The sequence below is a fragment of the Eucalyptus grandis genome, chromosome 1 (genome assembly GCF_016545825.1).
Source record: "Eucalyptus grandis isolate ANBG69807.140 chromosome 1, ASM1654582v1, whole genome shotgun sequence".
NCBI classification, from domain to species: domain Eukaryota; kingdom Viridiplantae; phylum Streptophyta; class Magnoliopsida; order Myrtales; family Myrtaceae; genus Eucalyptus; species Eucalyptus grandis.
The window spans coordinates 45764555-45835405 of NC_052612.1; the positions used below are offsets into that span (position 1 = coordinate 45764555).

General features: G+C 40.8%; 6 protein-coding genes across 12 annotated transcripts; all 6 read right to left on the reverse strand.

Moving 5' to 3' along the window:
- Window positions 1–6369: 6369 nt before the first annotated feature.
- On the reverse strand, window positions 6370–10426 carry LOC104445729 (FT-interacting protein 3). Its single transcript, XM_010059651.3, is given in 4 exon segments — window positions 6370–7816; window positions 7819–8814; window positions 8817–9208; window positions 10111–10426. Coding segments are annotated over 3 exon segments (2328 nt in total). The 5' UTR covers window positions 9097–9208; window positions 10111–10426; the 3' UTR covers window positions 6370–6764.
- An 11352-nt stretch (window positions 10427–21778) lies between these two features.
- Window positions 21779–25079, reverse strand: LOC104445746 (outer envelope pore protein 16-3, chloroplastic/mitochondrial). The gene is made up of 3 exons (XM_018877654.2): window positions 24943–25079; window positions 24044–24387; window positions 21779–22181 (listed from the first exon to the last, which is right to left on the reverse strand). Exons 2-3 carry the CDS (start codon window positions 24372–24374, stop codon window positions 22033–22035), a joined length of 480 nt encoding a protein of 159 aa, XP_018733199.2. The 5' UTR covers window positions 24375–24387; window positions 24943–25079; the 3' UTR covers window positions 21779–22032.
- A 924-nt stretch (window positions 25080–26003) lies between these two features.
- On the reverse strand, window positions 26004–32613 carry LOC104445756 (protein STRUBBELIG-RECEPTOR FAMILY 2). The gene is made up of 17 exons (XM_010059684.3): window positions 31616–32613; window positions 31181–31421; window positions 30386–30518; window positions 30196–30267; window positions 30051–30116; window positions 29859–29930; window positions 29704–29775; window positions 29292–29363; window positions 29133–29198; window positions 28981–29046; window positions 28559–28884; window positions 28169–28413; window positions 27819–28084; window positions 27422–27569; window positions 27058–27197; window positions 26817–26973; window positions 26004–26597 (listed from the first exon to the last, which is right to left on the reverse strand). The coding sequence occupies exons 2-17, from the start codon at window positions 31272–31274 to the stop codon at window positions 26397–26399; spliced, it is 2196 nt and encodes a 731-aa protein (XP_010057986.2). The 5' UTR covers window positions 31275–31421; window positions 31616–32613; the 3' UTR covers window positions 26004–26396.
- A 206-nt stretch (window positions 32614–32819) lies between these two features.
- On the reverse strand, window positions 32820–38181 carry LOC104445761 (squamosa promoter-binding-like protein 9). The gene is made up of 3 exons (XM_010059691.3): window positions 37616–38181; window positions 33834–33973; window positions 32820–33701 (listed from the first exon to the last, which is right to left on the reverse strand). The coding sequence occupies exons 1-3, from the start codon at window positions 38029–38031 to the stop codon at window positions 33085–33087; spliced, it is 1173 nt and encodes a 390-aa protein (XP_010057993.2). The 5' UTR covers window positions 38032–38181; the 3' UTR covers window positions 32820–33084.
- A 13228-nt stretch (window positions 38182–51409) lies between these two features.
- LOC104445769 (transcription termination factor MTEF18, mitochondrial) lies at window positions 51410–53375 on the reverse strand. Its single transcript, XM_039299780.1, has 2 exons — window positions 53351–53375; window positions 51410–53292 (listed from the first exon to the last, which is right to left on the reverse strand). Exons 1-2 carry the CDS (start codon window positions 53373–53375, stop codon window positions 51605–51607), a joined length of 1713 nt encoding a protein of 570 aa, XP_039155714.1. The 3' UTR covers window positions 51410–51604.
- Window positions 53376–56845: 3470 nt separating this feature from the next.
- Window positions 56846–59946, reverse strand: LOC104445780 (myb family transcription factor PHL5). 7 transcript variants are annotated; one of them, XM_039310061.1, is made up of 8 exons: window positions 59011–59946; window positions 58895–58913; window positions 58718–58810; window positions 58545–58621; window positions 58408–58447; window positions 58259–58313; window positions 58064–58133; window positions 56846–57842 (listed from the first exon to the last, which is right to left on the reverse strand). In XM_039310061.1, exons 1-8 carry the CDS (start codon window positions 59617–59619, stop codon window positions 57651–57653), a joined length of 1155 nt encoding a protein of 384 aa, XP_039165995.1. In that variant the 5' UTR covers window positions 59620–59946; the 3' UTR covers window positions 56846–57650. The 7 variants fall into 7 exon arrangements, with proteins under 7 accessions (XP_039165995.1, XP_039165974.1, XP_039165993.1 ...); XM_039310040.1 differs by having other exon boundaries at window positions 58718–58913; window positions 59011–59674; window positions 59756–59940; XM_039310059.1 differs by having other exon boundaries at window positions 58718–58913; window positions 59011–59607; window positions 59756–59800.
- Between the last annotated feature and the right edge of the window lie 10905 nt (window positions 59947–70851).

Genomic DNA, 70851 nt, shown 5'->3' on the forward strand with positions numbered 1-70851 from the left:
TTTCTGATGCACAATTTCTTACCAAGTTGCTGGCTAGTTCAGGTAGGCTATCTTTATGCCCTAAACGGGCATGTTTTGGTCGTGCCCCAAATGACTTGAGAATTAAAAGCAAAAGGCTAGAGAAGGAACCTATTGAGGGATGGGGACTGATTAGACAAACATCACATCTTCATCCCTTATCATTTATGATCAGTATGAACCGGGTTTTCCATGGTTGCCAAATCGGGAGGGAGAGAGAGATTGGGGGTGAAACTCATGAAAGCGGGCATTGAAAGTGATCCTTGTTGCGTGCATTAAATTTCTTTGGTCGGGATGGAGATGAGATTTCTATGTCGTGTTTGGCAATGGCCCTTTTCTTTTCGTAGAATGGGCGCTCAAATTATGTATTTTTTTTTTTAGGGGGTGGGGACCCTATTTGGATAGGTCTGCAATCTCCATGATCTTACAGCTAGAAAGGAGAAAATAGCAGGTCCAAAAGAGGGTCATGGAAACTAGAGGTAATCAATGGACAGATCTAGTCAAAATTTCTGAAGAGATTTTTTCTTCTTAATGGGTTTATCTCCAAGCCTCGATCGCAAGCTAACAATGTATTTTTCAAGCTCGTTCGTTTCATTAAAAAAGCAACTACAAAAGAAAAGAGGGAGAAAAAGTTCGGGTGAGATGGAGTCGGGCTTGGCCGGCTTAGCCAAGCTAATGCGGGCTCCCTTCTAGATAAATTATTTCCCAAACCTGTCCAAGTGCTTGTCGGGCTCGACGGGCCGGATAGGAACGAGTTGGTCGAAACGATGGGCAAGCTAAATCTGCTAATCGGGCTAAAAGCTCCATGGACTGATCCGACCGCGAGAATCGTAGGCAAATGCATGTAGACGTGCGTCTTTGGTCGCGCGAGTTGTGCGTGGTGGGATGTATTGGTTGGCACGCATTAATTGGATGCAAGTGTCAAAATCTTTTTCCATGAAGTTCCATTGCAATGCAAAACGGCAAAATCAAACAATCCAAGTGAGTAATAAATGCAAAAGTAAATTGATGCACAAGATTTATGTAATTCAGTAAGGTATGATTACATTGTGAATAGAGATCAACGAAATATTTTACTGACTTAATAAGAGGAGATTACTATCATTTGAAATACATGATGCTCAAGTGTTTCCTAGATCATAACTCAAAAAGTCTTATGAATTCTGATCAAAGAATTAATAGAAGTTTACCACACATATTCACACATCTTGACTGCTTTGATGTTCTGTGCAAATTAGGCGCACACCCCGACGTCTGCTTACAGTAGACACGGACATTTGGATATTCTAGCTTCTCTTGGCATCCATATCAGATGTCTGACCATGTCTTAGTCAGACATCCGAAATCCAATTTTGCTCATGTCTAGGTGAGTCAAACGCCCAACTAGTCCAAGGCCTGACGTTCAATCCTCCTCCGGTCTGAAAATGTCAGTTCGGGACCTATAGTAGCTACTCATTTTTTTTGTGATTCAATCCAGACATTCGCCACATAATTAAGGATGTCTGAAACTTGTCCTCGCGCACTCCAAAGTAATTTTCATCTTGCTCAAGACTTTCAAATCGAGTTAGTTATACATCTCGAGCCACATTTCAACGTCCATTTACTAAATCTAAATAATTTATCTTGTTACGAAGTAACTCTCCTTTGTTTCGCAAGCCTCTCATCACAACTATAGATCTCCACTCTGGATGATAGTTCATTCGAATGATTACTCCCACCAGCCACTCATGCTACCATAGAAACAAGTCAATCACTTAGCACAAAATTTCACGTGCTTTGTCTGTGGAACCGGATTACTCAAGATGCTTTTCTAGCAAGAAATGATCGGTTATCATAGATCTATCAAATTCTTCCATGATCATGATTTCTCCTTTGACTTGGCATCGGTTGCCAAGGAAGATTGGGCCGTTCCTGTCGGAAGCAGCATCAAACAGAAATAAAGTAGTTTGTTTTGGTTCTGATTAGTTTAGACTTTCATTCATCGTGGCAATGCTGTAGCTCCTTCTCCTTTTCAGGCCATTTTTGTTTCCAAAATGTCCTCTTCTTCGCCTTATTAGTTTAATCCAGTATTGACCGTTTAACAAGAATTCTTCAAAGGTAGAATGTCCCCGAATGTTGTCGTGCCCAAATTTCCAAGAGGTGGAAATGACAATTTGCTAAAGTTGAAAATGACTATAATTTGATGCTTTCGATTCTCGAGTCTCATCAACTTATTATTTGTGTAACATCTTATAAATTATTTGATTTAACTTAGGATGAAAAATTTGTGCATCATCTCATTATAAATCAATAAATATGTTAAAAAATCTCTTGCCACAATATTGACGTCGATCCAACTAACAATATATCAATGTACTTTATTTTAAACTTTTTCAAACGCAATACCCTGAATGACGCTCATAATCAGTGAAAGTATCTATTATAATGTTGACATTCCAACTTCTTGTAGAAATTTTTTAATCTTTTCTAATTTAGATATTTAGGACTATCTTGTGATTATTTGACTCATGTATGAAAATTATGGGCTTGTCTAATTAGCATTTGGTTGTGCATGGTAATGGGTTTGGCCCATTATGACTCGTGCATCTCGACTTAAGAGCCCAACAATAAGCCCACATTTTCCTCTAGTTACATCCTATGTTCTTCGAGTGGAGAATTACATTTCGCCCTCTGTGTTTTCGGGGTTGTTGCAAGTTTACCCCTCAACATTTCAATTATTGCAACTTGCCCCTTGACTTTTTTAAACTGACGGCAATGTGCCACCTAGCATTGAACTCCAACCAAATTTTTGAGGCAAATGATCATGTGATTGTGTGATTAGTCAGGGACGGCAAATTGGTCATATATTTTTCTGAATTATTATATAAATGATCTATAAACTTTTTAGGTTTATGCTCTACTCCGAGAATGAGAGGTTTGATCCACTATATATTGTCAACCATGAACTTTATATTGTTCAATGCCGTCATTATACTTTTTATACATGTTTATTTTAATTCCTAAATTATATGAATATTCAAATAGGATGATATTACATATATGGCTAAAGTTTAATAAGCATTCATGTCATTTTCCCTATATTTTTTCTCATATAAAAAAAAAAAAAGGAAATATTGAAAGATGTATTCCAAATATCTATGTACACATAGTCTCAATTTCAATCGATTTGTCGACGGAACTTTAATCTCATGTTCTCACATGTATCATGTTTATGAATTACTCTTCTACTTTATATATGGTTGCACTTTGTAGCTCACATGTTGTTACGCGGTTGAAACTCCAAGTAAAATTTGATTGGAGCCAACCCATGGGACACGCAACTGATTTCCAAAATTTAAGGAGGGGGCAAATTGCAAAAAGTAGTACATTGAGGGCCGATAAGTAATTTGCCCTTTCTTCAAGGAATGTAACTTTTCCCTCGTGCAATATGCGGAAGTTAACCCACAAAGGACGCGATAGTACACAGTGGGCGGATTTGACGTACAAAAGGCTGACCTAAATCCCGATCCAAAAGGTAGAAAAACCCTATATTATATGTATATATGGTCGTGACTGATTTAATGTATATGGGAAAACTAAAAAGTGCTAATTTCCTCGACATTAATTAATAGAAAAAACGCACGAAAAGGAGGATAGGAAAAAATGTGTAGAAGACGACGCCACAATCCTTAAAAAGGGTCAATGGTGGGGGCCTCACCAAAAGAGAACGCTTTTGATGTTTTGGCGGAGGTGATTTCGGTATTAGATTTTGTTCAACATCCACTCCTTCCAGGTTTCAAAAGGTTAGAGGTGTTTTCAGGTTGAGGTAAAATCGACGTGATAGAGTTTGGAAAAAACTATCAAATATGAAGTTAAAAATTGAAACGTTGCCCCGAGCAAAAGACGTATCTAGCTATAGCGATTAAACTCAGTTGGATGGACCGAGTCACCGAGTATATCAAATAACAACGGGGACCATGTCGAAGCCGGGTCGGGTCAGGTCAGGTGGCAAGGAGGCAAACTCCAAGACGTTTTCTGCTACAAACACAAGAGAACATACTTTCTAGTTTCTACCGCGCTCTCTCTCTCTCTGTCTTTCTTGTCCCAAAGAGTGAAACGACAAAAGAAGAGGGAATAGAAAAAGTCGAGAGGAGCTGTAAAGCGGGGAGGTCCCCCACGCCATCTAACTGATCCGATTACGCCACATACATGCACACAAGAAATCGATACATAGGATCCTAGGCGAATTATTTGAGGCTCAGGTCGTGTCTCCGCAACGCTCCAACGCACGCACGCAGGACTCAACCCCACTTGGGTTAGTTTCATCAGCCGGTCGAGAACCGACAGCAGCAGCAGCTGAAATTTACCGGACAAGTTCCGCCACAGATGGCTGTTGCCCTTTGTCCATTTCCCCTCTCTCTCTCTCTCTCTCTCTCCTTCGGAGCGAGACGCTTTCCCATTCATCCACGGCCCCAGTGGTCCCAGACATGCAATGCCAGAGGTTCTATGGTTGTTTATGAAATAATGGGTGCAAAAACACGGCACGTTTGGAGTACAATTTCCGCCTGTCCAATTCACGTTCTACTGCTGATAATTGCCAGAACTTATTGTCCCGTCCCGCATTGGATCTGGGGATTGCGGGTTGTTCGACGAGGACCCCGTCGGTGTGATTGAGATGCATGATTACATTCCCTAAGCCCACAGAACTCATAACAGAAAAACCCATTTTTACATATTGAGAAGATGACACAAATTATCAATGTACAATGTGATCCATGAACATTTAATTTATTCAATGCAATATTTAAACTTTAGCTTAATATGAATGTAATTCCTGAATTTTTAATTTATTAAATGACATCTCTAAACTTTTGGTACAATTCAATTTGGTCCATGAACTCTATAAAAATGTTCAATGTTATCTCTAAGAATACTTTAGACGTTTTCATATAGTTCAATAACTAAATTAAATATATATATCCAAGGTCCAAAATTCACATTGAACAAATTGAAAATTCAATAATCATATTACGCATTAAGTTAAAGTTCATGAATCACATTAAATAAATTAAAAGTTTAAAAATCATATTGCACATTGAAGCAAAATTCAATGATCATTTGCATCATTATTTCTTACAAATTAGCTAACCCTGCCGATTCTAGGCAAACAGCCACGGCCCTATCCGTGCCTATGGACCCGGCAGAAAGGTCTTTTGGCTTCTGATACAGCAGGAGAAAGGGAAGAAAGATGAGAGACAGAGATAGGGAAACGAGAAAACACGAGAACGAATCTCAAACCATCAAAGATGCAGTCTACAGTGTTATGCCGATCTACAATCTAATATGTCAATTAAGATAAGTCGCGTACCATTATCCAATTCCAACCCCCTCCGCTTATCTCGCCGTTTTATTCTTCTCAATAAGGGCGCGGATTTCAAAAGATAGCACCAACCCAAATAACACATGTGAAAGCGAAACGACCCTTCACCTTCAAGCAAAGAAGACCCCATCCTCCTAAAAGAAAAATTGGAAATTTACTTGGAATCATGCCCCCATCGAGCTCACATGGGACGTACGACAACGACAACGATTCCACACCTTCCGTGTCCCACTCCATCACAACCCTTTTTTTCTCTAAACAAAATTAAAATTCTCTTAACTATACTAAGATTAATTCATACAGCCACTACACTACCTCTAAGTGACAAACGTTGGATATGACCCACCAATTTAAATATCAACTCGCGCCACCTCTCTATGCATTTTGCAGTTTATAATTTAAGAGATTAGATCCCACACAAGGCAAGGTCGATCGAGAAAAGGACTCCATATATTGGCTAAAGGCGGGTGCCGTCATTGTCCTCGGGACCTTAGTACAAGATAAATTAGCAAAGACCCTACACAAATTCCCTTCATCAAGTCACTGCTAGCCGACGGCGACCATATAAATCACTGTCGCGGAGATCCCCTTATGACCATCCACCCCACGCAACGGAAACCACACTACCCAGTATTCATAAATGCTAAAAAAATGCCCCCCAAGAATCACCCTGAGATTGATGAACTCCAGCATCTGTCACTTTCCTCCTTACTACAAAGGAAAACGTCAGCATTTCCAGCCCGGATTAACAACCGGCTAATCTTGTAGTCGCGCCAATGACATTATCACTCACCACTAGAGAATGGGAAAAACCTGAAGCTTCAAACATTGCAATTCGAAATGCAACCTAAGCATTCCTCGTTACGTCTATTCATTCGGTAAATAGATGGCATATGACATAGTATACTACCCTCCACATGCATAGACGCATCAGTGAATTACTAAATGAGAAATAAAGTGCGAGGGTCACAAACGTTTCGGAGAATTTGAGGTTTCAGGTCAACGGGATTCATCAGTTCATGTCAGGCCACCCCGACCTTTATCTTTAACATAACATGCGTTTGGGACTTGGGTCAGTGGGGCCTCCTGTACCAAAATGGAAGAGATTTCGAACCAAAACGATCTAAGAGATTTAACAACCAGGAAAACCTACTAAATTACAGACGAGAGAACATGAAATCTATCAACGGGACAGTCGGTTCTTTCCATGAAAATAACATAAATTTAGAAAGAAAAATCCGCAAAATCTAACCACCTTCAGGAGAAGGTCACCCATTTATGACATTACCACATTCAGCTGCCAAAGAAGGAAAGCAAGAAAGCTTTAACCCGCAAGTCGAAACTCCTCCTGCCGCATCACAAGAAGGTCAGCCACCCAGAGACATCCTCACAACATACAGTCGGTTCTTGCCGGTAGCCTCCTGAAGAAGTTGAGTGGCACGGAAGGAAGCTTGTGCCGGAACCTCGGGTGCCTCAACACGTAGAATCCTGTGAGGAGTGCCACGACTTGGAAAGGAGTGACATACAGAACAATGGCAGCGACCAAACAGAATATGACAAACAGAGCAGTCGCCCTTGGGTCGCGCCAGCTGAGCAAGGATTGAAGCCTCTCCCCCTGAGTAGCCAAGTCCCCAACGACTGTCTGGATCCTCCCAGCAATGCTCCTCAGGCGATCATATCTCATCCTCACAATGTCAGTTGGTCGGGAAGTGGGGAAAGTGTCAAATTCTTCATCAAGCTCATCAGGATGTGCAGAATCTGCATGCGAGAGGCGGGTGTCCATGTGAGGTGGATGCCTCGGCCTCCATCTGTAGTACCACACTCCAATCATGAAAAGATAGAGGAAAATCGTGGGCAGGATGAGCTCAGGATATATAACCAGTATGATGAACAGGATGTGAATCAGCACGGTTGTTATGGGGTTTTTCCAATGGCATATCTGATCAAACCATTTTCCCACAGCAATTAGACCGCTCAAGACCCCCATGATTCTGAAAAAGTTGGCCTTGCTTCGCCTCATGCTCCACATGTGTGAACCCACATCAAGCATGTATTCCACAACCTCCTTCCTCAGTGGCGGCTCCGCCCGGCTCAGCCTCATTGACACAATCAGAGTGGCCTGGTGCCTCAAGCTATCTAGCTGACTCACAGTTAATGGATGAATATAGTGCATTTTGGGCAACAGTGGGTGTGAATACATGTGCATCATGTTGAGCAAAGAAGAGCAAGTGAACCTCACAGCTAGATGGATTTCGCCCATCTTCTTCACTCCATTTGGGTGCAGAACAAGGAGCGGATACGAATGGGTATAGACTCTATCAGTCTCAAGGGTAGAGAGACGAATCCTCACCTTGCCGATCTTCGAATCCTTTGAAGGCCCATTCTTATCCCCTCCATGCAAATGGCAGTTATCAAATACGCCAATTGTGATGACAGTGCAGGATCAAAAACTTCCCAAGTGTATTGCTCATTCCACCTAGGCATAAAGCTGTCTATGATGGTCCTTGTCCTGACCCACTTCTGCCCGTATTTTGCCACACAATAAGCATCAGTCGTTCCCCGTCCATCTTTGGTCTTCATCGGCAACAGCCCCTGAGCACTCAGAATTCCTAGCTCCAATATCCCAATGCTCGACTTCCACAGTTGTTTCGCAGTGGGTCGAAGATCACTACTGTAATGCGTCGACTCATCCAAAACATGATAACCACCCTCCAAGCATATCCTCAGGTGGATCCTGCTTGCGAACTTAGTGTCTTTCTTTTTCTGGTCTCCCTCTACAATGATATACCTCTCGAGATTATGCCACCTTGTGTTCACAGGTTTGTGATCCAATCTCCGGTCCACATACTGCAGGTGGATTCCACAGTGTCCCAACACCTCATCCTTGTTGGGAGCAACTCGATCTTCCACACTCAAAATCAGAGGTTCCTCGAATGGTTCGGCCGCAACAAACATCAAATCCTCATTCCACAATGGGTTAATACTCCTGCTCTGAGAAACTCTAGTTCTCAAAACCTGATTTCCAAGCTTAGCCTTGACATAAACCTCCGGGTATCGACCCTTGTCACTAGGCTGGAGATCCTGAGCTTCGATAACATTGACCCTCAAATACCAAAGCTTAGGAGAAAGATATACCTTTGAACGGATATTCGCAAGGGCATCGGTCCCGCTAACTGTAGCTGCATCAGAATGCCACGCTTCTGGGAACGCTTCATCAGCTTGAGTGCCCATCCAAACAGCCAACATTACCTCTCCCCTCACCTTATCCCCCTTTCTGTCCTCCAGCCTGTACCACTGCGGCGCTAGAGGACTATCCGGCGGAACCCGCTTCGGGACCTCGTTCAAGTCAAACACAACTCGACCCACGAAATCATCTTTCACGAAATCCTTATCCTTGACAATGATCTCCAGCATCGAGGCCTGAAGCCGATCCTTGAGAAAGCGAAAACCTGATTCCACTCAGGATTTGATTTCTTCTCAAAGTGCCGGGTCGTGCCCTTGTAGTTCCCAAGCTTGACTTCAACATAAGGATCCAAACTCCCGGTGACGTCTTTCCCAGGCAACTCCTTGGCCTTAACAACGCGGACATAGAGGTACTGCATTTGCTCAACGAGGTCATAGGTGCTCGTGAGTTTGTCGCCGGAGACCTTCCCTCCACCGAGATGGGGCTTGGTCTCCTTCAGAGCGAAGTCCTCAAGATGAGGAGGCCTGTGCATCATTTTGGCTCAAATGGGAGAAAACACAGTCAGCCGGACAGCGTGAACTAATAAGGTACCCAGATGGCAGTCAGTGAGCAATGACTGAGTTCGAATTCGAAAAGCTCCCAAAAACCTGAAAATATGGCTGAAGATTTTTTAGCCGTTAACAGTAAGCAAAACAATACGTTACCTAAATTGTCGGTGAACTCAAAATAAGAGCAAAATCAGGATATCATCAGTATCACAGAGAGAGAGAGAGAGAGAGAGAGAGAGAGAGGTCAATATTCTAAGAAATCAATAAAAAGACATAGACCAGGATAAAGAAGGCACCAGACCAAGCAGCTAAAACGCCTCCATTAAATGCAGAAATTCGAAAGTCATCGACACTAAATTCCAAGAATGCGAAAAAAATCGCTCCATTTACCTTCAGATCTGAAAGACCAGACCCTTTTCGAACATAAGCAAATGTAGCTGAACAGAACATGTAGTACCCTTCGATTTTCAGCTTACGCAACGCATCATTCACCGACGTCGGACGACCGGAAATAACCCAAAAGGAAGGAGGAGGGGGGGAAAAGACGAACCCCGAAACCGATGAAACCCCACGGTCACGGCCTTCACGAGAAAGTAAAAATCAAGCACTTTAAATGTGCTTTGAATGACTGTCTGGGGGTGCAGTCAAAAGGGTTTTTCTCTCTCTCTCCGAAGCTGGAAAATACCATAAAACTTCCGGGTCACAAAATAATGAAGAGTGAAAAAGAAAAAAACCCACGAACGTTTTCTCGGAAACCAAGCAGAAAAACCAGAGCTTTGCTAAGGTCTCTCTGCACATGTGTAGTATTTTTTTAAGCACTTCAAGAATATGCAGGCACATTCCAGAATTTGCCGAACTTAAAAAAGGTACGGCCACTATCACGCAACGGAAAACAAATAAAAATGAAAAGGACCAGAACAGTTCAGCTTAAGCCCACGAAAAGGAAAAGCGAGAAGATGAATCTCGTCCAAACAAACAGAGGCAGAGGAAAACGGAAGTACCCAGAAGCCGCAGACGGAGAGCCGCAGACTCCCGGACCGAGTTACGCAACGCAGGAACTGCTGCAATGGAAGTGGTTCCCGTCTTCTACTTCTTCTTCTTCTTCTTCTTCTTCTCTCTCCTTTTTTCTTTTTTTCTCTTTTCTTCTCCCTTTAGGGAGATAAAAACGGAATGCTAGAGAGAGAAAGTGAAGAGCTTTGGAGGGATAGAGGGGTTCTTTTGCTTTTGGTGTGGGTGGAGGTGGGATCTGAGGGATCTGCAGGAATAACACACAGGAGTCTCTCTCTCTCTCTCTCTCTCTGTGTCTCCCCCTTCCTCTCTCCTTCTCTCTCTCTCTCTCTACCTTCTTCCCTTTTCTGGTCCCTTGTCTCTGCTGGGGTACAGGGGAGGTGGGTCCCGCCTCGAGCGTGCGTAGGACCACGGTCGGGCCTCGGCACGTGGGAGCCCCCCGTATCGGTGCGCCCTTTGGTTGCCGAAAAAGCAAAAAAATTATTGAACGAAGGAACCGCACACAGTGGAGAGAGAAAGATGGAGAGAGAGAGGAGGGACGAGGGGAATATCTGCTCTTGCCTTTTGCACCGGAATCCCCAAATTGCCCATTCCTCTGTTGCTGGGAATCTCGATTCCCCCTGCCTTTTGCTTTTGTTTTTCTGTCCCACCGCACACGACATTTTTCCCGAACGATACGATGCTCTCTGTTCTATCTGTACTTATCTTTCGCCCTCCCTGGTGGCCCTGAGAACTCTGGAACTCGAGAATTGATCGTCTTAGCGAGTTTGATGTTTTCAGTGATGTCAACCTCTCGTCGATAGAGTTCGGCTCGATGGGTTCGGGTTTCTTTATCGTGTTCGAACCATGTCCACGAGGTACGGGTCGCGTCATTGGTTAACGATGTACGTGGATTGAGGGACACTGCAAACTAACATTTGACTAGCTATCGAGTCCGGATGGACGATGATGTCGAAATGCTTTTGGAGCCCTGCATTGGTCAAGATCGCGCAACTTTAGCAAAACGCAGAGGGAGCAGAGTCTTGCACGGTAAAGAGCCATCTTCTTTGTACCCCCGTGGAATAAGTGTCGCTTGATGGAGGTCGCCTCCTGCAGACATTTTAGCTTTTAGGTCGCGCCTCAGAGTTCGAGGAAATTCTACGCTCGAAGCTGTGTTCGGTCTTCGGTCAAGAAGTAGGCGTGCCCACTAAATTCACTTCGCTTAGGGTCGTAATGACGTCGAATGTGCGAGGCATCTCCTCCTCTCTTCAAGTGCTCTTGCAGAATGCAGTCGCATGCTCGTCGTATGGAACGGGGAAAGCGGAACGTCCTCGATATAGCACGTCGCGATTAGGTACGAAGTTTCCTGGCCTCTGTATAGCAGCCTTGGTGTGCATTAGTGCTGCGAAAGCCGGACTAGATTGACCGAATTCAACCAATAAGACCAGCAGCTCGTCCAATTTTTCATTATGACAGTCTCTTGGTTGTTGTTGGGCTATAAAGCTACTTGCACGAGCTGTGTTAGAAAAGTTCCACATCCAAAAATTAAAAATTTGTGTAGTATGAAATAATTAATATATCATACCCGATTCATAACTTTCTGACTTAACTTTTTGAGTAAAGGTGAATTCAACTAAATGTATTAATGAGATCAAACTTAGCTTCCCTCTACCGATATCCTCAACTAAAGTTCATTCAATCAGGTTCGATTGCCTACTCCTTAGAAATCAATCTTGATCTCTAGGGTGATTTCAAAATATTAACCTTAAAATTTGAGTACTAAAAATTATAATAGAAAGATGCAGGATGCTAATTTATATATCTTTAATTTAAAAGTGATCAAAGATAAAATATTTTGTCTCAATTTTTTTCTTTTTGTTTTTACTCTCTTTTTTTATAATTGTGCGTGGAATTCTAACACTTATGTCCTTGAACAGGACCAAAAAGATGGACTTCCTGAAGGAGAAGGGCAAGCCCTTCCTACGCCCATTGAATAAGCAGTACAAGCACGGGGCGATAATTCCACTTTTGCCCTTCCCGGGGAGGAACGAAGGGTTCCGGGTCCAAAAGGGCTGCTGCCTCGGGAGCGAAATGAGATTTTATTGCTCTAATCGATGCGCTTTTCTTAATAAAACTCTGGCCTCGTTTTGTCGTGTCCCTTCGCGATCGCAAATTTAGGTAGGGGGTCGGTGGCGGATGGATCATCCAAACCGACCGGCGCGTGTCGAGCGGGTCGGGTTCGGCCTCCCGGGCTCCGCCATCTCCAAACGTTACGTGGCACCCCGGAAGGGCTGGTACGTGGGACCCCAGCAACGGGACAAAAGGCCAAAAAAGTGGAGAAGGGGTGGTGGTTCCGTTTCCTCCTCCTCGGCATTTTGTATTTTTGTGCTTTTCACGTACTGACGTTTTGGCTTTCCCCAAAAAGAGAAAAAAAAAATTAAAAATTTTAAAAAAAAAATCCTGAGCTGGAACGCACTCGGAATCACCACGCGAATACCCGGATCCGAAGGCCCGGTTGCTTAGCCCGCCCGGGTTTGGATTGGATCGGATCGGAATTTTCAATAAGATGCGAAATCCTGCGCATGCGGAAGAAAGCCACCGAACGTCTTTGTTCGGTTAATTACCGAACAGAATGGCGATGGATGCACAGCGAAATCCAATCCCATGGCGCGTCTGGTGAATCTGGAGTGGGATTATGTAAAAGAATGGATAAGAGTTTTGAATAAATTACTCGAAAAATAGAAGATATAAATGGCGAACTGCGGCTTTATGTAATAAGTTGAGCTTTCAAAATAATTAAGGGTTGTTTGACAAATTCTTGTAGAAAAAGATAATAATATTGGAAGTGTGGAAGGATTGCTGCCACCCTGATGATCTCTATTAACGATTGCGACTACGGAGATGGACAGGGCAAGAGCCGAGAAAGGGAAACAAAGAGAATCGTGACCACCCGCGCGGTGATTGGTTGAGTTATCGAGCAATGACATGTACTTTATGTTCAGGGTCCACCAAGGACTAGCTGGTTTGAGGTCCTTACTTGAGATGATGTTTTGCTAGAATTCGTTTCAACGGCGAAATATCTTTTACCAAAAGATTTTTTTTGCTACACTAAGAGGAGACAGCTCCTATCACAGGTGCACAAGGAAAGTAATTAACGTGCTTCAACAGAATTTAATTGATATTATAGAGATGCAATATTAGAATTAGATCGATAACGAAGCACCCATAAACTACAACAAAGATATATGTCGAAATTTAACTAATGATGAAGTATCCATAAACTTTAGTAAACACATATACCATAATATAATCAACGACGAAATATCTGAAAATAACAACTAATATTATGATGCTTGAATCGAAAGATACATATTTTGTTTGTTTGTTGAAGTGGGGTTCAACGGTACATGAATTCTAGTATTTATAGCTTCCATAACACAACTACTTATATGCAGCTTTTCAGCAGTTTCTTTTAATTTAATATCTTCACGTCACCACGAACTTAACATCTCCAAGCAATTATTAAAATCTTATAAATGAACGACAACTTAATCATATATGTGATTACAATGAGTTACCACAGCACTTAATCCACAAAAAACAGAAATATCAAAAAATGTCTTACGAAACAGTTATACCATAATGTTGATGTTAATCATTTCATCTCAGATGTCAAAACTCTTTTTAAGTTGTCAATATTTATCTAAAAGAGCTTATATATTCAAAAATATTGCTACCCACTGGGTTTCCGGCGATCCTTTTTTCATGGACGTCTTCTACTGTTTACTGAACTCTACTCTCATTCACTAAATTTATCAATTTGTCCAAAGGTAATCAAAAGAATTTCACTCGCGAACAGACCAAAAATAAGTTCTGACGAAAGGAATCTTTGCTGTCAACGAGGAACTTCTTTTTTCTTTTTTTCAAAAGGGGAAAACGGGTAGAAGTGCTAGCGTTAGGCGGGGGTGGATGTTGTAATTAGCAAAGAGGTGTATAGCATAGCAAAGGTGAAAAAAAGTCATTCGGTCCATTATTGATTATTCCGCACGGTGCGAGTAGTTAAGCTGTCTGCTTCATCCGATGCTGTTTTCGTAATTTAGTGGCATCATTATAGTGTAGAAAGAATAGAACTCGAGATTGTCAAGTGGCCTTTGGATCGAAAGCAGATCATTTTTCAGCTAAAAATACTACCGTTGATATTAATCTGTATCCTCCAAATTTGTAAGTGAATTGCGTGGTCTAATTGATTTCAAATCACCGAAAGTACTAGATTTTTAACCCTTCTTTTGCAATCTGCATGTTTTAAATAGAGTCTCACGGCAAGCTACCGGCAAGTTTTCCAAGGCAAACCATTAGGTGCGCTTGGGTATGTAAGCCCAGCATGCATGGGATCGGTGGGATCGATCTCGTGGGACCCACGTGGCCGATTGCCTCGTACGGCGATGGACCGGATGTATGACGGGTCCATCTCCGGGCTTCTAGCTAGATCTGCTTGGGCCTGGGCCTGGCTGGGCCTGGGAGATACAAACCAGATGGTCTTTGAACTAGACAATTACATGTTTCTGGACTCGGCCCACATCAGTTTCCATTCTATGTCGTTACAAAATCAAAACCAAGCATCTTCTCGATAACTCTAGCATCACAGATTTTTGTTGGATTTACGTTCTGTCCAGAGCATCCCCATCGGAAATAAGAAGCTATTTTTTTCACTTTTTATTTCTATTTCAAATCCATTCACCGATTACTTTTCTATTTTAGGGAATATAAAAAATAATTGGCGTTCTTTTTTCTATTATAGGGAGTAAAAGAGCATAAAAACAAAGGAATAGAAATCTTTACAAGAGATCTTAGAATCTCGATTCCCTGCCTTTTCTCTTTCTCGCTTTTATTTTTTTGTCCTACCATACACCACGTTCTCCCAAATGAGAATGATGCTCTCTGTTCTATTTGCGCTTGTCTTTCGCATCGCCTGACTGTGAGAATTCTAGAATCGATCGGCTTAGTGAACTTGGAGTTTTCAGCGATGTCGACCTCCTTACAAAGAGTTCGGCTCAATGGGTTCAGGTTTCTTTATTGACTTCAAACCCTGTCGATGAGGTACTGGTGTTGTCATTGGTCATCGGAAAGATATTGAATTGACAGTGATTGCGAACTAACATCGGAATAACTATCGAATCTCAAACGACGGCGATGTCGAAATGGTTTGGAGCTTTGTACTGGTCAAAGTCGGTAGGTGCACGGTAAAGAGCCATCTTTCTTTTAACCCAGTGGAATAAGTGTCGCTTGATGGAGGTCACCTATTTGCAGACCTTTAAGCTTTAGGTCGCGCCTCGAGTTCGAGGAAGTTCGACGCTCGAAGCTGTGTTCCGTCTTCGGTCAAGAAGTACGCGTGCGCACTAAATTCACTTTGCTTAGGATCGCGATGACGTCGAATGTCCAAGGCCTTTCTCGTCAAAATGTATCGCAAAATTAAAATCGCATGAAACGGGTGAAACGGGGGAACGCGGAAGTCCTCGATATCGGCCTGCAGCAATGTTACGAACTCATCCAATTCAAGTTTCAACTTGTCCGATTTTTCAATACGGCGTTTTAGCTGGTTTTGTTGAGATGCTTAAAAAGCCGAACTGGATCAATGAAAATCTGATCGATAAGACAAAGACTTGTTCCGATCTTTTTCAATACGGCGCTTTAGTCGGTTTTGTTGAGATGCTTAAAAAAGCTCCACGCTAGATAATTGGTATAGTGTGAAATAATTTATATTTTATAATAGGCTCACAACTCATTGATTTAAGTTTTTGAATAAAAATAGTTAAACCAAATATATTAACAGACTTAAAATTGCCATCCCTCTAAGTGGTTTTCTTGGATGTAGGCCGGGGTGATTTCAAAATACCGGCCTTATAATCGAAGCTATATTTTAACGGTAGTTTAAGCTTGAACTGATGAATAACTATTGAGTATATTTATGCTGTCTTTCTCTTATAATTGAGGGTTGTAACAATAATGTTGAGGTGTTCATTATAGTGAAACATTCTATTGATGTAACCCTAGTTTAACAATGATCTAAGATAAAATATTGTCTCTCAAATTCTTTCTCTTATTTTTACCATCAATTTTATTTTGATTGTATGCTAAATCCTAGTACTTACGTCCTTCGACATGGTCGGAAAGGGACTTACTTAAGGAGAAGGAATGGCTCTTTCTTATACCCATTGAATCAGTAGCAGAAGCACCGAGCCGTGAGTCCACTTTTGCCCTCCCCGGAGAACGAAGGGTTTCGGGTCCAAAAAGGCTGCTGCCTCGGGAGCGAAATGAGATTTTCTGCTCTAATCGATGCCCTTTTCTTGATAAACTCTGGCCTCGTTTTCGTCCCTTCGCCATCGCAAATTTAGGCAGTGGTCGATGACGGATGCCATGGATCGTCCAATCCGACCGGCGCGTGTCGACCGCCGGGTCAGGTTCGGAGTTCCACCCTCTCCAAACGTTACGTGGCACCCCAGAAAGGCACATACGTGGGACCCCGCAACTGGACAAAAGGGCAAAAACGAAGGGGCCACCTCCTCCTCCTCCTTCACGTTTTGTATTTTTATGCTTCATAATTTAGAATACTTGTCATTTCTTTCAAATTACATGCGTCTATTTTCTTGTCTGACTCACATTCTATAGTAGGTGGGCTGCAAATTGTGGAAGGAAGCCCCTCAAACTTCTTTAACATCCCGAATTTGATGCAGCATGCACAGATCGCCGATTGCCACCACTGACGCATTTGAGTTGCAGACTTCGGCTGTTGCCAAAGAAGTCATTATGTCGTGTCGTCTTACAATATTGATTGGTTAGTTCTTGGCAATCAAGAAAAACACTAACAATCCACACATATTTTTCACTGAATCCCCTGAACAAAAGCTAATAATCAAGAAAAACACCGACAAAATATGAACCTATGGTTGAGCATTCGCATCCCTCTTTATTGCACCAGTAAAATATCCATTACCAGACTACTTACATCATACATCAATTTAAAGGAATACCTAAATGATGCGATCATGACCTCAAACAAAGCGACATGTGTACAGTTGCACATTTTGTAGACTAATGCATTGGAGGTTTTATTTCCTGAAGGAGATGAAGAAAATAGCTAGTGCACACCTTAGTTTATGCCATAAGATCTGCATAAAAGCTGTAGCCGCGACAAATGCTGCAATGAACATCAACTGCAACATATACTAATACATTTGTCCTAGTGACGTTGTTTTTTATTATTACATCCATATTGTACCACATGGGTCAAAGAAATTTTAGGGCTGCAACTCTATGCATTACTCCTTCAGTCATATTTTGCTAGCAACAAGCATCACCGGACACCATTTAGACCACTTCAAAATGATTTAAAGATTAGTTTTAACATTCTCAAGAGTGAAACAGACAAAGTACAAACACTTCTTAATTTGAGGCTTAACGACCCATCCCGGTAAATTAATCAAAGGCGATTAAGAATGACTCAAGTTCATGCATTTGCTATCTAGAACTCTCCATCCGCAGTATTAAATCTGATGGTCTTTATTGACAATTGCAACTACTGCCGCCACAGTGGATCGCCTCGGTTTATGTTGCAACAAAAAAATCCACGACGATAAATGGGGCAAGAGCCGTGAAGGGGGACAAAGAGAATCGTGACTGTTGCACTGTGTTGGTTAAGGCGATCGCATGTACCTTTGGTCCACCATGGACTAGGTGGGTTGAGGTCATTATGCAAACACATGATGCGATAATGTTTTGTCGGAATTTGCCTCAACGGCAAAATACCTTTCATCGGAAATTATTTTTTGGCTTTATTAAGAGAATACAGTTTCTGTGGCGATTTCGGACCGGAAATATTACGAATACACAAGGAAACCAGTAGATGTACTTCAATGGAATTTAATCGATGTTAACATATGCAAGATATAGATACAACGTTGAAATTTAATTGATGACGAACTATTCATAAACTACAACAAAGATACATGTCATAATTTAATCAACGATGAAGTTTCCAAAAACTATATATAATCGACATCAAAATCTGAAAACTATAGCTAAAACTACGACGGAGTAATTGAAAGATAGTTAAATGATAATGTTTTGTGAGGTTGAGCAGTACAAAAACACTAATATTTATTCTAGTGTTCACTACATAACTACCTACATGCAGCTCTCCAGCAGCTACTTTTGGTTCCATATCTTTACGTTGCCACGAACTTTTCATTTCTAAGTGGTTACTAAATTCACATAAGTGAATAACATCCTAATCATGTCTGCAGTTACAAGAAGTTATAACAAACACTTAGTTCACAAGAAACTTAAATATTTGATTATATCACTACTTGGCAGTTACATCTCAATATCGCTGACTTCATCTTAGATAACTAAGGTATATTGTTGCTGACTTCATTGGTTGTTGATGCTCTTCAAGTTGTCGACATTTATTTAAAAGAGCTTAGAAAATATTGCCACTTATCAAATTGTGGACTGTTCTTTTCATCAATGCCATTTACTATTTATTGAACTCCGCTCTCACAGACTAAATTTATCATATGTCCATGTTAATGAAAAATGGGTCGTTGGCAGATAGACGATTGATAAGATCTGACGAGACGAATCTTTGCTATCAACGAGAAACTTCTCTTTCTTTTTTTTCAGAAGGGGCAATGGGTGGGAGTGATGGTGTTAGGCGCGGGGTGGGTAAATAGCAAAAAGTGGTATAGCATAGCAAAAGAGAAAAAAGTCATTCAGTCCATTATTGATTATTCCGCACGGCGCGAGTAGTTACGCCGTCCATTTCACCGATGCTGTTTTCGTAGTTTAGTTAGAAAGGATAAAAACTCGAGGATTGTCAAGGTGGTCGTTGGTTTGAGAGCGGGTCGCATTTCAATGAAAAAGGCTACCGTCGATTTTCATTCGTAAGTCGTAACCACCGAGTTTTGTAAGTGGATTTTGTGATCCAATCAAATTTCAAATCACCGAAAGTACCAGATCTTTTTTGTCCTTCGATTGGGATCTACACGCTTTAAAATGGAGTCCCGATAAATTTTGGGTGAGCTACTGGCCGGTAGCTGCGCTTGGGTATGTAAGCCCAGAGTCCACGGGATCGGGATTCGGATCGATCTTGTGACCCACATGACCATTCGCTTTGTACAGCGACGGATGTATGATGGTCCATCTCTGGGCTTCAAGCTAGATTAACTTGGGCCTGGACCTGGGCCTGGGAGATATAAATCGGAATCCTTTTGAATTAGACTATTACGTGATTCTGGACTCGGCCCATATCAGTTTCCATCGTATGATGTTACAAAATCAAGGCCAGGCATCTTCTCTATAACTCCAGCACCACAGAAATTTTAGTGGCATACACGGTTTGTCCAAAGCATCGCCAATCGGTTGAACTTGACACTTATCAAAAGCAGAGCGTGGGCAACTCTGTTTCAGATTCAAAGGCATTTTTATATATTGGATCGAGACTACCGGTTGACAAATTTCCTTTTCTTTCCTGATGATGAGAGGACAATAACTAAAGTCCAAGCATTTTTTGAGAATTAGGACATTGCTGTTTCGAGTTTTTTTTTTTTTTTTTTAAATTTTTATCTAGAGGAAATTAGAACATCCACTGCTTAGGAAATTATTGAAATTAGCATGATCTATATTAGTAAGTTCTATTTCAATATTGCTAACAGGTTGGTGTGGAAGTCCTCATAACCATAATGCTACAGCTCCTCTCGTCAAATATATCTCCATAATGTGATTTCATGTGGTCCACTTGCCACGACTCTAGTATTCCTAGGATAGTAATTGATGGTAGAAAACATTAATCCGTATCTAAGTAAAAAGAAGGAGATCAGTCCCCAGTCTCATCCATATATGTGCCTGTGATTCTCCCGTCAATCTAACACTTTTCCTAAGTTCCACAAGTTAGAGATTAGAAGACACCAAATACCACATTAGGGCTCTGTTTGTTTCATAAAATGAGTTGTTCAAAAGACAATTTCGAAAAAATAGTCTTTCATATCACTTATGAAAATGAACGAACGAAAAATATCTTAATCGTTCCAAAAAATATTTAGACGACAATGAAACAATTTTTCATTAACCGATTATTTCAAGCCACACAAATAATTACTTTTAGAAAAATATATTTTAAATCATGCATTTTCTACAATTGAAGATGTGGATGAAGTGAACTCACGTAATCGCCACACTAATTTTCGGTTGACCTACGGTTATATGTCGGATTCAATGCCAGCATCAGCCAATTTGACTAAACCCACTAATGGCATTCGGATTCTGGGATTCCACTGCGGCCAGACAAAATCCAATCATGATCAAAAGATAGCGAGAGAGAGAGAGAGAGAGAGAGAGAGAGATTACTATTAGGGAGCGCTATGCACCGGTGGTGATGATGACTGTTACTTCATTAGTCAATATCGCGTGCTTTGAATAAGAAACGCCATTGCAGCAAAGTCCATTCATCCTCAATGAAAGAAAGACGAAAGACCAACCAACTCGGGTCTTGAGCGACCTTCATGTTTCTTCGGACCTAGTCTTACGTTCGAACCATTTTGGATGCCCTCAATTCTGCTCATACCCTTCTTGTCAGAGAGAGAGAGAGAGAGAGAGAGAGAGTACATGGGATTTTGGTCGTCGTTCTGCTGCTGCTTCTACAATCCTGTTCGCGTCTCCAGCGATGTAGGCCACTCCGAGACGGAGCCCCTGAGAGCCTGTTTCCTGAAGAACGAAACCCGGGCGACCATACTTGTTCCTCACTTCCCCACCAAGATGAATTTCTCTCGCCTGTAGTCGATGTCGGAGACGACGAGGCATCCGCCTCTCAGATGCCTTAATTTCTTCGATTTTACCCTTTGTTCCAATTCGGAATAGGTTCGGTAGGAGGATATGTGAATTTGAAACTGTTTGTTGATATTGTGTCATTTCACGGAATCGAGCCTATTTCCCATCGGCAGCTACGAAATTCACCGCGATTTTTCTCTGTCTGCTTTGCCTATAGGTCCATGTGATGCTCATGCGATGCGACTTTATTTTCAAGCGAATGATGATTGAAATGTCACTGCATGGTCACATGACTCAATGATTGTAATTAACATGAGGGTATCGAGCTTTTGAACTTCCCTGTGAATTGCAATTGATCAAAGGAATCCAGGGGTCCGCTTCGAGTCATTTCACTCTCCTTTGTTTCGTAACACTGATCCTGCAGCTCCATTTCTTGATCAAATGATTGAAGAAACTCCTAAAATTGCATTTGGTCATTCAGATAAAAGTCCAGATATGATATGCTTATCATATCAGGTATTTAGTAACTGTATAAAACAGGATAAAATCGGGTATAAACCGAATAAATGTATCCTAGAAAAGAGGACGTAGACCCGATTAAGATTCCTCTTGTCCATCAATTTTTCAAAAAATCCCCAATTAGTATACCCCTCAATTTATAATAGTAGTCCATCTGCCAACACTCATATACATAGCCGGAAGTGTAGGTCCATGATGAATCGCATTTGGTAACATGCTTCCCACTCCACCGATTCTAGGTAGTACCGAAGCCCAATTGTCTAATAATCGCAATATCAGGAGGTTTAAGTCTTCAAGGCATAGATTATATAGAAAGCTTCTAGAATGAGATTTTCAAGAAGATGCTGAAATATGACACTATTAGATCCAAAGTAGGCATTGAAGCTGCGCCAAATGTCTCCAACTTATCAAGGTTAAACAACTCTCAGAAGAAAAAGAGCATATTTATTGGAAAACATTCATACAGGCTTGGCGACACAAAAAATAAAGATGGCTAAAGAGTACGACATTACATCTCTCAAAGCAAAGATGTGATCGAGTAAATTTCCACCGACCAGCTATAGTCTCCTCTCCAACGGCAGAATCAATCAACAAAGTCATGAATCAACAGCTGTTTTCTTCTTGGTAGTGTACGGGTAGTACTCCTTGCCAGTATCTACTCTTGTGGTCTGGCCACCAATGTCTAGCAAAGCAGATGTGACTGCCAAAGCGGATCCAGCAGAAATGGCCGAGGAAATGCTCTTTCCTGCAAATGCAGGTATAAACGTAAGACCTCCGAGTTTTTCTGATTAGCAGGATGGAGTCAGAACTCACAAGTATAAGATGGTCACCGCAAGGACAGTCATAATCTACATTTCATTTTCACAATCAACAAATGAAGTTACTATATCATGCAGCTGACTGTAATCTTGCCAACAAGAAAGTTGCATAGCACCATAAATGCAGGAAAGTAATCAACCCTCCATAGATCACTGTGAGTGCTACCTTGTGCATAAAATTCAGAAAAAACAATTCTGAGTTTAAGGAACAAAAGCAACTGCCATGAGATTATAATCAGTGTAATATAGCTTTGCTTGTTTCTCCCTCAGTAAGTACCACAGAGTACATGCATTACTCATGTCATCTAATAAATGATATCTGATGGCCAGAATAGGATGCTCTAACATCATATGCAGAGATGGTTTAAGTTTTGGTGTACAAAAGTAACATGTTAACTCCATATTAGGGTGTCCCTATAATCGTAACAGTCTGTCCATAAAACAGAGTCATCTACTTCCTTATTCCACTAACGACCTTGCATAAGTAGAATTTAGGCTGAAGTAAAGAGCAGTATTGAAAAATGAAGAAGACAAGTGGATGTTTTTGGCTTAAACAACGATGAGTGTTCTTTCTCAACTCAACTTCTCATTCACAAGCCTCTCTCTCTCTCCAAGTTTCAAGTATCAGTTGTAACTCTATGCAGAAGACAAAATAGCCCTAAAACCAAAAGGTTTCAAAGAATAGAAATTAAGCATGCGAGTGAACAGAACAAAGCTACTTCCACTTACTTAAGAAGTTCTTTTTGTCAACAAGAAGTACACAACATCAAACTAATGCTCATGTTATGCAACTAGGATACCAAGGAGCTTAACCAGAATGTTCGAGTCAAACCCAATAAGGAACTTGCTCCTAGGCAAGATCTTAAAAGCTGATGACAAAGCATATACAGACAAAGGGTAAAGGAAGTGTCACAAATTCAAGCCACAAAGAGCAAAGACTTTCTTTATCAGTAGATGACCCACTAACATTCACCCTTCACAGTTTTCCTCCCCACCTAGTGAGATACTAACTGGGACTGGAACAAGACATCTAGGCTTAGTTTAGAGGTCAAAACGGTCCAGTTGATACTATTCTTTCTAGCTCTATATCACAAAAAATTTACTCAGGCCAAACATTTCTGCTCTAGAAATACTCAGCAACCATCTGCCAGACAGCTATTGGGAACCAAAGGTCATGAGAATTGCACAGGCCGCATAACAAGCCTCGCTTTGTCACCAAAAACATTGCTTATCAAAGTCACCAGCTTAAAAGCATAAAGGCAAGCCCACTGCAAGAACATTAAATCTTGCCACCCACGAATACATTCACATCCTTCTGCCATACATTACATGCACAAAGAGGAGGAACTAAGTCGTTTAGGGGGAGAATTAAGTCAGCATTTCAATACATTGACCAACCATATAAAGGGGAAAGTAAAAGTCAACAAACATAAAAAGTCACAGTATGTAAACTTCAGCATAGACAGTAAAAAAACTGAGAAAGCATTGCTTGGAAAGCAGCACAAAAGACTCATCAGTCAGAGCCCTGGCATGAGAGAGTTTGTGCAGGTGACAATATATAAGAGTACTAAGATCAGTTCAACAATCTCATTGATCATTATTTAAGAAGGAATGACTCAATCATACCATCAACAGAGAGCGAAAAATGCATAATCTACACATGCTGACATGAAAAATGGTCCCTGATTATGTAAGTGAATACAATTCCAATGTGGCCTCAAGATTCCATATGTATTGGAAGCAGAAGCAACTGAAACAGACGGTATGCTGATATGACGCACACACTCACCTTTATAACCAAGAATAGTAGCCCCAGCAACAAAACCGCCAACAGCTCCATTGACGAAGTCCCTTTTCATCCTCTGATTCTCCAGCAACTGTTCTACCCCAATGTAAACTCCACCAATAGCAGCAAACGTCATTCCATAATTACCCATCATCCTTAACGTCCTCAACAGCCCAGGAAGAGCAACATTCCTCTCGACACGAGGTACGTCATACCAAGTTGCGACGACGGTCCCCCAGATAGTACCAGCGGCAAAACCCGTGGTTGCGCCCTTGATCACTTTCATCATAGGAGTGTCCTCATCCTCCAAGTACCTACGTTCCGCGGGGTCCATGACTTTCTTTCAACTGCACATCCGTTCGGCAAAGGATAAGCATAACAAGAGAACCGCACCACAAAGGAAACAAGGCAAAAACAAACGATCCTCACGGAAGATAAAAAAAAAAGGTCAGATGAAGAAACCATTCTATCACCTTTGACCTAATAGCAAAAACCAAGAAAAGGTTAAATCTTTGACGAACACTAACAATCCCCATCTCCATTTTGTCGCAACAACGAACGATTTCTTCTCCAAAATTAACAGACCAGTGATTGCACAGTTCGAATGACGAATCTCCCCAGCCAAGCAACCAAATTTTCACAAAACCGAAACTGGGAATGTCGATCGGGATGTTGGGCTTCAAAGGGTTCCGTTCGCTTTTGCTAGGAACCGGGGAAACAAGGGACGGCGGCAAGCAAATCAACCACAGAACGATCGAATCGAACCCCAAATTTAAGCCAATCTAAACTAGATATGCCATTAGGAAAAAATAAAATAAAATAAAATCCGAAGGGTCGATTTCGAAGCTAAGACGGGAGCGGCGAATTGGGCACGGATCGAATAGGCGGTGGAGGGAGCGTACCTGCTCGATCGGAACTCCGGAGAGAGCAGAGCACGCGCTGGGCACTGCGAAGAAGACGAAGGACCCAGCAGCAGCAGCAGCAGCAGCAGCTTATGAAATCTCTCGATGACTAAATTTTACACTCTCGCTCAGGAACATGAGCATTGTGCCTAATGACAATTATGCCCTCCTCTCATTTTTTTCTTTTTGAATAAATATTGCGGATAAAAATATTTATGAAGCAGAAAGCTAAAAATATTTTCTCTAGGTCAGGATAAAGAAACTCGTAAATTTTTTTTTTCCATGAAAATGTAGGTGTCAGAAAATATTTTTCTTATTTTCAGGGCGTCCGAGAAAATTGAGCATGGAAAATGTTCCTTAGACTTTATTTTGAAAAGGATGGTGATGGATGGCCTAAAATAATATATACGGTCGTTATAGTAAAATACTAACTCCGTAGGAAGAATAATTATTTACACGACTCAATCAAATATATTTTGAAAAATTAGATTAATACACTTGTTTGTGTAAATAAATTTACATCAGGTACCTCATCCATTTTGAAAATGGAAGCAAACATCTAGGCAAGTTGCTTTGGGCAAACCGGCCCTAAAACGACGTTGTTTCTGAAGAATACTGACCTAGTGTGACATTATTTATGCCGGAATCAAACTTGCATCACCCACCTAGTCTATAAACAGAGTTTTATTTCTCTCAAAATAAGCAAAAAGGACATGAATCTTTACTCTTCCTGATGGAAAGAACCGTGAGCAGTTATCCACGATGAAATTTGTCCATGGCGATTCCTCCATTAAACCTGATGAAAACATTGGTGGAGGAGATCGTAATTGCAGACTATTTGTGGTTATTGAATAAGAGAAACCCACTTCCTTCACCACTCTATCCTTCTGCTTGCACATGTGTATGTGTTCATTAGCCCAAGATAAAAAAATAAAAAAAAAAGGTTGTCGTGTTGTTTCATTGAGCTCATGCACTTGCACGAGTTGGCATCAAGTTCTTGCTTTCTGAAGTCTTTGTGCGGGTAAGTTAGTCGAAGCAAAAAAAAGTAAATCTTTAGCTTGTGATGATGATCCTGCTCTCACTTAGTATCTTGATAAACCACTTCGGGGAAGTCTTACATGAAGAGAAGAAGATGAAAGGGAGGTCCATTCCATATTCAAGAAATGTCGAGAGGTACATCTCTAGGCTGTTCTTTGGTCATTAGCAGTTATCAACAGTCCAAATGAATCTTGATCCTATCGATGATGACACTGGTGTGCCAATACAATCTTGGGGAAGCAATCCCATTATCCATCGTGCGATTCTGTACGAGAAATATTAACTGTGAAAACCTATGCAGAGCTCGCCCAGTCTTCCTTTCTTTTCTTTTTTTTGTTTCGCCAGGGGAAATTCATTCCAAGTGGTCTTGACACATGATGGACCAAAATGAGAACAAAAGAACGGTTTTTGTCAGCTCATTGAGAAGCACGATCAGATGACCAGCTACTTGTTGTAGGTGAGGCCAAGAAGCGCGTGCGGGTTGAGCGGAAGGATCTTTCATAAGGTTCAAGGTCACTGCTGTATGTGGCATTGCCTTCTGTGATGTTGAACCTTTCCAGCATATACAACAGAGATTCCACTACTTCGTGCATTGCTGGCCGGAATTCCTTCTCATGCTGTTCAGAAGATACACAAAAGCAAAAAGAAAGTTATTCACTACTTGAACTACGTAAGAATTGATGTCAGCTCACCATATCCTTGGTTCTTTCCTTCATTTAGAATACAGAGAAACTGGCTCTTGAACTATATATCTAGTGCAAATTAATTTTTACGGGGACAGACTTCGCATTGTTCTATAGATTTCCAATTGCTTGAGTTAGAAACATGACACCTACCCGGGTGCAGACAGATATTATATCAGCCAATCGGGATAGAGCCCGAAAGCTGAGTGTTCCTTCAACTCTTTTATCAACCATCTGCTCCAAGCAATCACGGTCATGAAGCTGGGATGAAGCCCATTTCACCAGATATTTTTCTTCCCTTGGTCTTGAACTGTGCGAAAAGAGATGAGACAACTGAGAACTAGGAGTAAAGATCTGTTTGGCCCCCCTCCGAAAAAGAAAAAACCCCCTTCACCTGTCGAAAGGCCTCCTCCCAGTTAACAGCTCCAGAAGCAGCACCCCAAAAGCATAGATGTCACACTTAGTGTTATCAATGCCTGGTTGACCGTGTTCAGGTGCAATATAACCAGTGTCTCCAATAGCAATTTCAGAAGCCTAGTTGCATTATCTTCCAGTTAATAAAGAGAATTTAATTTCTATTCCAGTACTTTGATTGCAATTCTGGTCAACGCATTTGCAGTAAATGAAGAAGATTTCCATTGAATCCCTAACTTCTCAAATTATGTCAAGCACAAGTAATATCTGCCAAAACCACTGAATCCCATCCTTTGCTATGAAAGTATTCATTGGATGCAATGTCATATCAGTTATGCATGTACCTTAAGCTTGACTGAACTGCATGTAAGTGGCCTCAGAACAGAAATTCCGCAATCACATATACGTGGCTTGAGTTCCTCGTCAAGCAAAATATTGCGAGCCTTTAGATTGCCATGACAAACAGGAGGTGCAAATGTGGAGTGCATGTAGCTGAAAAACCATAGACCACAAGAGAGAAATCACTATTTAAAATGATATGTACAAGGCCAAGCGGATGTTAATGTCCTAGACATCACAGAAACCTGAAGCACTCTTCACATCATTGATTAATCAGCTGCATGACTACTGAACAATCCTCACGGGCATGGACTAGTTGTTTAAAACTCATGCTTTCTGTGCAGCAGTCAAAACTTTGAGCTTGCAGGTTGGAAATCTTTTAAGGCCATAAGAAATACTCACTCTAATGCCTGAGCGACTCCAAGGGCAATCCGAACACGTGAACTCCATGATAGAGGCTTGTACTTTCCGCTATGCAGAGCATCGTCAAGGGTCACATATCTCATGTACTCATAGACCAGCAAATGCAGTCCAAGTCCTGTGCAATAACCTAGAAGCGGAATGACGTTTGGGTGCCTCAATCTACAGACAGAGCAGATCACATCCAGGAATTGTTCTTCTTCAAGGAGAGACAGTGATGCCATGTTGACATTCTCCACAGCCAATATCTGACAAAAGAAAATAAATTATATTCAAACTTCCATTGGTGCTATTTGGCTACTACAATCATGTGAATATATGGGTGGTTTGACCTGGCCATCAGGTAGCTTAGCCTCATAAACAGGGCCAAGGGATCCTTTGCAGATAATGTTCTCTTCGCTGAAGCCTTTTGTGGCGAATTGAAGTTCTGCAGCATTGTAAATCTTCACACATTCAAGGGCTTCACATTTCCTGGAAAAGCTTTTTCTATTTCCTCGACCCGCAAGGAGAGCAAGAGGTACAGGCCTTGCACTAACAGTTGATGGTGGGATACGAGGCAAGTTTGGTGGGAGCTCTTCTGTCATGGAACAGTTCATTATCAATAGGGAATAGAAAATTGATGTGAATTTTCAGGAATTCATCCATACATAGCAGAGATTTCAAAACGTCAAAAAATTTCTGAACTTCACTGGTATATTCTTGAAAGTTTAACAGAAGTTCACCTCTGACAGTTCTGACGGACATAGAATGAAACGAGCTATTGGATCTGTGTAGGAGTTTATCTTTCTGAGCACGAGCCCGATGGATATGGATTGCAATTATAAGAGCTGCACAGCTTACTACTAGAGTGCCTCCACCAACCATGCATGCAATTCCACCAGGGCCCAATTTTCCCCTCTTGTGCAAACGTGCGTAAAGAGAGGGATGGTTCTCAACAGCACTTGACTGTGTTGTTGGAGGACTACTGATGTTACTTTGGAGAGACATATTTTGAAAAGGAAAGTTCCATGGTGGAGATTCAGCTCTGTGGAAGTTATTTCCGCCAATCCTTACAAATGTATATGGAAAAAATCGATTAATTTTGTCTCTCACATGCCACTGGTGCATAAAGAGAATGATGACTGAACTGAATTTGATGACTCACCATAGATTTGGTATGTTCTGGAAACTCTTAGGAATGACACCACTGAAGTGATTGTCTTTTATATCCCTTGACAACAGAAGCGGGAACAAGAAATCAAGGAAATGGCAGCACAAGGCAGAAAAGATATCAAGGGAAGGCTGGGAGGAACCTACAGGTTGATTAGAGGAAGGTTAGCCAGTAAGATCACTGCTCCAGTAAATCTGTTATTCCGCAGGAACCTGTGAATTAAACCATAATGTCATATGAATACAAACTGATAAATGGTGAGGTATGCTTCAGCTGAAAACATTGTATGGAATGATAATTCTCACAGTCCAGTAAGATTTGACAGAGACTGGAACGAACTAGGCAGATCCCCAGTGAAGTTATTGTCTGAGAGATCCCTATGATTGTACAAATTACTTCCATTAAATACAAAAGGGTCGATAAAAATTTCAATCATTAGTAAGCATTGAATCTTTGTTGCTCATGGCAGGGGATCATGCAACCAGAAACACAAGGAGCAATCAAAGATTTATTAACAAATTAGCAGAAAGATGAATTTCCCCAATATGGTATTTTTGAATAAGATAATCCATTGTGCCAAATACTGTCAGGAATAACCTAATTACTTGTGTTCCAAACAACACAGAGAAAATTGGTTAAAAAGGACAACGCAGAGACAAGAAAATCAGGAATTCAGGATTAATAGGCAATTCGAATCTGAATTATTGAAAAACCTACATTTCTTTTAGATTCAGCAGTCCAGTGAAAACATTGCCAATAGGTCCAGATAACAAATTGTGGCTCAGATTCCTGCAAGGACGGACTTTGAAATAAGGATTATGCAAGCATGAAAGAAAGCTTGTTCTAAGCTGGCAGTTTAAATAAGATCATACAGGTGCCGTAGGTTTTTTAAGGAAGGTAATGAATGTGGAATGCTCTGGGTCAACTTGTTGCATGCTAAGTTGCTGCACTTGCAAGGACAGACATCAGTGCAGGAATTAAGAAAGCAGCTGTTCCATTTCTAGCGAGGCCAATGGCCAATCAATCATACCATACTTAACGGAAGAAAAAAACTGTAATCTTACAGATGAGTAACGTTAGGAGGTAAACCATAGGGAATATCACCCTGAATGTTGTTGGAGCTCATATCCCTGGCAAAATAGCAGACAAACATCTTTTATCATGGCTTCTGTAGTAAAGCCTAACTTTTATCTTGCAAAGGCTGCTTACAATTGCTTCAAATTGTGGAAATTATGAAGCTGGTCTCCCAGAGAACTGCTCAGGTTTAGTCCATCAAGTTTACTGCACAAAGTAGTAACCAATGTGAAATCAAAAGCACTTTCTAAAGACAAGATAATGTTTATATGATCCACACAAGCCAGAAAGAAATTGTATCATCTATAGAGTAGAGCTGCGTTACAGGTAAATCACAGACGACCCGGAGCATGCCACTCCCATCCATGATTCCTCACATGGATCCCCACCATCCGATCTCCAGCCCCTCAGCTGTGCAGGGTAGTTCAAGGCTGCATATAGCCCATGAAGCGTCGTAGCTGCATAGACAACAGAGAAGGAAAAAGCAACCCAAAGACAAAATTAACTGAAATTCCATGCAGAGAGTTGAAAGCATACTGAAGTCAAAGAAATAACCGAGACTATTAGGCAAGCAATCAGACAATCTGTAATTATCATCACTCATATCTCCGAACACAAGAAACCCAGTCATCTTCAGTCTTGAATAGCATCAGATGTCCCCAGCAGGCTCATAATTTGCTGAACAGCAACTACTTGGGAAGCTTAGGTCGTATGACAGAAGGTGGGGATTGCTATCAAGGCAGAAAGATCCAACCAATAATTTGATTCGATTCAATGAGGGCCATATGATCATTTTGCAGTGGACTTGAACAGTCTCAAAATGCAACTATAAAGTCCACCGAAAAATAGGGAAAGATAACCCAAAATTCATGCTGATCAAAGGGCACATCCAGAAAAGACCCGTGACTTTAAAATATGCACCTTGCCTTCAAAAGTCTGCGTCCCTCAGGGCGCAAACGTTACTGGTCTGTTCTTCTTGTAAGATTAACGAAACAAAAATTTGACGCCTCTTAGCTCATACCTTTGCAACCAGACGGAGAAATAACGCCAATCGATGCTAAAGCAAGATAACCACACAATGCGAAAAACAGTTCAAGATGGATCATCGAATAATAAGTACCATCAAGAGGATCTGTGAATGCAAAAGCCTGCAAATCCAGCGACGCCGAAAACACAGCCGAGACGAGAAACGTAATCAGGTGGCGCATCGCCATTCCTTCCGGAAATCAAGTCCTCTCGAGCCAATACCGAGCAGGAGCGTCGTTCTTTGTTCGTTTCTTGGAAATTCCAGCAATCTTTCGAGCGATCAGGACCTTCAAATGCACACACAACCAACCCGGTGAACGACAAGATAAGTCGCTCTGCCACACAAAAATCGCAATGAGTCTCAGCATCAAATTCTTCTTCAAGAGAGACGCTTGAAGATAGGAGTGAGAGATGCTGCAGTGAACAGCTCAAACATAACCCGGAAGAACTCGAACCGGGTGATCCGCGAGAAGCCGCGAAAAGAAGCGGAGGAAGAAGATGACGAAAGAGAAGGGTCTCTCACACGTACCGTGATCGAAGAAGCTAAAAGCTCTGTGGGTCGTCAAGGATGGAGAGAGAGGAGGAAGAAGATGAAGATCGGAGAGTTCGGTTTTGGAGAAAAGGAGGGAGTTTTGAAGTCACTTCTCAGTTGTTTCTCGCCTGCCGCTGACTCGCCTTGCTTAAAACGGTTGAAGGAGTTCGGTTTTGGCAGTTGCGCGCCAAGGCGGTGGGGTTTGTTTCCGGTGCGAAGCCTCACACGGACCTCACCCGTACATCCACAATTTTTTTATTCATATTTTTCAAAGATTTGTGGGCGAGAAAATTGTTACAGAGAAAATAAAAAAAGAAATAACAAGGGGGTCGATTCTATCCAAAGGTCCGAAGTTGGCGAGTCTGTCACTACAACCTTATCAAGATACTAGCTTACCACCTAATCAACCATCTTAGTGGTCACAAATGTGTCTTCTTAACCAACGCATTCTTAAAAGCAAGTTCGAGTCGAGCCACATCCAACTCCAGTTATAGTACAAGCTGGTACCCAGGCCGTTCGCCGAATTCATGGGCTGATCATCTCCTCCATCGCCGTACATCCTAGCGTAAATGACCGCTCATCATTTGCGAACGCCGTCATCGCCATCGATATCATCTCGTGCCATCCAATTCCTGTATCTTCTCTGCCTTTCAAGAAACCAATGCCACCATGTTCTATTCAGGCTGATCAGGTGACCAATGAAGAGCAAACAAGGCGTCTCCTCGACTTCAGTAAGTACGTGAAATCTCTCGCACGATACATGGATGACACCACACAAGGTTAAATCCATTTGTTGTTCATCCCTACAGACCGCATTGGTTAATTACGTGCTGATCCAATTTGCGCGTGAGCACAACAAACACACGCTCGCCCTTCTCCAATGAGCTGTACCAAACACATTTAAATCGAGAAGCCGAGGCAGAAGTCGCTGAACATTCAGGCTCAACAGTTCAAGCCAAACGCTGTGCCTCCTGAAGGGCCAAAGTCGAAGCAGATCAATCCCAACTCCAGATTTTCCGGACCTGGAACGATAAAAAGGACTGCTGGCCGGCAGCAAAATCATACAGCAAGCACAACAAGTAACATGGACACATCACTCCCCATGCCCAAGGATAAATTCACTCGCCGACACAAACTTGCACCATACGGCGTGTACTATTGCTGCCATGACAAACGATTTCCCCCACATGGAGAGCGGAACTACAAGATAATCACAGCAGTTCGTGACTGCATATTAAGACAACTGGGAGTACAATCCACATCTGACAGCAAAGTGTTCAAGACAAAAGCGAAGTCCTAGTTCAAGTTAGGGCGTTGCCTTAACAAAGTCCACATCCAGCAATGATAGACACCGAAATCACGTCAGGTGTTCATCAAAACAAAAAAAAAGGGCATGCAGTCTTATGCGCAAAAAATATTCAAATGCAGCGATGCAAGAGAACCCAACATAAACATGATGGGGTCACCTAGAGCGACCAGTGCGTCTGGTGGGTGGAATCATATGCCCTGGGGGGATCAAGCTCCATGAATTGCCTCCTGCTGTGTTGAGACAATTCCATGTCACCAGAGAACTGATTGTTCAGTGGCTGTGAGAACTGGCCCAAGCCCAGGTCAGCAGCTAGCCCAATGGAGCTCCCACCAGCGTCGTTGCCCTTGAAGGCCCACGCAGAGCCAGGACCAGTGAAGTGAATGGCCGAACTATGAGGAGGCATCGACTGAGCCAGGGTCGAGCCCTGGGGGTGCACCATGTGGTTCGTCCCGAGAGGTGACGGCTGGTTCGTGGAGCCCCAGGGTTGATTTGACAGAAGAGAGAGAGCACAGCTTGAGTCAGCTACTCCAGTGAAGCATTCGCCAGGAGGAATTCCAGGAGCAGGGAAAGCTGTTGTGCCACCGGATGAGCACTGCAGGAAAAGGTCAGAGGGAGGGTTCTCAGGACTGCTCTGCCATGGATGAGGATAGACCTTTCCTGGTCCGGGGACTAGATCTCCAGGTGTCGTGCGCTCAGAAAAACGTGGCGCTGACCATGCATGCTTCGGGTATGCTGTGAAATCCATCAGAAAACTACCCACTCTGGTGGTGTTCTCTGTCCAAGCAAGCGTCAGAAATTTGTTCTCACGTCACCAACACAGCCATTTAAATACAGAAGTCTTCCTATTTGAGACAAATGTGCACCAAAGAAAGAAAAGAGAGGGTCGCGAAGGGGATGATGCCTAACCAAATATAGAGGATTGCAGTCGCCCATAGCGAGAGGATAGTAGCGACCCAGGTGGGGGCTTCCTCCGGCGCTCATTGTGACCAGCCAAACGTCTACGACAGCTTCGTTTCCCTTGGTCAAATTCAGTAAGCTGATGGAATCTGTGAAGAGACTAGTAGAGGAGACGTTAATACATAAAACATGGAAAGCAGTATGCAATCGTCTTCGATAAGCCAAATATCAAGTAGAACGAAAGCAAGACAAAAGCACGCTGAATTTTCTATCCCACTTCTCAATAGGTTACAGCAGAATCTACAAACACTCGTCACACTAGCAGTTAAATTAAGTCGAGGCTTGCTTATAGCAAAGGAAAAGCCGGATTTCTTAACTTAAGCACTTAATTATGCTGCCCCGGGAGAGAATCTTCTAGACAGAGAAAGTGTTAAGCAATCAACCAGGCACATGTTGCTGACTAAAAAGTTCAAAGCAAGTGCAACCGAGCAGTAGAAACAGCTCACTCACTACAATACAGGCACAACCCATCAACTTAGAGGACATACATAGCAGAGTACTAGCTCAGAACAAACTTGCCATATGATCCAAGAACCTACCATAGCCAATCTATAGTTTAATCAAGGTTCATATATGATACATGTGATCAAGACCGTATCCTAGATATTGCAGGCTTAACATAAAATTGAATTTTAACTTCTAACACCAAAGCACTCTGACAACGCCAAATGCTTTGTAAGCACACAAACCTGTACTCCATCGAAAAAACTGAAAACATAAACTTTGCAGCATTAGCTTTTCTAATTGATTCTCATCATACATAACTCACTCCAAAAATGCCCATAGCATAGCCAGCAGAGGAACCAAGACTTCAACCCATTGGAGAGATGCTTTTGGCACCAAATATAAAACAGAGCAACAATGAGGATTCACCTATTTATTATTGTTAAGGGTGCCTATAGTTTCCCAGTTTGACATTCCTATATATGAATTTTTTTTTATCTCACCGCTACTCAAGTTGCTTTCACTTTCACAAAGCAAGTTAATCACAACGAGAAAATGTAAATGCAATTTCTACTGAAGAATGCCATATCAGCACATGAATCTCAAAAAGACAGGACGTAATGCACCGGGTATAGAGTGTGGCTGATCTGAGCCCCTTGTTGGTTGCATTAAACTGATAGTACAAGCCAAAGTCTCTGGTCTAACATTATCCACGGCCTCCCAAGGAAATTCCCAATTTAGCACTTCTTCCAACAAACTTATGGCTTGTTCATTCATAACCAAGCAACACTTGAGTTTTCACCAATGCGAGAGTTTATTTATCTTTGCTTAATGAATCAACATGCGGAAGCTTTCACTCACAATCTTGTATCAAAGCCTCTTAATATATATACAATACCACCTCCCCTTTTCTTTGCTGTAACTTTCCTACTTAAGGAAAAAAAGAAAAGGATGTTGTAACTAGTGTGGGCATTTCATCACAACAGAGTGCTGCTCAAAAGAAGAAAGCACAAAAAAATGTATTTCATGCACAAGCAAACTGACAAATTATAGGAGACAATACAACAGTACTAACCACGGAAACAATGAGTTCAATCAGTCAATTGTTTGCTGCTATTTCAACAGAAGCATACTTATAAGAATTTGTTGGACATTCTATCTTCACATGGAAATGCATTGTTTGAAATTTATGTAGCATCTAGCGGAGAATTTAACAATGCATAACACCATTCCTGGATAATGGCTGCCATTCTAGTCAGCGCAGCCAACTAAGATATGGTAAGCGTAAAAGCATTCTGCTGGAATCCAATTAACTAAATGGATAATACTCATATCAACAGAGAATCCTTAAGGTATATACAATCAAATGCATTTCGATTTTCTTCACTGATTCTGTTAATGACAGAAGTAACATTCAGTCTAGTGAGGGAGCTGCTTATTGAGATGAGCTTTCCAATCCACACTTATGATGAAAGAAAAAAGAACTGCTTATTAAGACCAGCTTTTAATCCGCACTTATAACAAAAGAAGTCCAAAATATTAAGGAACTATATGGAGCTCCACAACACATCAAGACAATGAATCAAATTCACCTCAAGAAGAGAGACGAAAATGCCTAAGTTATTCCTTGCTACACACTTCATTAATATGGAAGAAGAGACTCCAAAGATGTTTAGCAAAACAACAGAACTAAGGTTAGTAACGAAACAATGACTCCCACAATCCCATCAGAGGAGCGGCAAAGTGAATTCAGCATTTTCTGGTCTAATTCTGATGTTAATCCTTGCTACCCACTTCATTAATATGGAAGAAGATACTTCAAAGATGTTTAGGAAAACAACAGAACTAAGGTTAGTAAGGAAACAATGACTCCTACAATCCCATCAGAGGAGGAGCGAAGTGAATTCAGCATTTTCTGCTCTAATCCCGATGTTGACATTAATATGGAAGAAGATACTTCAAAGATGTTTAGGAAAACAACAGAACTAAGGTTAGTAAGGAAACAATGACTCCTACAATCCCATCAGAGGAGGAGCGAAGTGAATTCAGCATTTTCTGCTCTAATCCCGATGTTGACATTTCATAAAAATAAAATTTCCAAGAGGTGAAGTTGCAAAAGAAAAGGGAAAACGGCCACTAGTAATGAATGGACACGGCAATGTCTAAGGAGGAGGAGCATCAACGGAAAAAGTTACCATAGCCTAAACACCCCAACTAAGGCTGTTTAGAGGTTCTGGCTACAAAGGAGGGTCACCACATGTCGTAAACAAATTAATTCTCGGTCTAAATGATTCAACATTTCATCATGCTCATCAGATTGGTTCTAGACCGTTCGAAGTGTTTCTCATTAGCGACAAAAAGGTTCCAAGGACTAGTGGAATCTCAATGCTCGTGCTCACCTTTTTGAGCCGTCCAATAATCCGACGAGGACGGTTTACATCACCAAAAGATTCACAAAAGGTGTCTAAAGAGGCTTGAAAATGACCAGACCATTTGGGCAGTACAACCAGACACTACCGAAGCAGATGTAATGAGAACAAGCAGACAAACAAAAGGTACTGACGAGTTCCTCCTTTTCTTTATCAGCCTCTCTTATAGGAATACAAAAGTCGCGATAGCATCGTTTTCCATTCAAGAAAAAGCAAACCGCCGTAGCCCAAGGGCTCATAGCTGCCAAATTTGAAAAGAAAAAATTTTAAGTGGAGACACGGAAAGCACCATGCTTCCTTTGATGATGAACAAGATAGCAACTTTGCGCTAAAAGGAAAGTCCATCGCAACCTCCAATCATGACCAACAAACACTCAAACCGAAGACAGGGAGCTGCAATGTCTAGACCAACACCCCGAGTAAAAATTGCCCAGAGCCGAACCCATTGCCAAAGTCTAAGAACACGCAAGCCCCCTAATCAAGCAGATAGCTCGTCAGCAGAAACGAACACCAAAAAAAGAAAACCGATCACGACTCTCGACTGAACCGAAACATTAAGCAAGCTGCTAACTTGTGAACAGGACAATAACCAAAGACACGAAATCAATCATTGCTCTCCACTAAAACTGAACCATCAATCGAGTAGCCCATCTAACTCCCGACACGCCAACTTCAAGAAGCCACAAGAAGGAGCAAACCCAACATGATATACACTGGAACGAACAAAAAACACCCACCCAATAAGGAGGTTTAGGTTCCAATAAGCGCAAAGACCCTCAAATTTGGGGAAATAGAGGGAACCCAAAATAGAAGGAGCAAAAGGGCAGACGAAAAAGAAATCAAAGTATCGCCTTTGACCTGCTGCACTGCTGGCAGAACCTCTGCTCGATGCCGGCGACGATGACGGTGGCGGACTTGGAGTGCATGCCGCACACCTTGTGCCTGGAATAGTAAGCCTTGGCATCGCTCAGATCCACCCGGCAGCCTTCCACCTGGCACCTCGGGGGCTGCCCGCCCTGGATCGCCCCGCAGCCGCCGCCGCCGGCGGAGGCCCTCACCTTCTTCGGGGGCGTGCCCGACCCGGGCGCGGGCGCGGCGGCGGAGGAGGAGCCGGAGCCGGAGCCGGAGCCGTGCTTGGGTGCGGCGGCATTATTACTACTGTTATTATTCTGGAAGTAGATTTTCTGGCCGAACTTGAGGCCGTTGAGGGACTCGAGAGGGGGAGGAGAAGAGGACCCGGACTCCGTCGTCCACGAGCCCGAACCCACGTCCATGAGCGAGGTTCTCTAGAGCCCATTCATTGGAGCTACCCCAGTCGTCATCATCAGTGCCCTCTGCGCGCCTCTGTGCCTCTGCTAGAGAGAGAAAGAAAGAAAGAAAAGAGAGAGAGAGAGAGAGGAAATGGGAGGGGGTGGGGGAGGGAGGAGGAGGGGGTTTTTAAGAGTGAAAAGTGGGGAGACGGCAGTGGCCCATGCCAGCCATCTTGTTTAAATGGTGGAGGTGGTACAATTACAAAAGAAAGTATGCAGAAAAAGAAAGGGCAGAGAGCTCAAAAAACAAAAATAATTGGGGGAGTTGGAGAGTAGAAAGATAGAGAGAGAAAGAGAGAAAGAGAGAGAGAGAGAGAGAGAGAGAGGCTAAAAGGGGCACCAGTCTCTCAGAGCTCTCAGAGAGGAGAGAGAGAGAGTGAGGGAGGGAGAAGGAGAGGGACCTGATGTAACGTACTTCGTCACTGTGGTGGGGAGAGTTTTTTGGTGTTTTCTTGGAGGATAGTTCAGAGCTGGGGAAGAAGCCAATAGGGAATTCACCACCCAAATAAATTTCGTTTTGTTCATGCACGTTGTTGTGTGGATCGATATCATGGCATGCCCCGTTTCTCTAATGAATGTTCCGAACATTTCTTTAGGTGAATATTTCGATGTCCCGGCCACCCTAAAAACCGGAATATTTGATAGCTTGTGTCTCTCGATATATCGACAAGATCCGTCTCAACTGGTCCGTCGATAATCTTATTTACCACACGTAAGTTTCTTCTCTTGACGAAATAACTCATAGGCTTAGGTCTCAGACTAAATGTGTCTATCGCATCAAAGCGTGCATGGAAAGTTTGGTCTGCTATATAATTCCGTGATTTCGAATAACGTTTCGATAAAGACTTTTATATCTGTTAAATTGACTTAGAGATTGATGGAAAGACTAAATTTAGCAATTCCTCTAGCTTTCTCGGCGTTTCCTGAATTTACGCGCCTAGGCTGCCTTTGCTATGTTTGGAAAAGGGGAGGAAAGTTAAGGGATTGAACATGTGGTTGGAAAATAGAAAAAGGGTAATGAGACAATTTGAGAAGGAGAGGGGGAAAAACCTAAAAGAAATAGCTCATTTTCTCAGTAAACTTTTTCTCCCAAACACGGATTAGGAGTTTGCCCTATTTCTAGACAAATACCCGTTGCTTTCTCGGACTTTTTTTTTTGGTTTTTTGCCCTATCAAGCAAAAGAAAGATTGCCACCATGTCAGATTCTTTTTTAGTTCTAGTTCTTTCTTCATCAATCTCTGTCAACTAATCCTAACCTAATAATTCATGCGTGATGATATTCACTCTGCTTTGCTTAAAAATATTGAAAAACCGTCGAGCTCGCTTTTTGTATTTAAATTGCGAAATAACTTCTGAGAAAAAATCACTTCAATGACTGACTTGTTAATTTTGAAATCAATAAACACCTTTCACATGGAGTTCTAATCGTGATCTCTTAAAGAATTACTTCATATTTTATTAGATGATAAAATGAAGATGGTAGAATTTCGATGTTAATTTTGCGCTCGGTTTTAACTTCTTCTTTTTACAGAAAAATAGAAAATAAAAACTCTCACATGGCACAGAAGTGGGGCTCGTGTTTTACGGCAGGGGGGGCATTTTTTCAAGTGAAGCGGTTGCCAAACCTTAATTAAGTAGCACTTCATATTTACCTAACTTTCTCTCTCTCTCCAGCTACTTTAAATTTCGTAAAGTAAGCTTGCAAAAGAAAAAGAAAACTTTGAGGAATAGTTAAGATACTTCAACTCCAAATTAACTGACTCCAACTACCATCAAGGTGTGCCATAAAGAAAACCTGCCGTCCAAAGAGAACTCCGTCCGACCAATCTAACGGCTTTGTATAACGCAGGTTAATAATAGATAATTTTCCCATTCAAAGGGAGGGCTTATACAATTTTGTGATTTCAGTTAAAGAGAGTGCTAAATAAGCTCGTTCTACAATTTATATGATCGACATGATCAATCACAATATAAAAACAATCTCGACTTCATATTTTATGAGAGCCACACCATATCTTTAAAGATGTTTAACACGAAATTTGGCAGGGCGTATCTTGGTAATAATTTTTTTATTTTGTGAACATATCTCTCCTTTATTGTAAAGCTAGTAAAAAGGCAGGCATCGCCCTAGCAATCGGAATAATTAAATTTTTTACATGCAAACGTATCTAAACAATAAAATACTAGTATTCTCACCAAAAATAAAATAAAACCATTTATCATATATATATATATATATGAACATTTGGATTAAAAAATTAAATAAACAGTACCATGAGAATGATGGTGAAGCAACCCAATAAAATATTCGAATTCAATCTCAAACTTCATAAAAAATTATATAAAAAGCCCCATGCGTGTTGTTGAGAGTTTAACAATATAGGACCATTAAAGTAATAATGGTCCCTTTTTTTATGGAGGTTTACCCAAATAGGACCATTAAAGTGATAATGGTCCCTTTTTCTTTTAATGAAAGTTTACCAAAATTGGGACCATTAAAGTAATAATGGTCCCATTTTTTATGAAAGTTCTCCAATTGCAAATGGTCCCATTTTTTTTTTTAATGAAAAGTCCATACATTTCTAATGTCAAATGCCTATCTTATACACTTCTTGATTACCTCTCTCTCTCTCTCTCTCTCTCTCTCTCTCTCTCTCTCAAGCACAAAGAGAACTTTAATGTCGAGACAAATCATAAAGTTACAATTATTCCCATATTTCGAAATTTCTGCAAAATAAAGAATGCTTCTCCAAAGAATTCGAGCTTTAAGATTTGATGGGCAAAGTCGGTGTATAATGGAGTCCATTCAATGCTCATCGGTGTACTTGAAAGCATATATTTACAAATGACTATCATCTTATCAAATATTCTCGAATATTCTCTATTCGAACTCAAGACTCAAATTTTCTTTTCTATACAGAAGAATACGTTCTGCGTACTCGATCTACACCCTTTATGAACGTCGCAATACATCGACCTGACTCGATGGGTTTGGCCATCTCACTAAGCAATCTAACCCTATGGTACAAGGGTACAAGGTCACCTTTTTGCTCGTGTACTTAGTTACATACAAAGGGAAGAAGGGGGGAGGAAGGCAAAAGGCTCCTTTCTTCCCCACCCTCCAACCAAAAACTCTTTTCTAGTTTTCTTGGTAAACGAACCATATTCTTTTGCCCTATCGAGGCAGGGAAAAATCGGGAAGCCTAAGAACAGAGCCTGTGCCCTAGACTAGACAGAAAGAGGGAAAGAGGGAAAGAGGGAGAAAAGAGGAGGGTTCAACGAGAGGTGGGCTTTCGGTCAAAAGCAGAAGCGGGGTCCTGTTTGAGTTAAAAGATTCCCACTAATGGCTAAACCAACAGAAGGCGCAGGAGGTCCTCCATCTAACCCGGCGCGCCCCATTTCGATTTACGGCGCATCGAGCTCGATCCAAATCGAGACATCATCAGTACTTTCAGTTCGGCGAAGAGAATTTTCTCAGCAAATTTATGTGGAACCTCCCGGATGGATCTCTCCCCCACACGTCACGGTCGGACTGATCGATGAAAGCACGCACGCCATCTGCCATCATCACCATGCCTCCTTCGAGGAAGCATCTCCCTCCCTCGTTTCCTAAAATTGACTCACGATCTATATTTTCTGGGGACGGATTTCTTCTCTTTTTCCCTCCCCTCTTTTGCATAATTAGCGAAACAGTGCATTGATTGATTCCTTCTTGGTGATCCATACGCATCAAGTGCGGTCTTTTCTTTGGGAGGGGGGGGAGGCCCCTGCTTGGTACGAACGCACCGCCGAAACCCATTTTTCGTTCGGAAGAGAATTCGTACGTTCTTTCCCTTTTGTTACCACTTATGTTGGCACCGTTAACAGGTTTCTTTAGATTCCTGTCCTCCTCTCTCTCTCTCTCTCTCTCTCTCTCTCTCTCTCTCCTCTTTGTTTACTGAGTAAGATTCTCTCCCTTCTCCCGGGGGAGGCAGACTAAACTAAAGTGATTTGCATCATTTGTTAAATGACCGGCCGGAAAGTAGAGAGTGCCTTTTCAAGGTAGTTGGATCGACGGTCAATTTACTAGCCTCCTCGCCCTGATAAAAGTAAGCCATTGAAATTTTTTGCCAGAACAACATGGATTCCCCTTCGTCTTCCCTACTTAGGCACTAAAAAGAAAACCATCAATCATACTTCATACTAATGTATCGATTCAATTAAGGTTGTCATGTCTGATCGCCATGCGAATCCTATTGCCGTACCCACTAGATCGGTATGTGTATGTCTCACCAAGTCCGAAAGTCTATACTGAAGGTTTTGCGGAACATATTGCGCTTTGTTTGTAGAATGATTAGGCCTAAGTTCTTAGGCCCGCTCAAGACGTATTTACAGATTTGGCTGGGCTAATTTTGTTTAGATTAGTTTGTCAATTGTTACATTTGTGGTCGGGTCTATAAATAGGGCACCTATTTATTTGGCCCCCCGCCTGTCATGATTTACATGATCACGCTCGCGTAAACCGAGGACAAATCAAGAAAATGGGCACGTGAAAAGGAAAGACAGAAGCAGCATTCCCCAATTTTCGGATGCAAAACTAAGACTACTAACTAGCTATCAAATCAAAGCAGTCAAATCAAAGTGAAAACTAGCAGTTTCTTTCAGTCACGTTTAGGAGAGATACATCGGAAGCTAACTACCCACATCTAGTGGTTAAGCAACAGTCTACGTGCGACTTTGACATTGATTATTTATTCAAAATTGGACAGAAATCGAGGAAAAAGTTAACTACATTAAGAACTCTAAATCAATATATTCATTTTCTACCATACTCATGCTACGTTTATTTCAAATTGGTGCACCATTGTCCCTTCATCCCAAAAAAGATCTCAAATTTATCATAATTTGAAATAAATGCAATGCGGAAATATCAGTTTAAAGTAAATGTGATATGAATATATTAATTTGAGAATTTTTATAATATACAAATTAATTTGAAATAAATGTGCTACAGAAAAATGGGTGACAGCATCCAAGTCACTGCAATTACCAATTTAGATGCAAACAAGAGGGATCTGACTGCAATTGATACCGCTGGGTCCATTCCACATTTATGGAAGTACTGTTGAGAAAGCTCCAAAATGACACCAGTATTGATTAGTTAGGGTCCCAGTGCAGACTTCAGTGGGCCCTTCATCATTGTTGCCCATTTTCGACATCATTGTTGCTGGGTGGAAGAAAAAAAAAAGGTCGAAGTCCTCCTCTGGCCCAAAAAAAACCTTTTCTTTTCTTAATTTAAAATATTTTCTAAAATCTTAAAAAGTACATGTAAATCTATATGTCAATATTTCACATTTTGAAATAACCGGGGTTGCCCCAACGACTAGCCATTGGAAAGGGAAAGGTAGGAAGTCCGACTACTTACCTTTTTAGAGCGTCGGAAGCGGAGACGTTTTGGAGTTCACCATACACGTCTACAGAAAAACAGAGCAAAAATTTGAAAGTGACTTAGTTAGAGTCAAACAAACAAACAAAATTCGCAAGTTGTGAAAGTTTCGGATGTAAAAGCATGCACATAGCAAGATTAAGATAAAGCATAAAAACTAAGGATGCAAATAAAAATTATTATGATCAAAAATTAATTTCTGAAAGAGAAATAAATTTTTCTATTTTATTTATAGATGAGTTTTTGAGTAAAAATTTTGTTTGATAACAATACAAAATTTATGTTATCGGAATAGAATCTCATCATAAAATTTCTCATTCCCAAATGGTAGGCGATGGCAACGGTGGCGACCGGCAGTGGCGAGATAGTGGTTGATGATTGTGGTGAGTGGGTGGTTGATTAGTAGAGATGATGTGCAATCAAAAAAGTTTTTATTTTTCATTTCTATTTCACAATTGAAAAAATAAAAAAAATTTATTTCTCATTTTTGTTGCAAGCCTATTTCTAGACTACAAATTTTGTTCCAGAAATAAAAAAAAAAAATTATATCATCAAACGGATTTCTATTCCAGAATTAGGTCTAAAACATAAAAATTATTTTGAAATAGAAATAAAATGATTGTCATGCACACTTTAAAAGTCTATCGAAACACGGCAAGAATAAAAAAGTTATTGGCTCTTTTGATAGATTTTGTTTCAAATTCTTACCATTTTTCCCCTCAGAATAGGGGTGGTTGGCTTCCAGTCCAGTTTGATTTCACCTAGGAACCAGTAAATGGGGATCGATCACTTATTTGACATGAAGACAAAATTAAAAAAGAAAAAGGGCGAGATTTTGGCCTTTCTTCGTCGAAAAGAAAGAGATCCAACCAATCGATCAAAGAAATCTTCCATGCTTTTCTTTGGCAAATTTCAGCTAGCATGATCAAAGGAATTAATTCCTCCAAACTACATAAAAATGGGCAATAAACGTAGGGGAAGCAAAAGAGATTGTCTCCATTTTATTCTGGCAACACATTGGCAAGGGAATTTGGTCGTGAGGGAAAGCAAACAAAGGATATTCTCTTTGGAAGATAATGGGAAAGGTCGGTCAACGGGGGAGGAATAGAAGAAAAAATATGAATTATAAGAAACAAAGCGAGAGATTTAAGCACTAATGGGAGCGAAGCAAATTAGTAAGACCATTCACACCGCTCTCTTCCCTTAATTTTTTGGGCAATAATATATATAATGTTGGTCCAGTTCCCCCTGGAATTGAGAATTGGACTGCTTTGACACTAATTCCACTTTTAGAAATAGGAAATTGAATTGGCACTCCTGGGAATTGGACTTACGGGCCGATTCGATTTGGTTTAGTCGGTCCATCTTGCTCACCTCTACTTTAGAGTATCTAATGTTACGATGTGAAAGTTTTGCATTGTTACCTTTTTTTCCCTCATGGTATCTAACATTACAGCGTGAAAATTTTAAATGTTTAAAATTAAAAAAGAACTCGTGCATAGCAAGATTGAGAAATAGAGTAAAAACTAAAAATCGATCGAGACCCGTCATGAATAAATAAAGTTTTTGGCTCTTTTGATAGATTTTCTGTTGAATTCTTACCTTTTCTTCTCCCAGAGTATCTAACATTATGCCGTGAAAGTTTCAAATGTTTAGGATTAAAAACAAGAACTTGCATAGCAAGATCGTGATGAAGATTACAAACTAGAAGTCTATCAAGACACGTTATGAATAAATAAGTTATTGGCTCTTATGATAGATTTTGTTTTGAATTCTTATCCTTTTCTTTCCCTCGGAGTATCAAACATTTAAAATCTCTTGAAACATAAGAACCTAAAAAAAAAATATAATAATTTAAAATGGTTAATATCAAAAAAATCTCGAACTAATCTTGAGCCACATTTATGTCAAATTAATTTTTGTGTTATGAAAACTTCCAAACTAATACACACCCATGTCGTGTTTATCTCAAACCGGTCCACTTGTACCACATTTTTTCTAAACTAACTTTTATTTCAAACTAGTACAACCGTGCCACATTTACTCCAAATGATGCACCCATACAATTACCACAAAAAATCCTAGATTTATCAAAATTTGGGATAAACGTGACACGGATATATTAATTTGGGATAAATATGACACAAATGTACCGGTATGAGATTTTTTGTCACACAAAATGAGCTTGGGCTAAAAGTGGCACGGTTGTATTAATTTGAGATTTTTTGTGATACAAAAATTAATTTTGAGTAAATGTGGCATGAGTGTGCTAGTGTGGCATTTTTAGTAGTGTTGGTGCTATTTTATACTATTTTCATGATTATAAGAATCTCCGATGTTTTCTATTTTGATTTTTAGGAAGCAACACGAATTTGAAAAAAGACAGGAAGAAACGCATTCTAAACGAACAAACACAACGGTAATATACAAATGAGACACTGTCCCTCATTCCATAAGCTAATAAGAAATCGAGAGGGCATGGCTTTGACAATCTTGTAAGATTTGATTTCTTATTTTTATCTTTATAATTGGCATTTTTGTGTACATAATATATAGAAGGGTGAGGAGGGACGACCATCATAATATAGATGTTCGATGAATTCACAAGTCGATCATTGTGCTCTCACCGGCATACCTGAAGGCAGGAACTAGAAAGTCTTCCCATACGAGGCAATTGCAAACTTTCCTCAAGGTTCGCTCTAGGCGCGGCTCGAACGGTCTAGCTCTGAACTACTACGGTCGATAGCGAAACGTGCATGTTGCTATTATTAACCAATTTTGTTTTTTCAAGATCCATACACGAAAAAATGGCACGAAGATACGCACACCACTGCTGAATTAAGAATTCAATCTGATCGTGTAACACGACATGTGGAACCACAAACAAAACAGTACAAGCAGCATATGATGCAGGACCGTCCGGACAGCGTTGTCCACATCGCTCACGTACAAGTCTTGATAAAACCTAGCGATGAATCTAATGACATGATTCGTGACCATTCCCCGCAGTTATGGCTGAAGGGAAGCAGTCCTGCGGAAGCCAAGTAACATGCATTTGCAGACAGGCTCCTCGATTTGGGCCGGACGGTTCTGAACGACGACAACGCTCATAACAACGATGGGTAAAAGTAATGATAGCAGCAAGGTCTAACGGGTCTTCGACTCACCGTCTTCGCGTTTCGCGAGAAACGGAAGAAGAAGGGGCAGCACAGGAATCGGCAGCCCTGGCGTAAATGAGACGGGAGGCGCGCGAGGACGGGTCGTTGGCAAGTTCCGTGAATGCTCGTCGCAGGGGATTTATGGCTTGCAGTCACTCGCAGAGCACTTACGCATGTAGCGACGCGGGGACTTTGACCTAGCGTTGACCACTTGTCGGCTAGTTGCTTCCTACCAGTGAGATGGGAGAGTAGTTTAACTCGAGAAACGGCTATCTGGTCTCTACGTCTGTCGTTACCTTAACATACACGAAAGAACAGTAGAATCTAGTGTCCGCTCAGCCCTGTGTTTAGGAACGTGATGTCTGCTAGGGCCCTCATGGTAATGTTATTTTTTCTTCTTCATGAACACAAATTTTTTTTTTTTTTTCCGGGAACAAAAAAAGAACAGAAACGCGTTTATTTGCGTTTTTGTTCGGAATCTGTTTTTTTGTTTCCAGAATAAAAAAAGAACGGAAATGAGAAATAAAAAAAAATTATTTTTTGTTCTAGAAACACTTTTGAAGAAACACTTCTCTCTCTTCTCTTTTTTTTTTTTTTTTTTTTTTTCTTCTTTTTTTCTTTGGCCGGTCGCCGGCCTCGGCTATGGTCAGGTGAACTCGAGCTCGCCCGGATCCGGCGAGGCCGAGCCTTGCCCAACCACGGCGAAGCTCGGCCTCGCCAGGGGGCCGGCGACCGGCCAAAAGAAGAAAAAAAGAAAGAAAAAGAAGGAAAAATGAAATAAAAATATTAAAAAATTAAAAGAAACAAAAAATAATATAAATTTACCAAACGTGTTTCTATTCATTTTTATTTTTGGAACAAGTTTACCAAACGCGTCTTTTTGGTAAAAAATTGTTTGGAACAGAAATAATTTTTTCTATTTCTGTTCCCTAGAACAATTTTTGAACAGAAACGTTACCAAACGCGCCCTAAATGTCTGCGCCTGGCTAGCTCCATCTATCAACTCGCATTTAAACGCGTGGAGAAATGATATGAGTCTACCAGAACTCGAGTTGTCGTGGAACCTTTGCTAGGATGACCGCTGTTGTCGTTCTTGAGAGCAAAGGAGCTAGTTTCATCGGCAAGATTTTGTACTCAGGAACTCCAAAAAAGGACAAGTTGCGTTGCTTCATAGATACTAAAGGAACATATTCACCCCCAATAGCATGGTGATTCGACTATCTAAAGGACTTCGGGTTACCTTGATAGTCTAACAAACCAGTAAAATCGAGGCTTTGACTTGTGCTAGTGACTCTAATCCACGGCAATCTCTTGACACCATAGCTAACAATGTCAGTCCTAAAGAGTTGATCCACTGTATCGTTGGTGATGTATGATGCTAATTGCTAGCCGACCTATCCTCCACCAATGTGATAGTCCCATTTGTCAACTCCACGAGTGTCATATCTAGTCTTCACTCAATCTAGGTGGGGTGGCAAGTGAAAAAAAGAAAAAAGAAAAACCCAAATTGGCTTTTGGGGTGCTGAGGCTTGAACTTATAACTTTCATCGTATTGTAATTGCAGGGTTTATCCACCTCATTTAAAATAGGGAAGTGCTCTGTCCAAAAAATTAAAAAAGGAAAGTGCAAATCTTTATGTGGATAAATAAATTACGCCGTGTCTTTAGTTACATCCTAGATCAGGTTAGGCTTGAACCGATTCAACGATTTGAGTTTAATGATGGTCGAAGAAATCTCATAGAGAGGAAAGCCCACTTGGTAGTAGGTAACTTTTCTGTGCAATGCATGTCGCCTAATTTCTTTTTATCTTGCATACAGCTTCACCATGGTTATCTTGTGCCAGTACCAGTCTTATTGTTGTAGATATTATGCTTACAGTTCATGAAGAATCGTTGGTACACTTACTCGTCACCGTGTCATGTGAAAAACATCCACCTTATTTTAACGAGAGACTTAGGCATGCCAGTAAACAACTTGCACAGAATACTGGCAGTCAACTTCTTACCTAGAGAATCGCAAAAATCACTGCGAGACTAGGATACAATAATGTATATCAGCAGGAGGTGCCGCTGCAGTAAAGTAAAATCACCACGATAGGTTTGGTCCTTAGGATGGTCGATCCGGTCAAATTTAATGACAAATCGTAGGCGATTAACTGTTCACAACAGGGCCTGATCGATCTAATTATGCGCACCCGAAAAGGAGGAAAAAGAAGGGTCTACACTCTACAGCGGTATGTGTGTCACGAGGGAACAAGGCGAGTGTCATTTAGTAGGAGAAACAATAAACAAATTTCAAGAATAGAGAGGTGTGAGTACAGGAACCAACGCCTTTTTACCGTAATATTCAAATTCCCAAGGGGGCTCTGGCCTGGAAGAACTCTATTTACTGCACTTTTCCCAACCTGACCTCATGACCACGCGCCGAATCCAACGTAGATTTTGAGAATGCGATGTCAATAATCTCACGTCGTTTGTTCAGGATGTGTTTTCCAAGGCCGTGCAGCAGAGGCGTGAATAGAAACTTACCGACCGCTGCAATTTACATTTTTATCTTTTCGGGTCCTAATTGAAAATCAAGGAAAAGCAGCTTTTGGACGGGGGGAAACCCAGAAAACAAATGAGAGACGTGGAAAAAGGTGTTCGCTTTTCCTCGACATCAACATGGGACGTGCTCATGGAGCGCGTATGTGGAGATTCTGCAGACTCCTTTTCTATAAAGATGTGGATTCGAAACATATGGTAGTTAGCGAGAGGAATTTCGATGAATTATTTTTTTTCCCTAGGAGTTCGAGGGGGACCAAAGTTGGAACTGTAGGATGCCATATTTCCATTTGCAAAACGGTCCGTCCGAGTTTAAAGCTATGATTCTCATATTGCTTTTTTAAGTTTAGGGGTAGTATAGCACAATGGGTAGGTTTGGTCCATTTTCAATTTGGACCAAGGGAGTTAAGGGACTTTAACCTATTCGGAATGAGTAAAAAGCACGATTCTGAATAAGTAAAGAATGACTCATTATTAATATCGGTCTCAGGTTAAGTATGAATTATGTATGGGTCGCTAGAATTGCTTTGTGTAGAAAATATGTCAAAACGGGTTAAATGGGTTTATTTGAGTTGGGCGTTAGGTCGGATCATTTATCACCCAACCATCCCGTCCTGCCACGCCCGATTAACAGGTCTGCTCATCAGCTATGTCCTTGCGTGTGTGCTCGAGCCAATAAGCATCTGAAGTAAGGGAAAATATTGCGTCTAGAAACATAGGGAATCCTGATTTTTCGGAAAGTTTTTTGCCCAGTGATGCCATCTTAGTCAAATTTCATCAGCGGTTCATGGATCGGTTGTTGCACCACAGATCAGCGTACAACCACAAACCCAAAAGCTTTTGAAAGGTTCATTCTTTTTGCAAGCACGATTCCCATATACGTTTTAATAATGTTGCACCTGTCTGTCTTGGCTCCACCACCTTGTTGGTGTAGCCACAGTGACCGAGGCGCCATGCTCACGCATCCCTCTTCCCCAGCTACAGGGCTGAAGCATGGTCCTTCCTAGGCCCACCGTCTTGCTCGATCACGTCTAGGTTTTTCCAAGGTCCGCATTCCTTCTGTTCGATCGCGTCCACTTCTCGCATCTGTGATTCTAACAACTGACCGCACGACAACGGTACTCCCCCAGACACTTGGCCTGAGTATGCACGTACATACTGCTGCCGGCGAAGCAAATTACTCAAGGCCCGATCATATCGCTAGCCCTTATCATGAGGCAATAAAGATCAATGCAGGTGTGTTAATTTATCCAGTCACGGTGCGATAGACTCGGTGAAATTCATGTGTTCGGGGTACCAGGGGATGGGTATATTTCTTGGAGCAAACTTCGGCAGAAATGAATCGCTTCAGGAGAATCGTTCATTTTCTCGAGACATCACCAGAAAGTCGTGAAGATTATAGTTAGTCACAGTGCCGTACTTGCCAGTGTTGATTTAGCAAAAACAACCATTTAATCCACACATTTCATCCGCCATACCTGGTCATTTTCCGTTCGAGAATGCTTAAATCTGGATCGCACCCTGCTATGAAGGGGTTTCCATACGTTATCAGGAGCTTACACATATGGGCAATTTGCCTGCTAAGCCCATCATATAATCCGGGAACGTCAATATGGCTAATGCGGGCTTAACTCTGTACCCTAAAACTTAACAAGAACAAATTTTCATGGGGACATACCAAGATTTCCCTAGTCAACTCCAGACGTGAATGATTATAAAAAAGCGATAAACAAAGATGATGATGGGTCATTGCAAGAATTGCAACACAAAGCAATCGAATTATCAATACTCTAAACAATGACTGCCTGACATCTGCACTCGACGTGAACCAGGACAAGTAACGTCATATGAAGTTCTCATGAATCAGTAGCATAGCATTTCAACCTCAATCAGAGCGCATTGGGTTTTTAGTCCAACACCATTTGTGTTAAAGTGGAGGTCCCTCTTACAGATACAACCATACAGACCACATTTTTCAATCAAAACTATTTCTGCAGCATACTAATGGTAAGGCCTCTACCGATAAAGAACTAACAAACATAGTAATGCAATTGATCAAGTTTTCCCATCAACGATGTTTCTGTGATTCAGCTTTTCCATGCTTTTTTTTTTCTCTGCTGAAAACAAAGTATCCCTCATGAAGCCAGATAATACCACTTCATGTAAATGATGACACCCAGAGACTTTTTGAAAAGGTTTTCCAAGTGCAAAGTCCTTTTGAATTCAAACATTGCCGACAATTTGTGAGTAGTTTTTGAATCAACAGAGGATTTCACCGGAAGAGAAGAGGCCAAGGCCCCTAAAAAATGGCATCTTATTCTTCATGCCACTAATGAAGAAATGTATAAATTAGCTTTAGTCTAGAATACAAGATAAACATACACCTCGCTTGCCCACTTGCTAAACTCATTCAAGAAGCATGCACTAGACACTCTGCATAGACAAATTCCTCCTTCAACTTTTGCCAGACTTTCGGGCCACTAGGATGTCGATTTACATACCGACTAACAAATTTCCTATCTGAGCATCCAATGAAAGTACTTAAGGCCAACTCAGGATCAGCTGCACCTTGGTCTTTCAGCCAATTATACATGGAATATCTAAGTTTGATTCTCTGAATTTTATAACCAATAAAAGCTGGAAATTTAACTAAAGTTGACAAGGGGCAACCCAAATGATTCTTGAGAAAATCCACTTTCATCTCAATCACATCCCTTGACATGTTAAGAATTTTGGGACATACTGTCAGCATTTTAATGACATCCTTCCGATCCAAACCAGCGCTCACAAGGCAATCAAACCTCTCCTGAAGATCTTCAGCTTTGCCTCTGAATAACTTGACGGCCTCGCTCATCTTTGTTAAATCATCAGTAAATCCCAATCCCAACAAAAAATTAACCTTCAGCAATTTCTTACTCACATCAGGTAGTTGCTCAATTCGTGATCCAAGAACCCAATTCTTCATTTCTGTTGGGTCATCCTTGATGATTTTACAAAGCCGCTTTTTTCCAATATTTAACCTAGCAAATACGGTGTTAGGTTTCTTCAGAGTACATTCACCCAACCATGGGGAATGAGAGCGTAAAATTTTGCTAATGTCTTCAGTCGGCATGTCAATCTCAGTGAGGAACATAAAACACCTTCTCAAATTTGACAAAAACTTTCCAACTTGGACATTTGGAAACTGCAAAAACATTGACCGTATTTCACATACAGAGGACCCAAATTTTAACAGATAACCAATGAGGGAAAATGTCTTGTCCCCTGAACCTTCAAAGAAAATTCCTGGATGGTGTCTAATTAGCTCACTCAACTGCTCCTCACTGCAACCTATGTTTCTAAAGAAACAGAAAAGCTCAAGAATCTGACTCCATCTAAAACAATCCTTTTCAGATATATTCTCTTCAATCATTGTGAAATGAAAGCCAAGATTCTTCAAATTCTCTAATACCTCGATGAAGTCCTTATCAACATCTCCAGTCAAAAGATACGGACTAGCGGCAATAACCCTAGCCATATTAGACCGACTAAGCCCCAGTTTCTCATAGGCACTAATCTTCAACATCATAAACCCACGATCATAACGGAAGATTTCAGGAGCCTCCTTGTAAATTCTCCCCATCTTCTCACGTGCAATCCCATATTCACAAAGTACATGATAGTTCTCCAACAACAGCTGATCATCCATCAAAAACATCGTCTCTCTCGGAAGAAGCCGAGCATAATCTACCGGACACAAACCCAGACTCTCAAAAAATGGCTCGAATTCATTTATAGGATGATAGCGTAAGAACCGCGATATCGATGCACCAATGTCCTTCCGGGCATCGACCTTCTGCAGAAGTCTATCGAGGAACTGAGGGGAATTCTTACTTATAAACTCTGCATCCATGAAGGGCAAGCCTCGAGTGAAGTGCAAGTACTCCGTAATCGCATCTTGCGCTAGTCTAAGAGTCACGCCACGAGTTCTCCCCAATTTTCCATTGTTATTCAGAGGACCCTCTATCAATCCCACATGATAACTTCTTGCCGTCCCGCAAAGATCCGGACTTTGAGCAATCTGAAACAACCCTCTGGCCAAAACTTGGTTTTGCAAGACTTAACCAGGCTAACTACATCAACCGAACAGACCCTCATCGTACTAGCTGGTGCTCACCCTGAGTTTGTCCTAGACGGGTCATCGCTCGTTATTACTCACAATCGTGAAAAGGGGTCATAAGCAACGAAACCACAAACCATTTTGAGCTTCCACAGAGTCGAGCCGCCTCGCCGATTGTCGTACCTTGCTGCCAAAATCTAGCTGCTTCCACCCTCTGCTAAGTAGAGATTGATGGAGCCTCGACAGAGGGGCCTTCTTGAATGGAGGAAGAGGGTGGAGGGCGAGGCCGCTCGTCAGTTGCTCGACGGAGTGGGGGCGGCTCCCTCGAATTTCACCACGCGGTCGGAAAGGGCCGACGCTATACGAAAGCACCGCGCGGAGGCGGCGGCACGCGGCGCGAACTGGGCTATGACGCCAACTGTCTTCCGGGTTTTGCTTGGATCGGGCTCGACGGGAGGCCCGATCTTAATGCTTAGGGAGCTGATTGGCGGTGAACTAATCAGTGATCAAGGATCATGCTCAGAGGTGGCCCGAGGCCGGGCTTGCGAGCATGAGGCCTGGCCGGCAAGCGAGCGGGTTTAGCAAAGGGCGCTGTTCGGACATCTGGACTTTGCACGTGTTTCGGCTCGCCATGGTATGGGGAGACTGCCGAATTTCTGGTGCAGAGAGGCTGCCCAATAGCACCTGTGGACTCGGGCCTTAAGAAGGCGAGAGAATTGTGATAGCATTGATCCCTATAGATGATCTCTATTCATCACCGGAGATGATGGAAGCGAGATATATTGAATTAGAGCCAATCTCTTTATCTAGTTTCAAATGAAAGAGTTTAGAGTGTGACTGCCAGGTGACGGTGCATGGAGAGGAGGGATGGCGGTACGTCCTCGCCTCAGTCCCCTGATGTGCGTAGGAGGGGGCGTGTCTCTTGTCCCACATCGCTTAGGGAAGTCTTGGGCTAATTTATAAGGCTTAGATTTTCTAACGTGTGTAACGTATTTTAAAATCGTAAGCGATGTGGGACAAGAGACACGCCCCCTCATAGCGAGAGCCCTGTGCTCCCAAGGGGGAGCGTGTGACGGCCCAGGCAGCGGTGCGCGGGGAAGAGGGATGGCAGTGCATCCGCACCTCGGTCCCCGAACGTGCGTAGAGAGGGGGCGCGTCTCCTATTCCACATCGCTTAGGAGGGAGTCCTAGATTAGTTTATAAGGCTTGGTTCTTTAAACGCATTTTAAAGCCGTGAGGGCTGAAGACCCAAAGCAGACAATATTACACAATGAGAGGCCCAGGTCCTTACATAGAGAACTAAAACACTTCATAGGATTCGAGATTTGGTAACGCAAGAAAAAGTTAGTCTTATCTTATGTCAACAAAAGTGCACAAGATTTTTTCAAGAAGTTTGGAATGCTTGATTACGAGTCAATCTCTACAGGTAATGATTAAAATATGAAACTATGTGCTATTGGAGGAAGATAATTAAAAAATTCAATTATGCATAGGCAATTGCTAAAAAGCCTAATCTACCTAACTGAAACATGGCCTGACATTGCAATGGGAGAAACCACAAAAGCCTCTAAGGCCAAAAAAAAAAAAAAAAAAAAAAAAACCACAAAAGCCTCATTAGGATGCAGTTGGATGCATACTAAGATTACTAAAGGAGATCTTTGATCTCAGAATTCTCTGCCTAAACTATAAGGTTAGCATATAATGTCGTGCTAACTATGCTGGTGACCATGACACACGATGTTCAACTATTGGATATGTGTTTCACCTTTTGATTGTGGAAAGTGTCATGGTGCAGTAAGAGGCAATAAAAAATATCACTATCAATCGCAAAAGCTTAGCATAAAGTGATAGCAATGGTGGCACGGGAAAGTATGTGTTTAATGCAGATTATGAAATACCTACATCAAGTAATTGAATACCTTGTAGTGCTCATTTGTGATAATCAATCAGCCATATGATTGGTAGAGAATCTGATCCTTCACGCAAGAACTAAGCATATATAAATACATTATGACTTCTTGCATGAAAAGGTACTAATGGGAGAGAGAGAGAGAGAGAGAGAGATGGAAAGCATAAAGACAAGAGATCAAATTGCAAATATTTTCATCAAGGGACTTGGGACTATAGAGTTTGAAGAGTACTGAAAGCAACTTGGCATCATCGCCAGATTCACATTGAAAGAAGAGTAGAAGGTGAGAGGAGTACTGAAGGAAAAGCTACACCACCTACTCTATCCATTTAACTATTTAGATTTTTATTGTTGCAAAGTAGGAGATAGTTTGGCAATAGGGTGTAGAACTGTGTGGCTAATAGATTGGACGCAAGACACATCTAGTATTATTCAGTAATTTATGTATAACTATATAGGGAAATAAAGCCACCTACTTCCTACAAGTAGCTGAGAAGTGCTTCAGTTTTGGTAAATGTATGAAAAAAGTATACAAAAAAAATAATAACAATAAAAAAATCATTGTGTTGCTCTACTAGGACTCCTGGTGAAGTGTAGTCGATCCATCCGAATCCATCAGCTTCAACATAGCCCTATTAGCGGGTCTTCTCTGTGTCACTTTCGTATGGCACTCTCAACCTATGGCAAAAGAGTCCACCTTATTCTTGTTCTGTTTGAGAACACCGAGCCTGCAGATTCGTCGTTTACGGAATCACATGACTGCTAACTGCTAAGTACTAAACTGGATTTGACCTACAAGGCTGCAAACAAGTGGCTGTCCTTTCGAAAGTCTTCAAGACAACCTGGATAATGTTAAGAACAGCTATAAAAAAGTAATATGATGATGGAACTTCCAAAGCTTGTGTTCATTGTTGTCATCGCAGGCTGTTGAGAGACAACTCCAGACAGGCAGAGGCTGCATCAGCATCATTCCTGAGCGCTGTTTCTTGTCAAAGAATGGGGTGTCACTAAGATTTAGCCAAAAAGGAGGGCATTGCGGTAAATTATCCAAAGATCAGGAGATCAAAACTATGAAGATGCTGTAAAGAGAACAGCATTGATGGCCAGCTGAGGATGATACATAGTGATAAAAAGATCAGGAGATCGTGTTGAGTCCTAAAGTTGTGAAAATCTACTAAACGTGCAATCGAATTATTTAGAGATGCAGTCGAATCCATTTCAGTAGTGCTGCTGACAAGAAGATCACCGTTGATATACTTGTATAGAGATAAGCCATTAGGAAGAATCTCTCCCGGAAAATCAAATTTAGCATAAGCTGGTTGATGACAGCATGCATGTGAAGCTCTGATGCAGTAATCTGTTCCTATTCACGTTGCCCCAAAATGTTGTTTAATTTCTGGAGTTGTGCCCACCTTTATTCTGAATTCTCAGGTTACAGTGGCAAAAAAAGAAAAGTTACAAAGGTGATTTCGCCCCTAATTAGCCCAAATATGTTGGATCTTCGAAATACATCAGCGCCTAGGTAATTTGAGCCCTAAAAAGACGTGTAATATAGCTGCAGCCTGGATTTGAGTAAAATCTGCTAAGTTTTCAAAACCTTGCGCTTCAGTATGTCATAGTCAGTCTGTGAATCAAAATCCAACTTTGTTCATAATGTAATGCTTCTTTAACTACGATATTAAATGAAAACAATCAGAAAAAATTGGCCATTTTGACAGGAACTAAAACAGCAGTACCTGTGATACCCCATGATGTGGTCTTAAAGTCTGCCAAGAGACATTAGCATCCAAAGGGTGCAACCCCGTATGTGCCTGTCTGGTGAGCATATACTTCTAGGAGAATGAAACAGAAGATTCACCGAATTGCTTAATATGTTTGAAAACCAAAATATGACTGCAATATTCTTCGGCAATTCATTCTCATTCCCCAACTATTGATACAATGCGACATCAAAGTTATCAGACAGTTGCAGATAAATCACACGGTATATTCTGCCTAAAAATCCCACAAGCCAAACACTCCAGAGGCACTTTCCCAGCAATTCTTTGTAAGATCCCACCTGTTCGATATAAATTTTGAGACATTATACACAGAGAAACACACTTCCCTAAATCAACACCTATGAGACATTTCTTTGGCCTTCCAGAGCTCCAAATTAAGATAAAGCATTATCTGTTACATTCAATTTATAGTCGGTACACCACAGTAGACCAAGAACAACCATTCAGTCTTGACAACCATTGTCTTCTTCACTGTAGCAATTGGTTGCGCAGATAGTATTGGCAGAAGGAATGAGTCCTTTCATCTTCCTTGTTCCTCCATATTGACATAATTTTTTCTTTATCATGCTGTTTAGCAGCTTCTGATTCACTTTTTCCTTTCTTCCCCGGCTGGAAGGGATTGAGACTGCAGCGGATGGTAGACCAGGAAATTGTGCTACCTGGGCAGCTAACTTATTTTGGATGGGAAATGAGTATTATGAGTATTTTGAAGACCTTCTGTGGCTGAGAAATGAACATCTTCGAGACTATTCACACTTTCACTCTTGGAGGGACCATTGCTTGACTTTTGTTGCTGATCAAACATCATCCTCAGTTGTCTCCCTTGCTCTTCAATTTGCAACTGCAAAGTCCGCTGAATCTGTCAAAGATATCCACAGAAACTCTTGTTTTAGAAATCAAACTTTAGAATGATGAACCGCAGGCAAGTTGAAGAAAACAAAGAGCGCAGTTTAAGAGGCCAAACTTTCTTTCATTGAATTCACTTCTCAAACTGAGAAAGAAAGTAAATTTACGTGATGCCTTTCAAAGTCTCTCCATCATCTGCCCTTTCTTTACTTTAAGAAAGGATCAGAACTTCACCTCAAGTTGTTCATGGAGACGCCTTTGCACATCCAACTGCAGTTGTAATGCCTCTCCTATTTGCAGGCTGCTGCCATATGTCAAACTCTTACATTAACACCCGAAGTAATGTGCTCGAGAGGGTATATCTATCTATCTCAAAGCATGGTAAGAAAAATTGCAAATTGCAGAATATATGGACTGAGCCTGGCTTACTTCTTGATATCGATTTGGGGAACTTCATTTGAGCTAGTTCTTCTAGCAGTCCTCCCTATCGTTTAGTGAAAAGCTTTTAGGACTAACAGCTGAGGGGTGGGAATTAATAAACATCATTAATACTAGATTGCTAGAAAAAGAGGATTAACCTTCTGCAGAATCTGGCATGTATTTTGCAATTCGATACTTCTGCATCGCAAACAAAAAGAATGCAATATCTTTAAGATTAAGGTTTACTGTTGAGTTCATGGCTCATGCGAATAAGAAGTTTCCCAGTTGTACATACCTGCAAATGACTTTTAATGTGAAAAATTGTTAATCCATCTGAATCCATCAGCTTTAAGATAGCCTTTGGAGTCGCCTCTGTATAGGATCAATCATCGGATTATCAAAATGAATCTCTCTTCAATGAATCTCTCTTCACTTATTGTTTAAACCGATAAGCTATTTATCACTTACTTTCAGCACCCCCAAGGAGATTTACACACTCAACGAACTTCTCGTGCAAATCTTGAGTCCACCTAATTCTCGTTTTATTCGAGAGAATGGATCCTGTTGACATGGCATTAGCAGAAGGGAAGTTTGAAGGCTGTTTTTCCAACTGAGAAGAGAAGCTGAGTTGTGAGAGAAGATGACCTGATGATCTGCAAGAGACCTGCAAACAAAGGGCTATTCATTCTAAGTATTGAGAACAAAATGCATAATATTAGTCAAGATAAGCAAAAGCAAGACACATAATAGAACGGTCAAACCTTTTGGTCCCTTTTCTCAGCAGAGGGACTTGAGAGACACCTCCAGACAGAGGCTGCGCTGTCCCCAAGCAATTTGTCTTGTCCATGAGCAAGAACCTTGCTCTGCTGCGAATTGGTGTATTGGAATTTATAGCATTTCTCAGCTGCTCTATCATACTCATTGCTGTAAGGAGACTTTGCAATGGCCTGCCCTTTCGACTCAATAAAGGGGTCAGGCTGATCTTGCAAATTGATTGTGAAACTCTCCCTGGAAGATCTGTACAGAGGGAATTCGGTATCACATGCTTTAGAAGGTTGTGAGCAATCTGATGAACTGCTAACATCATATCCACGCTGCTGAAATCCCATGCAGTGCTCGGCTGCATAGAAAGCAGAAGCTGGTGATTCGAAACAGCTCAACATTGTAGTACTTGATGATTTAACAGGTCCAAGGTTCTCCGACTGCAAGCATGAACCCCTAGTTGTTGGCTGAGCAGAGATTCCAGCATTCCAAGGCGGTGGCGCACTGAGTACTCGAGAGTGATGACTGTTGCGCTCGAAGTTGTCACCGCTAGTCAGTTCATGGTTTGACCTAATCATATTGTGGCTGTATATCTCCTGAGTATACATCCTCACAGGGTTAATCTGAGTTCACTACAAGCACGAACAGGAAGCTGATAGATTTCTGTTCAATCGAAAACATAATAGACTGCATCAGCTCTCATGCCATCATGATTTTCTTATTGGATTACAAGCTTCACAATACCTGAACAGAATGGTCATGAAAGAGAAGAGAGGAAGATCATTTAATTGTTGTAGGTATGTGGAATTCAAATGACTAGCCTGGATCCCTTCTTTATATTCCTGGAGGCTTCAGCTATAAGATAAGCATAAAAACATAGATTATTCTATAACCTTTTGTTTATTCCTAAAATGGACGTGAATGAACAATGCTCTGTTGATGCAAACAAAGCACGAAATGCACAGGAAACAACAAATCGTTTAATTAAACAAAGAAAGTGATCTGGTCTGTCTTTGACATTGCGTTGGGATAGGAATCAACAATTCTACAAACTGTGCAAACTAGCAAGGACCGTCATCATCTTTACTGCAGATTCTTTAAAATTTTACCCTCTGCCAAAGGCCTAAACTGCATAAAAACATTTCATCTGTGTGGACCAGAGGAATTTGTAGGTCCAGAGGAATCCTTCAAGCTACAATATTTGATTCCAGTGACTTTATTATTTGGTTAAATAAATTTTAGACTTCTGTCATGGGCATCTCTAACCTAATTCAATAGGAAACACTGGCATATATTCATAGAGACAAATCTCTGATTATTCTCTCTATAGATACAGATAGCACCAATGTAGCTTCGCAAAAAGGCCAATACAAAATAAAGTATCCGTATCTTTTCTACCAAAGGAGATGATAGATCCTCAGCATATGAGAATCCCTCTTGCTTAGTGGGTGTCTCAAAGTTACCAGAAAATTTTCTGGAGGTGTCATTTCTGATCTAAATTAGGTTACAGTTGAAGCGGCAAGATTCCACCACATGTGTTCAAAGAACCATTTCGGATAAAAGAGAACCACTTCGACCACATGACTTTTGTTCTATACTATATGTTGGCAATCATGCTGGTTGTTGATGCAAACGCTTAGAAGAGAAAATTATAATGACGTTAAAAATTTCTGATCTTACTTGTAACCTCAAATTGACAAAGCGTCGTTCCATCAACACAAGCAATTCCTTCTGATGCAAAATGATTTTTAGCACAAGTGCAATGCAGCCATAGGAGTCTCATTTGAGCTTGTCCAGTTCTAGTGTCGTATCTAGATTAAATGAGCCTTCTTGATTTGATTCTTCTCTCACTCAGTACAAGAAAGCACAAGCTGAATGCAAGCGCAAAGCAAGAATTTTACTTGGTGCAGGACTAAGAGGGGATTTCTCGTCAAGCCGATTGCGTGGTCACGAATGATGAAGATAACAACAACAAGAGTACCGATCGCCTTTGCCAGAGTAAACACAACCTGTCTACAAAACTATCCAAAATCAATCCTAGAAGAGCAAACAAATCGTGACAGCAATATCGAATCATAGTAAATGCGTTGCAGCGAGAGCTATAAACAATTAAGTCCTAATCTAAGCATTGGAATTTACAAACAGCCCATCAGAAGCTCCAGATAAGCTTGGAATCATTAGTCCTAATGATAAATTAATACATAACCAAGCATTAATTGTATAAATTATCTGAACATGAACTGCAATGCACTTTGTCCATAGATCGATGCGTCTTTCCAAGAACTCGAATTGAAGTGCTTTCCGTGATCTCCTGTTTGAAGGCAGAAAGGCTGATCCCAGATTAAAAATCTTGATATCCACGTATGACAAAAATATATCGGGTAGCTTTTGGACCTTATCAGTCAAAAGGGTACATTAAAGTTGAAACTGTCTTGTTCACAGATTATTTTAATTCCTAGCAAATGAGTCAGTACGGTGACCGCAATTTCATCTCCAAAGAGAATGGATTCAACGGTTTGTGAAGCAAATCACTGATGGAGAATAGATGTGGCTGGTTACGGACAGCGCCCCAACTTGCGAATTTGCTCGTAGAGAACCCTGTTCCATTCCATTTCAAGGTCGGAAGAAAGAAAAAATCGAAGGTATCGAAACTAAAGTGGAGACACTTTTCCAATGCCTGGATAAGTCGTTTTCTCAACATCTGGAACCTTCTCTTTTCGAGGCAGCACGTAGAGAAGCTTGGCGTCATTGATTTTATGACCTACCGATCTTCCGTTTGTAGATTCTGTACAGGGTTTAATGGTGTAATTTCGGAATCTGACTACAGGAAATGAACTGTCAAAAGACGAGGTAATGGCATTGTTGAGGTGAATGTGAATCCAATCCTATTGATATGGCAACAGTTGCCTAATGGTTCTTTGGAAAGTAAATTCATTAGCTTATATGTGCCGAGACTCGGCTGCTTTTGCACAAAGCATCTAATTCCAGTGGACTTCTCTCTTCTCCATTCAAATGCGCAAGTTTGATGCGTCTATCCCAAAAAATAAATCTCAGTGGCCATGACCCGTGAGAGGCGGCAAGGCAGGTATCTAGAATTTGATCGTGCATATTGTTAGGATTCAGTAATAACTGTACAGGCTTTGTAAAAACAGGCCGAAACCCTACATGACAAGACAATATGGTGTTTCCAGGATTGCCAGGATGAGACTGAATCGTTTATGGTCCCCTCTTGTTCATTTAGACAGGAGAAGTAAAAAAGGAATTGACAGGTAAATCGGATTGACCTTTTGAGACCATGAAGGGACACAGCCTTTTAGCCGTCCGTCGTTTAGGGACGCCTAATCTCACGTAATCACAAACTTCAGGTTCTGGCATTTTCCCATAAGGACTAAGGCGTCCCTGTCCGGAGCCCAGGACTGCATGGGAGGACAGCACTATGTACTCCATTTAGCTTTATCCTGGTGGATTATCTGCAGGCAAATTGGGTTCCATGGAATGCCACCTTAAAGACAATTATTCAGGTACATATCTTTCTCGGATTATCAAAAAGAAAAACCGCTGTGAAAATTTGATACGCAGATGAAAAATGGAGGAAAAAAGACATGGGAATATCAAATAAAATCCTATCTCCTTGCCTGATCTTAAACTGTGCATCACGAGACACATTTATCGCACTTATTATGTTCCTAAAAACTCTAAAAGAGCTTCGAGAAAAAGTCTTATCTTGACGTCTCAAGTATCTCAATCGTGCCCACTTGAGGGGACATTCAGATCTGGCAATTAGAGGACACGAAAGAGATGTCTGAGGCCGCGAGCCCTGATGCGAAGTGCAGCATTTTCTTCCCCACTTTATGGAGGAACGAATAATCCAAAAGGATTGTACTAATCGAGTATTTTATCTTCTGTCATGCTTTTGATAATTGAGCTGAGAATATGGCATTTTTTTAATAACCAATGTGCCGATCATGTCAAAAAGGGACGATTTCAATGCACGGAAAACAGAACCTTTTGCGGAATTCAAATTCGAGTTTTCTTTTCAGATAGGAAATTCCTATCTACATATGTAGATATATTCACAGGGAAAAAAATACAGTCCTCTCAAAATTTCTAATGAAAAAAAAATACCGCATAAAAAACAGTCGAACCAAATGATCTCCATTCATATGCTTTTATTTTGCGGAGATAATGACCGACAGAAATTCCGCACGGAAAGATATACCACACCAATGAATTATCGAGAGAGAATGCAATATAACTATACTCTCTCTCTCAATAAACAATGAATCGATGATCAACAAGAATGCTTACAAAGGACTTTTTTTTTTTTTTTTACACTGGTGCAGTGTAAGTTTTACTTTTGAAGAAATGGGTTTATTCTTCTTGCTATGTGCGCCCGCAATCTTTACCAATTGGAGCAAATACCAGAGAATGTGGAGCACAAACATGTTGGCAGGCAGGCAGACAGGTCCAAGGTAGAATATCATTTAGGTTTGGATAGGTCTTCAATGACTTTGGGCTTCAATCTGTAGTTCTTGTCAAGGCCCAAGCACCTTGATTTTGATCACCTTTATGTCCACGCGGTACGAGGTCCATTGAATCTTTTGGGCTAGGATTTAAGTGAGCTATTCTTTGGTGTCAGGATCAGGAACATGCAGTAACAACCTAAACCATTCCATTCCATCCCTATCCTATCTCTCTTGATCATAAATAATACCGGTCAATCCAAATCGAACACTAATGTTTGGGAGTCGCACTTGAGCATTCGAGCATGAGATCGAGGTTGAGGTCCAGCGGCAGGCTTAGCATCGATGGAGGCAAGGGTGGGGTCGACAACAAATAGATCAGCTGGTAGTAACATGATTGAATCACCTAATCTACCGATTTGTTAGGATGCCTCAGCTGCATACATCGCTACACTTTCACTTAAATACATGTGACTTGCTATCAAGAAAAGAATTGCAATAGTTAAATGATGAAGAGCAAGATTAGTCAGCTGTATCCAATTTGACCTATGGACGAATATGTTTTGTGCTTGTTTGATCATCTTCTTAATATGAAATTGTTGGGGAGAGAAAGGTTCCAAAAAAACCTGCTATTGGAGGAAGACCTCTTAGATGGTGAATGCTTGATTGAATTGATCAGGTCATGTAATAAAAAATTTAGGTCAATGGATAATTCGATTTGTAAAGAAGAGATGCCGGAAATGGGTTGGTTCAGGCCATAGACGCCTCATAGGGTTGTCGCCGCGGGGGGTGACTATTCATTAAGGGTGTCAAAAACCGAATCAAATTGAAAAATTCAATTTTTTTCAATTAAGTTCTTATTCAATTCGAATCTTATTAAAAATTGATTTTTTTAATTGGTTCGATTTTTATAGGTTCGATCAACCGAACTATAAACTGATAAAATCTAAATATTTCCTTTTTTTTTCTTTTTTTTTCTTCTTCTTCTTTGTTGGCCAGTCGCTTGTCATGGTAGCGGTTGGCAATCAGTTAGAGGCAAGCTTGAGCCTTGCCATAGGCCAATGAAGCTCACTAGATTTTGGCAAGGTTGAGCGTCGCTCGATCTAGCCACCTGGTTGGGGTTCGAGCCTCACCCTACTTGTAAGAACTAGTGGGGCTCGAGCTTACCGGTGTTAGACGTCGGCCACCACCATGGCCAGCAACTGACCAATAAAGAAGAAGAAGAAAGAAAAAGAAAAGAAAAATTTTAAAAATCGATTTTTTTTTTTTTTAAAAACTTATAGAAATGGGTATATGTAGGAAAAAAACAAACACAAAAGTAAAAAAATCGAAAAATCGAATGAAACCGAACTGGGATTTCAGTTCGATTCAGTTTTGGTTCGAATCGGATTTCGATTCAATTCAATAAATTTCCCTATCGATTTGGTTCGGTTCGGTTTTCAAAAAAATGAACCCGAACCAAACCATTTACACCCCTACTATCCATGACCAGCGCATGCCAAGAGCTAAGTTTTGTGAGAAAGATTGGCGAGATTATCTTCGTTTCCTCATCAAGAAGATGCAGCCAATTGCATCTCTTCTGTTCAATTGACACTTGATGAACTTAATTTTTTTTTTTTTTTCTGGTCGGTGACACTTGATAAACTTATCAACAACAATTTGGACTAGAGTCCAGATTTTTGGCCACGAGATTGGACGAATTCTAAGGGGGTTTGTTGTGCTTTTGAGCTACTAGTCCTGAAAGAAATGATTTCCCCTTCTGGGAACTAGCCACCACTGTCATCTACTTCCCATCCGGAAAAAGTCTTGAAAATCTTAATATGCCATTGCCCACCTAACCACCTAACAAGGACATTAAATGAATGTTAAGGAATCTAGCTTACCATTCCGCGTAACTTGTGGCATCGGTTAAGCTGATGCGAGGAAGATGTACTTATAATAATAGGATTTGCGCCTCGATGATCTATTGATTATATACGGATCGTACGAAAACAAGATGAGTAAGGGTTTGCATTATCATATAATAGGTCTGTCGGTGCAAGTCTATACTTACAATCAATCGCAAAGCACGAAAATGTCAATTAGAACACGATTTTTATGTGAAGGATCAGGAGGGAAGAGAAAGGGTATGGGAAATTCGATTTTGCTCTTGAATTGGGGGGAAAAGACGGGAAAGGGAAGATTAGGAGGGATGATGAGAGATTAAAGAGGACTTGGCAGTTGACTTTTATGTAACATTCTAAAGCTCCCCGAATTTCCCCAAATATAGAGGGATGCGGAGGAGTTTGAGGGATCTGATTTCACTTGGGGTTTGTATTGAAACTCTTAAAACTTATTACAAAAATGCAAACAAGTTTAAAAATTTTCAAAAAATTTAATTAAATCCATCATCACAAAAGTACAAATGAGCTCTAAAAACTTCAAAATATACACACAAATCCTTAAATTTGTCAAATTAGTCCAATTAAATCTTTCCATTGATTGTACTTTTTGAAAATTTTAAAATTCGATTGTATTTTTCTACAAAATTTAAGATTTAATTGCACGTTTTAAAAGTTTTATAACTTAATTATACATTTGTGATAAGTTTAAAAACTTATTTGCACTTTTTGAAAGCTTTTTGAATTAATGGCTTTTTCATAATAAATTTCAGGATTTCTAGTACACTTACCCATTTTTACTTTTACCCTTATTCTATAACTACTCCTAAATCTGTAAAAAGATATTCACCAAATGCACTATTTTCCTTTCTTTGCCCTGGCTTGCACTCGCAACCTAAACCCATCGTTATCCAATCCCTTCCGTTCTTCCATTTTTTTTTTTTAAACTGTTTTTTTCTCTCATAATTATTTCAATCTCCTACATGTTTTCCCCCTTTGTAGTTGACATGTTACTTACTTTGTTCGACATTTACAGTTTATAACATGTTGCTGTAATGTCATTTATAGAAGTGTTATTGTCATCTGATCTCATGTTACCTACCATAGATTTACTATAGGACTTACACGTTAGCAAAAATACATGGCCGACGTTAAATAAGAGCTCGCACAGTCAAAGCATTAAGCTAAATGGCCTTACTTCAACTCCTAAAAATTAAGGGGAAAAAAATAGGTGAAATTACGTAGATAAATATTTCCCTTTCTGAAAAATATTTAAATATTTGCATGTTTCCAAAAGTACAACACATCAAAAAATAAGAAATCAAGTCCGACTAAAAAAATATAAAAGGGTCTTTTTCATCACATATTAATAAGACGTAAGTATGTGATGATGATGGGACAAAATAGTCATGCATAGTAACTTTGTGGAAAATGGCGGACCGGCAGCTTTTATTTTCTCGCCAAAATTCCTGTACCTCATAGCAAAATGTCTTTCATATGGACATCGACACATGGTCGATCGAATTGTGAATTATTAGTGTAAAAAAAGATTATTAAAACTCTCCAGCTATCAAGCACCATGCTACACTGCCACCGAAAGCTTTGGCGGATCTTTTGCACATTCTTTTTATTTTTTATTTTTTTTGGAGTTTAAAAACAATTTGGTAGCTTTCAATCCATTGGAGAATTCGTGCCGCAAAATTATAATGATCTAACTAATTATCTGATAAAGCCATCGTTTTAAGAATAAAAGGCAGTTGATGTATATACTGACAGATGAAGTGGCCAAGCTGTCAACTACACCGATATCATATGATATGCGCAGTAGCAGCAAGACACCCCCGCCGTTGCCATAAGATGCAATACTCAAAAAGAAAGCTCCAAGTTTAATCTTCGCACCACGGACCCACCAACTCACACTGTTTATCATCTTCCTCGTACGGACCTACCCTATCACAGCTTCACCGACACTCACCCATCGCTCCCAATACCTTGATTAACGGGTTAGACAGAACAGATTTGAGACTCAATTAAAAATATGGGAGCTTTTTTTTTTTTTTTATAAATAAAAATCTACTATAAAATTCAGACTGGACCGAAATATTTGAGTTTTTTTAGAGTATTGAGCCTTTGCAAGAATCTAAGACTGTTTTTGTTATATTATTCTAAATATTGAGGTTGGTATGAATTCTCCCAGAGAAATAAAATGTCAAAGATTTGATATGGTAATCATATTATCCATTTGGGTTTACAATTTACATTGAGTTTGTTTATGTTTATTCAAACCTCTTGGTGTAGGTATGTTATCTGATTAAAAGAAAACACAATATAGAAAATTGCAATATTTATCAAAGAGAAAATATTATGTGAGACCGGCTTTACATGTTATTAATGAGACACTTCATTAATTGGCTCTCACATATCTTAGTGACCTATTAATTTCAATTTTTTTCTCACCTCCATTGCTTCTCCCCCTCCGTTACACTCCCTTCCTCCCTCCCTTCCCTTACTTCTTCCTTTACTTCTTCCTTTAGGCTCTCGCCCTCCCTCCCTCCCTCCTTCTTCCTTCTGCTGCACCCCCATAAATCTAGAAATTGCTTACACTCCATTAACAAGCTCCGCAAACAAATATGTGCACAACAAGATAACTGAATTTACAGGGAAAATTCACAAGCAAAATCCCTTGAGCTTTTAGAGCTCATTAGGAATCAAAGTCAAAATTAAAGCTCAATTAAATTTCTTTTCCAATTCTCTGTTTCTTTTGCAGATAAATCTCAAGTTATTGAATGAAATGGAAGGTGAACCTGCTTCAAGTTGTAGAAAATTTCATAAATTTACACCCGATCTCGAAAAACACAAGCAGTTACAGCTTGTAGAATCCCCAAGCCCGATCCTTCCTCTCTCTCTCATTGTTGTTCTTGAGAAGATGAAATGCGAGAATGCAATCACCAATTTCGGCAACCTTGACCAAAGCGCACTTCAACAGCTCCCTACTCTACAAGCTCGACGGCCGACCCCCCACCATTTGGTATCCATGAACTTTGGTTGGAAGCTTTACGGCAGCGACCTTGACCAAAAGAGAGGGGTTAACGGAGGTAAGAAAACAAATCAAATTAATGGGTCCCACTTGGACACGTGCTACTGAATTAATAGAGTTTCTCATTACTAATGTGGAAAGACGATCCCACCCAATATTTTCTCGTTTATCGAATCATAGTACATGTATATAAAATGTTTCAACCATGTAAAATAATATGAATCGATAAAAGAAGAAGAAGAAGGCATAGAGTAAGAATGTAAATTTCCCTCTATAGTTTTCTTCCATTTATCGAATTCTTCATCATTTGCATAGAATTTCCCTTAAAGTAAATGTTTTTTTTTCTCCATTTGCTCCTCTCTATTTATACAGATTTAGAGGTGATTTAAGATCATCATCTTTTAATTCAATACGTTTCCATCTTCTCCTTCTATGGATATTCTCTCTAATCTTTTTTGTAATCATTTTATGTCTGTTTTTATGTTTTCGCAAGAGTTGGATGGATATCTCATCATCCATCATGTATGGCAAAGAATATCGATGGATATCTTGTAGAAATATGCAAAGTTGAATCTGTATTTTTAAAGGAATTCACAAGCGCGCCCATAGATAATGAAAATTTGCTTGGTCCATCTCATCTACCCCCATCTTGGAAGGTTGGCAACATTTGTTTTTTTGAGTATTTGACTGAACCACATCATGTCAGCCAAATTGAAGATAATGCCAGCAAGACCGACCGCATTACTCTTTATCAAAACGACTAAAGGTGCGCATCAATTTAAAAAGAACGTAAAACAATGAAATTTATCTTCAAATAGTAAAGCAAAGGACGTTTAAATTTTTCCCCGTTTTTTAGCGAATGAATTTATGTAGGAAGACCATATATTTTTTATCTTTAACCCGATCGCACACGAGAGAATAATAGATAGGGATTAGAATTTTTAAATTTACCTCCTTTCAATGATTCATATGTCACAAATTTGCCCTCTCTACATATAAAAGCCTCTACCATGTTTAAGAGACAAAACGCAACTTTTAAAACTTTGAAATCATTATCATTCATTTTTCACGAAATAAATGGAATCCTAAATTTTAAGAAATTTCAATCCCGAGATCTAATAGTCTTTTGGTACACGCATGAAATCCATCGCGAATCCATTCTCTCACGAAATCCTTTTTAATTAAAGCTTGCTCCACCAGTCTTATTAACCCCTCGACATCAACGTGTCAACAGCAAATTTCTTGGAGATCAAGCCCCATCTTTGTTTATGCTCAACTTGTGGAAACCCTCTTTCCGTCGGACTGTAGGTATAGCTCTACATCAATCGTGTTCCGCTTGGTAATCTTAGCTGACATGGGTGCTCATCTCATCTTTTGTTAACTGCTTTTCAATGCCAGATGATCGAATTTAACAGACGCCACCGTCGTTTAGCCGGATATTCTAAGAGCAAAATGCGCAAGTGTTCCGCAAGACGCCGAATTAGGTCTTATTCATATATATAGACTTGACCTAAAAGCTTCCTGCTTTTACGGGCTAGTCATTTTTATTTATTTCATTTCTTTGTCGTCGTGAGTCTCGTCAAGTCAATAAATGTTTTCTTGATTCCCAAGTCAACAATCATTTTTTTTTAAGACGTAGGTTTGTTGGGTACGTGATAGAGTTTTAGTGGGCATTATCATCATCCCATAGGTATCGCCATGACGTTTCGCATGGAGACGTGGTCAATGCATATCTCCTCCCACGAGTCTTCTAATCTTTGTCCACTAGTTTTCTTTTTCTTTAAAAAAAAAAAAAATCGTTTGGTAATGAGTTTTGCAATGTCAAGTGAACTAACATAAGATCCACCATTTACGATATAATTAGGCCCCATTTATTATGTAGAAAATGAATAATATAGAAATTATTTTGTTTAAACGATTGCTTACATTGCTTGAAATAATTAATCAATGAAAAATAATTTCGTTATCGATAATAATTTATATTTTAATTATTTTCGTAAATAATCAGAATATTTTTCATTCATTCGTTTATTCTTGTAAGCAATATGACCGATAATTTATCCGAATCATTTATTTTTCACGAAACAAACGCCTCATTAGTATGTCTTCCCTCCCTTTTCTATGCATTCGAGAAAATTAGAAATATTATAAGATGCCAAGCGTGCTTAGAACAAGTAGGGGTTTATGCCAATCATGCCAAGTGTTCACATGAACCCTGTCAATGGTATATCCCAAGTTCGAAGCAAGCTTTGGCAGATGAGCAATGTATTCGAGAAGGCGAGGGTCAATGAACAAATTCCTCGAAATTTCCATTGGGTTAGCAATGACTTCGGTTTTCGACCGTGCCGTTTCCGATTTGATTGTTCAACTTTGATTATATTACTCGCGGTTCGGTCTTGATCTTGTGTTGACATACGGCGGTTCCTAAACCCCTAACGTTAGGAACGTGACATCAAGCGG

Bases quoted from the DNA above. Each gene is read 5' to 3' on its own strand.
- LOC104445746 (XM_018877654.2), bottom strand. From the start codon at position 24,374: ATGGACCCCGCGGAACGTAGGTACTTGGAGGATGAGGACACTCCTATG. The intron at 22,182-24,043 runs GTGAGTGTGTGC...CTGCATTTGCAG, and splicing joins TACTATTCTTGGTTATAAAG to GAAAGAGCATTTCCTCGGCC.
- LOC104445756 (XM_010059684.3), bottom strand. From the start codon at position 31,274: ATGGCGATGCGCCACCTGATTACGTTTCTCGTCTCGGCTGTGTTTTCG. The intron at 28,085-28,168 runs GTCAAACCACCC...TTCTTTTGTCAG, and splicing joins CTAAGCTACCTGATGGCCAG to ATATTGGCTGTGGAGAATGT. The intron at 27,198-27,421 runs GTACATGCATAA...TAATGCAACTAG, and splicing joins GCAGTTCAGTCAAGCTTAAG to GCTTCTGAAATTGCTATTGG.
- LOC104445761 (XM_010059691.3), bottom strand. From the start codon at position 38,031: ATGGACGTGGGTTCGGGCTCGTGGACGACGGAGTCCGGGTCCTCTTCT. The intron at 33,974-37,615 runs GTCAAAGGCGAT...GTCTCTTCACAG, and splicing joins TTCTGCCAGCAGTGCAGCAG to ATTCCATCAGCTTACTGAAT. The intron at 33,702-33,833 runs GTTAGGCATCAT...TTGCTTGGACAG, and splicing joins ACTGCAATCCTCTATATTTG to AGAACACCACCAGAGTGGGT.
- LOC104445769 (XM_039299780.1), bottom strand. From the start codon at position 53,375: ATGACCCGTCTAGGACAAACTCAGG. The intron at 53,293-53,350 runs GTGAGCACCAGC...AGCCTGGTTAAG, and splicing joins CCGTCTAGGACAAACTCAGG to TCTTGCAAAACCAAGTTTTG.
- LOC104445780 (XM_039310040.1), bottom strand. From the start codon at position 59,619: ATGTATACTCAGGAGATATACAGCCACAATATGATTAGGTCAAACCAT. The intron at 58,622-58,717 runs GTAAGTGATAAA...GATCCTATACAG, and splicing joins TCTCCTTGGGGGTGCTGAAA to AGGCGACTCCAAAGGCTATC. The intron at 58,448-58,544 runs GTATGTACAACT...TTTGCGATGCAG, and splicing joins ACATTAAAAGTCATTTGCAG to AAGTATCGAATTGCAAAATA.